The 71,610-nt window shown below is 47.1% G+C and overlaps 1 protein-coding gene across 2 annotated transcripts; it reads right to left on the reverse strand.

The window, feature by feature from the left end:
• Positions 1–22,503: 22,503 nt before the first annotated feature.
• Positions 22,504–54,227, reverse strand: DGAT2 (diacylglycerol O-acyltransferase 2). 2 transcript variants are annotated; one of them, XM_063093392.1, is made up of 8 exons: positions 53,969–54,227; positions 39,522–39,650; positions 33,198–33,305; positions 32,736–32,806; positions 27,628–27,832; positions 26,838–27,012; positions 25,289–25,491; positions 22,504–23,710 (listed from the first exon to the last, which is right to left on the reverse strand). In XM_063093392.1, exons 1-8 carry the CDS (start codon positions 54,006–54,008, stop codon positions 23,556–23,558), a joined length of 1,086 nt encoding a protein of 361 aa, XP_062949462.1. In that variant the 5' UTR covers positions 54,009–54,227; the 3' UTR covers positions 22,504–23,555. The 2 variants fall into 2 exon arrangements, with proteins under 2 accessions (XP_062949462.1, XP_062949461.1); XM_063093391.1 differs by having other exon boundaries at positions 53,888–54,227.
• Positions 54,228–71,610: the final 17,383 nt, after the last annotated feature.

A 71,610-nucleotide genomic window follows, 5' to 3' on the forward strand; every position in this document is an offset into this window, starting at 1 on the left:
CCCCTGCTGTACATCACCCTGCTCTGTGCACACTAGGCCTGGCTGGGAATGGAGCCGGGTGCCCAAAAGCAGCCATTCAGATTTTGGAGGCTGGGAAGTCTATGGTCCAGGGGGCACATCCAGTGAAGGCCTTCTTCTTGCTGGGGCTCTGTACAGTGTCCTGTGGCAATGCAGGGTATCGCATGGTGGGAATGGCAAGAGCTCCTAAATTTTTATTATATGTGTATTGTTTGTTAATTTTGGTCTGTGTTTAAGTCCATTTGTTCATCTAGTTTCATTTTGTGTCGTCTGCTATAAGTGTAGCTTGGCCATTTCAGCTCCACAGGACATCATGGGACAAGGATCCTCCAGACCAACTGTCCTCCAATGTTTTCTTATGAACTTTAACACCTTCTGAGAGAAGACTGCAGACTTTGGAGTCTCCGTGGACCACGAAGTCTTGCGAGTCCTTTGTGAAATTGATTGGCCGGCCTTCAATGTCGGCTGGCTATCAGAGGGCTCTCTTAGCCTCCCCTTAGCTCAGGCTGTCAGACGGGTCTTCTTCGGAAAACCCGGACACCCCGATCAGATACCTTATATTCTCATTTGGATTGAAATTCTGTCTTACCCTCCTCCTTGGTTAAAAAGATGTTTTCCAGTGTTAAAGAAAAATGCTCAGCACCGAGAGACTGCCGCCATTCTCCTAACAAAGCCACGCCCTGATTCTACCCCTAAGCAAGTTTTATCAACCTCTCCAAAGGAGTTGGACCTGATCTGCCTCCCTCCACCTTACGCAGAGGACCCCACCCAAGTGTCTAACCCACTTATTTCTCCCCCACACACCAGCTCTGGGGCCTCTTATCACCTCCAGAGTCCCACCCCACCAGTTTCCCCTCCTGGACTTTTCCCCTTACGTGAGGCTGCAGGGGCAAATGGCCCTTTTATGGTATATTTTCCGTTTACCACCAGTGATCTTTACAACTGGATAAACCAGAACCCTTCCTTTTCCACCGATCCACACGGTCTCATTTCTCTGCTTGAGTCTGTCTTTTATACTCACCAGTCCACCTGGGATGATTGCCAACAATTGGTACAGACTCTGTTCACTTCTGAGGAACGTGAACGAATCCGCCGAGAGGCCCAACGGGCTGTCCTGTGCTCCAATGGTCCCCCCACAGATGACCCTGAGTGATTGGCTACTGTTTTCCCCACCCGCTGCCCCAATTGGGACCCAGATAGTAATAGAGGTAAGGAGGCTCTCGATCGGTTTTGCTAGGTCCTGTTACGAGGGGTTCGAGCTGCAGCCCGAAAACCCACAAACCTATCTAAGGTTAGTGAAGTAATCCAACAGCCCACCAAATCTCCAAGTGCATTCTTATAGCGCCTTCTACAGGCGTACCGGATCTATACACCCATAGACCTGGAAGCACCTGAAAATCGAAGGGCAATTAATTTGGCCTTTGTAACTCAGTCTGCACCCGATATAAAATGGAAGTTGCAGAGATTAGAGGGATTTGAGGGCAAGGTCCTTTCAGAGTTGGTAGAAATAGCCCAAAAAGTTTTCGCAAATCATGACCCACCTGAAGATAAGCAGCTTAAAAGACTAACTAAGGTTCTGCTGGCCACACAAGGCCAACCCAAGAGACCTCAGGCCCCTAAAGGAGCAGTCAACACGGGGGCGAAAAAATGCCCACCATTGGATAAAGACCAATGTGCTTACTGTAAGGAAAAAGGTCATTGAAAAAAGGCTTGTCCCCGGTTACATGAAAAGCCTGAAAAGACTAATATTGTGCTTCATCTGGGTGAAGACACAGAAGACTGATGGGGTCAGAGTTCCATGCCCCTAAACCCCCAGGAACCCAGGCTAACTCTTCAAGTAGGGGGCAAACCAGTATCATTTCTGGTGGACACGGGGGCTACATACTCTGTACTGAAAAAACCAGAATTGCCTAGTAATAAGCCCCCCATTGCCATTCAAGGGGCCACAGGAAAAACTAAATTTTGTTCATGGACAGAAGGGCAACTCACTGACTTAGGCAAGAACAGTTACTCATTCATTCATTTTAATGCCTAACTTCCCAGTGCCTTTATTGGGCAGAGATTTACTCCACAAACTGGGAGCAACTATCACTTTTAAGTCGCTGGCTGCTCCACTAAGCTTGGAGCAACCTGCCACCCTTTTGGTGACACTGCCTTTGTCCGAAGAATATAAGCTCTTGCCAGAACAATTGCGGGAGGATAAAACCTCCAAACACCAAGAATTGCTAGTTTATTACATGAAACTTGTACCCCAGGTCTGGGCTGAGTCTAATCCCCCTGGGCTAGCAAGGCACCAACCTCCAATAGTGGTCCAGCTCATGGCAACTGCCACCCCCATCAGAGTGAAACAATACTCTCTTCCGTTAAAGGCATGACAAGGGATAGAACCTCACATCAATAAATTAAAACGAGAAGGGATACTAGTGCCTTGCAAGTCTAGCTGGAATACTCCCCTGTTACTGGTCCAAAAGCCAGGGACAAATGACTACAGGCCTCTCCAGGACCTCTGGGAAGTCAATAAGAGGGTGGAAACTATTCATGCAACTGTACCAAAGCCCTATACATTGTTGAGCCTGGTTAATCCCCTCCATCAGGTTTATACATACAGTGTTGGATTTAAAGGATGCCTTCTTCAGTCTGCCCCTAGCCAAAATCAGCCAGCCTCTGTTCGCCTTCGAATGAGAAGCCCCAGATGGAAGCTACTCTGGTCAACTAACATGGACTAGACTGCCCCAAGGGTTTAAAAACTCACCTATGCTGTTTGATGAAGCGCTGAGCCAAGACCTCCAAGATTTAAAGGTAAAATGGGAATCAAATATAACACTGTTACAATATGTCGATGACTTGCATTTGGCTGCACCCACCCCTGAGATTTGTAAACAAGCCACAAGGGATTTATTAAAGAACTTACAATACCTAGCATACCGGGTATCCACTAAAAAGTCCCAACTTTGCTCCCTGATGGTGACCTACTTGGGATATATCTTAAGCGCAGGGGACAGGAAATTGTCCCCTGACTGCATACCAGCCATCCTAAATATACCAGAGCCAAAGACTAAAAGGCAAATTTGAGAATTCCTAGGAGCTGCAGGATACTGTTGCTTATGGATTCTCAACTTTACTGAAATGGCCAACCCCTCTATGAGGCTACTAAGGGACCAAGGGATCAAATTACTTGGACTGAGAGACTCCAATTGGCATTCAACAACATAAAGGCTGCTCTTATGCAGGCCCCAGCCCTGGCACTGCCCAGTTTAGAAAAGCCTTTTACCTTATTTGTGGCCGAAAACAAGGGCATCACAAAGGGGTTACTAACCCAAGATCTAGGGCCATGGAAACGACCAGTGGCTTACCTGTCATGCAAGCTGGACCCAGTGGCCACCAGCTGGCCCGCATGCTTATGAGCTACAGCTGCAACTGCACTCCTAGTAAAAGAAACTAATAAGTTAATCTTGGACCAGCCCCTAAATATTGTTACCTCTCATGGGGTAGAGACTATACCAAAAACCCCACCAGGAAAATGGATTTCAGATGCAAGGTTAACTCATTACCAGGCCCAACTGCTTGGACCCAAACATATTACATTCTCCAACCTGGTTGTCCTAAATCCAGCCACCTTGCTCCCTGACAGTGACCCTGACCACTGCGAGGTTGCACACAATTGCCTTGAAATCTTGGCCGCCTTCCAGGGCACCCGACCAGGGTTGCAAGACACTCCTCTCAAGGAGGTGGAGCTAACTCTTTTCACAGATGGCAGCAGCTACATGGTTGACAGAGTCAGGTATGCAGGTGCCGCGGTGGTTACACTTGAACGAGTACTATAGGCAGAAGCTCTCAGGTCCCAGAACTCAGCCCAGCTGGCAGAACTTACCGCTCTCACAAAGGTCCTTCAGCTTAGTGAAGGTAAGATTGTAAATATCTACACTGACAGTAGATATGCCTTTGCTACTGTACATGTACATGGGGCCCTCTACAAAGAAAGAGGGTTATTCACTTCAGATGGAAAGGCAATTAAAAATGTTCCTGAAATTCTGGCACTATTAGAAGCTATTTGGCTTCCAACCAAGGTTGCAGTTATTCATTGCAAGGCACACCAAAAGGGAACAACTGTAGAAACTCAAGGAAATAACTTCGCTGATAAGACTGCTAAAACAGTGGCACTCCAACTGACCGGGACATCAATTATAGAACCTTTGCTACCACAACCTCATTTGCTACTAAAACCTGAGTACTCTCCAGAAGACGAAAAAAAGGCTGAAACATCGGGATACCAAAAAAACATAACCACTGGGTGGTATGAATCAAAGGACAAAGCCATATGGCTACCAGAAAAAATGGGTGAATGCTTAGCTCGTGTAATTCACCAAGCCACCCATTTAGGGAAAACAAAGCTATTAGAATTAATTAGACAATCATATAATTTTAATAACGCATCAAAAATTGTTGAATCATTAACTAACCGATGCCTTCATGTACTCAAGTAAACTCTAAACAGGTCACTCATCGATGGTCTGGAGTTTGACAAACAGGTAACACTCCAGGAGAACATTGGGAAGTTGATTTCACTGAAGTTAGGCCTGGAAGGTATGGATACAACTACCTGCTTGTATCAGTAGACACATATTCTGGATGGGTCGAGGTGTTCCTACCAAGTCTGAAACAGCCTCTATAGTAGTAAAAAAATTAATCAATGAAATTTTACCCCAGTTTGGGCTACCCACAACCCTCGGGCCAGATAATGGACCTGCCTTTATGGCACAAATATCCCAACAATTGGCCAAATGGTTGGGAATAGAATGGAAGTTACATTGCGCCTACCGCCCTCAAAGTTCAGGACAGGTTGAGCACGTGAACAGAACTTTAAAAGGAACCTTGACTAAGCTTCATTTAGAAACTGGCGAAAACTGGGTAGACCTCCTTCCCTTTGCAGTATTAACGGTACAAAATTCCCCATATAAACAGGGATATACACCTTATGAAATTCTTTTCGGTCGCCCCCTACCCCTATTACCCAGAGTGCCAATGGAGACTGACCCCCAAAAGCTGCCTGCCCCTATTTTGGGGGAACTTCAAACCCTGCAACAGATTTGTTCACAAATCAGAAAGAAACTAAATGCTAATGCTTCCCTTCCAAAGCAGGAGCCACCCGGACCCATCCCTCAACCCGGGGACCTGGTGTACATAAAGAAGTTAACTGCCTCGTCCCTCCAGCCCTGCTGGACTGGACCATACCCGGTGATCCTCAGCACGCCCACAGCTGTAAAGGTGGCCGGAAAGGACGCTTGGATACATTGGACTCACGTCAAACTGGCACCGAAATCAAACCCCAAAAATGACTGCTGGAGCGTCCAGACCACCGACCACCCAACTAAGATAAGACTAGAGAGACTTTAACATGCTTTTTAAAATTCAACTCCTTATCTTAGTCTTGTGCATAAAAAATTCCCTAGCAGGCCCGTCCGAAAAAGACTTGGGGGGCTGCAAGGAAACTTGTGGTGAAAAGGGTGAAAAAGCCGTTTCTTATGTTAGCCCCACATGCGTTGATGTCACATATGACTGCACCGATCTGCCCCACCACCGGTTAGTCGGCATAAATTCCAAAACCGCATGTGGTTTTGGGACACCTTACTTGGGCCAAAGCCGCCTAAATAAAGAGGGTGCAATGTGTGTCTCCAACCTCCCCCAATATAAGGTGGGAGAGACCACCATTATTGTAGACCCCATGCGCCCTCCTGCGGACCAAATACAAGTCCAGCCCTTCCCATACTCGCCTTTGAATCTAACCATTACAGCTACAGAGCTACATGAGAACCCAAGTATACAGGTCCAAACTTTTATAAATGAAACTTGGAACTTATTAAATAAGTCTCAATCCAGCTTCTCATCATTTGCCCAAGGTTGCTGGATGTGCATAAGTGCAACAGCCCCAAAACTGACAGTGCTTCCTTTGCTAGCCAACTTAACCACCAACTTCACGGATAGAAATAAGACTAGGCCGCTCCATACGGGTGACCTCCATATTCCCTTTTTTTCATTCTCATGTTATAATTCTTCTCAAGGAAATATATCAGTTGGAAAGTTATTAGGTGAATGCAATGCCAGTCAGTCGTCTAGCAGTTCTGAAAACATGACTTGTGTGGACCACCCCGAAGGTAGACTCCTTTGCGGGCAAGGAATAATCTATATCTGTCTACCCCTTCATTGGAAAGTACCCCAGTCCTGCTTTTTCCTACTATCCTGCTTTTGCCAGGTACTGAACCAGTTCCCGTCCCAGTAGTGCAACATACTTCTGCAAGGGCCAAACAAGGATTTCCTTTTGTACCTCTTATTGCTGCCCTAGGTATCACAGCTGGTATGAGTACCGAAATTGGAAGATTGGCCAGGTCACTATCCAACTATCATTCGTTGGCCAACCAAGTGATTGAAGATTTTCAAAAAGTAGCTGACACCCTCCTTATATTGCAAGGACAATTAGATTCTTTAGTCCATGTTGCCCTCCAAAACTGATGTGGGTTAAACCTGCTTACGGCAGAAAATGGGGGCTTATGTCTATTTTTAGGAGAAGAATGTTGCTTCTATGTTAACCAGTCTGGAGTAGTTACAGATAAAATTAAAAACTTACAAGAAGACTTAGAACGAAGACAACGAGACTTAAACACCCCCTGGTGGAATCCCTTTGCCCAGTTTGGTCTAGGTTGGCTGTTGCCACTACTTACCCCCCTCCTTATAAGGATAAGTCTTTTGGCCATAGCCCCCTGCCTAATTAATTGTTTACTTAACCACATAAGAGAACAAATAACATCCGTCAAGCTGTTGGTACTTAGGTCCCAATATGACCAACTTCCCTTAAATGAAAAAGGACAATTCAACCCCTAAAATAGCAATGATTTGCTATAGCTACAACAACAGGGGGTATGTTAAGGGATGCCCCAACCCCTACTGACTTTAAAACATGCATTCTGCTTCTGTACAAATTGCTTGCTAAAAAAATGGGGAATCCAGGGTGGGGAGGGGCTACAGGGCTAACCGCAAAATTAGCTTATGTATTACTGGCTTGCTTGCATTGGCTAGATTGTGTCAGGTGCAAAAAATTCCTGCCTAGCTAAAAATAAAAGCTGCGAGAGGTTTCAACTCGGGGCTGCACACCTCGATTGGCCTGCAGTAGCCCTGTTTGCCAGAAATAAACTCTTTTCCTATTACCTGGTTCTCGTGGGCAAATTTCTTTCACACGTCAGACGTTGACCATAACACGACCAACTCCAACTGACCAGTCCACGCCCCTCTTCACACTCCGCTAACTAGTACGCTGAGCTACAAGGTGTGCCGGGCACCCAGGACGCTGCCTCACCTCTATGGGTGGATTGCTTATGCTGTCCACTTTATGCCTAGAAAGCCTTTGCTACTTTTCTCCTCCTGACTAATGCTTACTTACCCATCGAGTCTCAGCTGGGGCAGGAGTCCCTTCCAAAAGGCTTCCCTGACGCTCTCTGGTACCCTGAGTTAGGAACCTTGCCTCTGCCCAAGTCCTGATTATTGTATTGTCTTTTAATAGGAGTGTTACACACAGGCAGCCCACGGTCCCTCCCTGACCCACTCCCCCGCTGCCCCCACTCCATACACATACTGTGAATTCCTCAAGCAAAAGGATATTGTCTGATTCATCTCTGGATCCCCAGTGCCTGATAGAAAAGAATCAGGAATTTTTTTTTTTTTTGGAAGTGAAGGCCCAGCTCAAATGCCACTTCTTCCATGAAGACTTCTTATGTTATTGTAATATTTACACGGTGCTATATATCCCCCAGAGAAACATGTATCCAAGTTTAGAGAACACGGTACTATGGTTTGGGTGTGATTTGAATGTGGTTCTTCCCCGCCAAAAATCATGTTGAAATTTGTTTCCTAATGTGGCATTGTTGGAGGTGGGGCCTAGTGAGGGGTCTGGGTCATGGGGGCAGATCCCTCATGAACAGAGTAATGCCCTCCCATGGGGGTAAATGAGTTCTTGCTCTCACGGAAATGGATTAGTTCCTGAGAAAGCCAGTTGTTAGAAAAAGAGTCTGGCTTCCTCGGTTTCTCTCCTGCTTCCTCTGTCACCATGTGATCTCTTTGCACATACCTGCTCCCATTCTGTTTTCTGCCTTAAGTGGAAGTAGCCTGAGATCTTCACCTGATGTAGCTGCCCAATATAGGGCTTTCCAACCACCAGAATTGTAAGCCAAATAAACCTCTTTTCTATATAAATTACCCAGCCTCCAGAATTGTTAAAATAAAACAAACTAAATAAAAACAAACTAAAACACATAAAACAAACTAAAACACATGGATTGTAAGGGGGCTAAATATGATTATACATGCAATGGTAGAAGGAGGTTCAAGGTCAAGTGGTAGCAGAGAGTGACTGACTCTTCAGGGGCTGGTGGGCAAGTCAGAGCAGGTTTCACAAAAGTCTCAAAGGATGATTAGGAGTTTGACAGATGAATAACAGGTGTTTAGATCTGTTTGGTTCAGGAATAGCTATTGTTTTAGCAGGTAACTAGTACAGGTTGGGATTGAAACCAAACATTCAGTTTGCAGGGCCAAAAAGCCAAACCTACCCCAATCCATTTTGCCTCTTCTTCCTCCTCCCACCTCTCTGACCTGATATATGGGGTAAATAAAAGTAAAATAGGGCAGATCAGTCTTCTGATGTCTCAAACATAATCAAATTAAATCTACTCCCTTCCCTTCAACAGAGCCCTCTTTATTCCATTTACTTACTTGTCTAGGCAAACACCCATCAGACCTTTGCCACATGTCCAGCCTGGGCACTATATTTTAAAAAATGATAGAATTTTTTTCTATAGATATGATAGAATCCCCAACTAAAAGCAGTTCACAGATCATCTCAGTACAAAGTTGTAGTGCAGTAATTGAGAAGATATATAAAATAATTGAGATGATATATAAAATGCAATGGAAACACATAAGAAGTTACCAACTGTCATGTTGTAGGGAAAGTGAAGGGAAATGGTTCAGAATCTTGCGGAGCATTTGATGTAAATATGCATGAGTGCCCAGGTGTCCTGGGTTATGGAATTAAGTATAAAGGACGAGTAGCTCTGATCCACAGTGCCCCCACCCCCGGGATGCCCCAGGGACGGGGGCATGAGTAGGCCACTACTGCTGCTGGTAGCTGTTGCTGCAAGCTGTTGCTGCCAGTGGCCCCAGGATGCCCCAAGAGGCCACCGCCGCCATTGCTGCTGCTGCTTTTGGTACTACTGCTGCTACTGCTGAGGACTGAGCTCATGTCATCTGCCAGTGGCTCCCGGGATCTTTCCCAATTACCTAGTGTGGAACTGCATGTGAGAGGTCTATTACCCAGCCTGGCATGTGAAGGGTCTGTGACCCAGTCTGTACAATGGGTTTGAAGGGTCTGAGTCCTACCCCGACAACTAGCATGGTCACTTAGCAATACAATAGTCATGTAGCTTTACAATTGACATAGTCATTTAACCCTACAGTTGTCTGGTAGCAATACAAGTGTGTTGTCCAGGAAGGCTTCCTAGGGGAGAAAGACTATTCTAAGCAGAAGGAACAACATGAGCAAAGGCATAGAGGCAGAAGACATGGCATCAGCATTGTTTAACATGGTTGAAACAAAGGCTGCATATGAGAGCAACAGGCAGGCTGGAAGAAGAAGACAGTGCTAGTTGAGAGGAACCTGACTACCAGGCAGAAGAACTTGAATTTGATCTTGGGGAACAGGAAGTCACTTAGAAGGCAGCTATGAAGGGGCAGGACTGAAAGAGCAAGACTGTTGCAGAAGTCTAAGTGAGAACTGTAAAACAAAAAGAGGCAGTTTTCCAAAAGCCTCCACACACCCAGCAAACCTGAAAGGCATGTCCCTGGACAGCATTTCTCCTCCTTTCCCAACCCTTCAAGATTACTTTCTTGAAAAAGCCTTCTCAGATCTGAACTAATTGCTACCTCGTCTAGGCTTCCACAGCAGCTGCCTGGCTTCTCTTTAGTATATGTATCCGTGTGCCTCAGCATATACCAAATGGTTTGTGTTTGTCTCTCCCCTATGCTGTGAAGCCCTGCTTTTGATTTCTCTCTGAATTCCCAGCATCCCGACACAGAGGACAAGCTCCAGAAGCATCAATGAGCAAATGGCTGAATGAGTGAAGTCAGTGAATGAATGGATAAATGCTTGAGTAAGTGAATGTTTGGATCACATGGGGACCTCCATACCTCCCTGACTAGACACAGATGCAGTGAGAGGAAATGAGCTAGCCCAAGGTCATACAAAGTTTGTAGCAAAGCTGAGACAAAGACTTGGGCTTCTTGTCCCCAAGACCAACACTCTTTCATCAATTCCAGTGATTTTCACACTGTCACCAACTATAAATGTTCCAGTGTGAGCACAGAAGCTTGTGAATTTATGGGCCAGCCAGGGTAACACACATCAGATACAAATGCATCTAATCTAGGAGACTGATTAGGGAAAGTCACCCAGAGAAAACCTTCCTGGGGAAGTGACTTTTACAGTGAGGTCTGAAGGATGAGTAGGAGTTAACTGGAAAAGGAGGCTAATGAGAGCAAGAGAAACAGTTTGGACGAAGGACACAAGAGGGACAGCCTGGAGAGGGAGCATGGAGTACTGAGGAACAAAAAGAGAAGACCAGGCAGGAGTGATACCAGGGCCACTCAGCTCCCGGCTCGGGTCACCAAAATTTGTTACCAAGTACAGGTCCGGCTGCCTGCCCTCTTTCAAAAGCTAACTACCAAAAGTCAAGTGTTAGTGAAAACGGAAGTCAGCTTTTATTCAGGAATACCAGTGAACAGAGGAGAGATGTTAGGCTAACTCATCTCTCCAGTAAACCTGAACAATGACCAGAATAAAGCCATCTCAAAGACTCAGATTTACTGAGGTTTTTGAAGGGGACTGAGGGAATGGAACATGAGAAGTGAAAAACAGGAGGGAGGGGGATGTGAGCCACAGGGCTTCATTCAAGGAACTGGGTGCAAGGTTTCACCAAGTCTGTTAGTCCATTTTTGTTGCATATAACAAAGTACATGGAACTGGGTGATTTATAAAGAAGAACGAAATTTATTGCTTACAGTTTTGGAGGTGATGGGAAAAATGGAACAATTTGGTCAGATTCCCCCGGCCTCAGGGCCGGATGGGGTGGTTCCGTAAACATTGTGTGTGCGCAGAGGGAGTGCATCCGTCCACACAGTCTGCACAGCACCGCTTTGGCCGGTGTTTTTACTGCCTCGCTGCCCACCCTGCGCAGCCATGTTTTTCCAGACCTGCAGCTTCCAAGAACCGTGTGGCCGGTTACCTAGCTCATAGACCTGCATGAAGGGGTCTGGTGACCCAGCCTGGCATGTGTGGGGTCTGATGATGCAGCCTGGCATATGAAGGGTTTGTGACCCAGTCTGTGAATGGGCTTGAGGGGTCTGGGAGCTCCAGGCCCAGCTCTACCTCAACCATCGGCCCAGTCAGTGCAGGATTACCAGCAGGTAAAAGAGCCGCAATAATTAGCGTGGTCACCTAACTTTACAATTGGTATCAGGAACAGGATTAAGAGCTAGACAATTGGCGCTGTGAGTAGGATTCACGACATCAGCCTTAGCCTCGCAGTAGCCAGACAGGAGGCTAGGAAGTCCAAAGTCCAGGGAACACATCTGGTGAGGGTCCCGGGGGTCTCACACTACAAGATGGTGGAAGCAGAGAGAGAAGAGCAAGAGAAAGAAAGACAGACTCTCCTCGTCTTTTAAAGCACTCAGAACCACACCCCTGACCACCATTTTTAATCCATTCACTATGGCATGTTGCTACAATCCAATCACCTCTTCCAGACCCCACCTTTCAATTGCCACGATAGGATTTTCCATCATCTTAACAGTCACAGTGGGGGCTAAGTTTCCAATACATAAAACTTGGGGGACACAATTCAAGCTTCAGGGAGTTTGGGGGAGACAATTCAATCCACTACACCAAAGCTCTGGTTTTTCTCCCATCCTTGCTGTTATCTCAGGGTCCTGCTGGAGGGGTAGAATCAGCATAGCTTCACCGATGTCTTCCTTGGTTTCCCAGGGTCTGGATAGTACATGCAAGTCTGCAGCTCCAGGCTGACTGGAAAACAACTTTACATTCATGTAAATAGGGTAATCTCACCCCGTAACCAAGGCTCAAAAGCGGGAACTCAGAGAAATGCATGCCAAGAAAAAAACTGTGTCCTTTTAAAATCTTTTAAAGCCCATGCGGTTTTAGGTCCCAAAGTGGCTTCAGTCTCACTCCAACAGGAGCAGGCCAAGGGAGGCAGCCAGTGCTGAAGAAGCAGAGAAGGAGAACATTTGTGAAAGAAATTGATATTTCAAAAACAAAACAAAACCAGAGACCTCTTTCTATTTCTTTTGCAGTTTAGTGTTGCTTTTATTTGTAATTTTGTATAGCAGAAGCATCACTGTCTTTTCAGTGCTTAGAGCTTCTGAGGTTTTACTCCAGCCCTGATGGCACAGAATGAAGTTGGAGATTCTGGCAGGGGTCAGATCCTGCCAGGCGTTGAAGGCCACAGTGGCGTTTGGAGTTCTTTGAGGTGTGTGGACAACTATTGAGGGATTTAAGCAGGGGAGTGACGTGATCTAATTTGCGTTTTAGAAATGTCATTCTGGCTGCTGTATCAAGAGTGGATTTAAAACAAAAAAATAAAGAGTGGGTTTAAGGGTAGGGGGGAGTAGGTAACAATAAATTGTGACATTTCTTCACTGAATATGAGGATAATTAGAACGAAGGAATATGGCTGGATAAATGGGAATAAATGGGCTCAAAGGATGCCTGATTTCCTTTGTTAGGCTGATTCTGTGACTACTGAGCCACTCCCTGAGACAGGCATGTTGTCACAGAGTTTCTGAGAAGGAGCACCCTGGATTTAAAGTGCTGTGACTGAAAGATGTCAAGCCAGGAGTCAAAAGCCAAGGGTCATTCTGGACCTGCAGCTTATTAGCTGCATAATTTTAGGCAAACTGATTCCCCTCTCTGAGCCTACAGGTTTCCCTGGGAGAGAGAGGGAACTAACATTTGCTAGGTACTTTTTGTACATTACTCGAGTCAGTCCTCACAGGATCCTGTGAAGTAGGTATTATTGTCTCAGTTTTATAGATGCCTAAAAAAAAATCCCAGAAATGGAAACAACCTGCCCAGAGTCACGTGGTTCTTGATGGCATATTGATGGTGTCAACCCAGGTCCCTTGATTTCCAGGCCAGGGCTTCGTCTGCATACCACACTTCCTGCATTAATTAAAATACACTATTTGGGACTCTGAATTTTACCAAGAAAGAAGAACCTTACTCCCATCAACAGCAAAGTTTAGCTGCAAAAAATCCAAAGGATTAAACTCCCTAAGCAGTTCTTTTTCCTCTTTCTTTTCCTAAGTAATTTAGTCCAAAAGCCTATGGGGTGGGGTCTAAGAACAAGGTGTCATCAGCCCTGGGCAGGGGGCAGTGTGGTGGCCCAGAGCAGACAGTCAGAACTGGAGTGAGGTGAGGAGGGTTTCCACACAGGGGCAGGAGTGGGTGGAGGGGAAGATCCTGGCACAAGATTCAGAACCAGAGTGGGTAATAAAGGTATCTATGTGGGAGCACAGCCTGGAGCAAGTGTCAGAGTTCAAGCAGGATCAGGAGCAGGACTGACTACATAATTTGTAGAGCTCAGTGCAAAATGAAAATGCAGAATCCCTTGTTCAAAAGTTACAAATTCCAAGAAGGTAACAGCACTAAATCAAGCATGGGGTCTGTCTAAGCACGGGACCCTGTGCAACTGCATAGGTCAAATGCCCACAAAGCTGGAGAGCATCAGTACTAGGGGAGGGCGACGGCAGCAATGGGAGATTGGTTACTTACAGAGGGATTGAAAAACTGAATAAATATGTTAAGGGGAATGGGAGCCAGTTTTCTCTATATCGAAAAAGGAGTTATAAATATGAGAAGTGAGAGAACTAAGATGAACTAAAGTTCCACTAAGAGGGGCCAGGACTCTTTGGAGAAGTGGCTAACTCCAGGATTGGGCCAGAAAAAAGTATGAGATGATCCTGGCGCATCTAGTTGTGCCAGAAAGTAAGCAAGTGCTCAGAAAAGTATCATAAGGACACAGAAGCCAGTTTGAAGGGGCTCCCATTGCCCAAATCTGGGGCAGTTTGAGCATCAGAGTAAATAATGATAGAACACTTATCACCCACCGAATAAAATAGGAATCCATGAGTTGTTATTGATAGAAATAAATAATACAGTAAATGTTTCATAAGGAAGGAGTTATTTACATAGTCTCAAAGTACGAAAAAAGAATAACTTTGCAGTTGAAAAGCACAGCAGTAACCATTTTAATCAAGTGATCAAAGTGACCATCATCAGTAATGATGGGACAAATTGAAATCATGCTACCTGTTAGGATGTGGTGACAAGAGCCCATCATCACGTCTGTGATATTTCTGCTAAAGAAGAATAACCTGAATCAGTTATAAGGAAACAACAGGCAAAACAAAACTGAACGGTGTTCTAAGAGTACTTGGTCTGTAATCTTCAAGATTGTCAAGGTCATGATAGTCAAGAGAAAACTGAAGAACTGTTTCAGATAAAAGGAGAGTGAAGTTAACATGTGACTCTGAACTTGATCCTTTTGCTAAAATGGACATTATTAAGACAAACTGTGACCCTATTAAAAGGGTCTGAGGATTAGATGTTTCTATGTTAATTTTCTGGTCATAAAGGTTTTATTGTGGTAATGCAGGATAACATTCTTGTTTGTTGGGCATGGTGGGAAATAATATCTGCAACTTACTCTCAAATAGTTTAGAGGGAAAAAAATTTTGTGTTGTACTTGCAACTTTTTTGTAAGTAAGATTGTTTCCAAAACGTGATAAAGAAAAAAAATCTTGTAATGTTCATTGTGTGACAATCTTTTTCCTATAAACAAAATAAAAATGTTTTTATATTTTCATAATATTTTCCTCATTAAAGCTTAGATCTTAATTAATTAATTAATTTTAAAATGGTAAGGCAGATTATATTCAAGGGGATTTACAACAATGGGGTTTTGTAGAAGGTTCAACTCCCTAAAGTCTACATTAAAAAAAAAAAAGTTATTGAGTGCTTAATATGTGCCGGGCATTGTTGGAAGCAGGTTTTGTGTATCCTCACAACAGTGTTATGAGATTAGAAAGGTAAGGCAGTCATGTCAGTTGCCCAAAGTGATATATTTTGAATATTGAGCTGGGATTCTAAAACAGTCTAACTCCAATGTTATTAATCCTACATTTTCCTCCTCTAATGAAAGTGTTACTGCATGTATTTTAAATAAATTTTATTTATACAGTGAAGTCATACTTATTTTCAGAATACATTTTTTTTTTTTTTAAAGATGACTAGTAAGGGGATATTAACCCTTGACTTAGTGTTGTCAGCACCACGCTCTCCCAAGTGAGCTAACCGGCCATCCCTACATAGAGATCCGAACCTGTGGCCCTGGTGCCATCAGCACCACACTCTCCCAAGTGAGCCATCGGCCGGCCCTCAGAATACATTTTTATACCATATATATTCAATAAAAAATATACTATTCATGTTTAATTAGAAGAAAAGTACTTTGATGTATTAGTTTTTATCAAAAGTAATTAGAAATATCAAAAATCACTTCATATGTTAGAATTGAGAGAAGGAACTTTTTAAATGTGTGCTACTGTGATTTAATGTTATGTAAAAAATGTAAGAGATAAAATTGTGTTTAGGCATGATATAAAATATTAGATGGAAATACACAAACAAAAACTCCCTAAGTGGAAAACGTTGAAAAATATTTTGAAAAATATTTTGCAAGGAATGGAAGTGGGAATGTGAAAAGGACGTTTGAAATATATACGGGTCATGAGTTTGTTATAAAAATTGTGGTTGGAGGCAGGGGTTGATGAAAGTCCCTGTTTTCCTCCTTCATTTTGTGATCCCGTTATAACTCATTAATGGAAACTTCTTCCACCCACTCAGAAGTATTAGGGAAGAATGCATTCCAAATTTGCAGTCCAACTTATGTAAAGAAACATGAAATAAATATTTGATTTGTGAAAAGACCAGAGTCTGCCCTCCACTGGTACAACTTCTCTGTCAGGTGGTATAAATATATTAAAGGTCACTTTTAATTTAAGCCACAAACTAGGTGGCTTAAAACAACATGTTTAGTCTCTCACAGTCCTGGAGGCAGAAGTCCAAAATCAAGGTGTCAGAAGAGCTGTGCTCCTTTAGAAGGCTCTAGAACAGAATCCTTCTTTGCCTCTTCCACTTTTGGTGGCACCAGATGTTCCTTGGCTTGTGACTGCATAACTCCAATCTCTGCCTCCATCTTCACATGACTTCTCCCCTTTTTCCTGTCTCTTCTCCTTGCCTTCTCTTATTTGGACACTTGTCATTAAATTTAGGGCCCATCCAGATAATTCAGTATTATCTCATCTTGAGATCCATAACCTAATTACATGTGCAAAGACCCTTTTATCCAAATAAGATCACATTCACAGGTTCCAGGGATTAGAACCTTCATTTTTCTACATATCATTTTGTGGGCCACCATCCAACCCACTACACCACTCCTGTGTGTGGTCTGCACCTCTTTTCTCTCAGGCCACCTGCCCAAAAGATGATAAAATTAAGATGGTATTAATCTGAACTAGACCTTTCCCCTCTCTCCGCGGTGCTGTTAGTGCTGAGGCCACAGGTTCGGATGCTATATAGGGATGGCCGGTGCGCTCACTGGCTGAGTGTGGGCGACAACAAGCCAAGGGTTGCGATCCCCTTACCAGTCACAAAAAAGACAAAAAAAAAAAAAAACCAAAAAAACCCCAAATTAATAACCTAATCTTCTACCTTGAGACTCTAGAAATGGAACAACAAACTAAACCAAAGCAAGGAAGGAAAAATAAACACTAAAGCACAAGTAAATAATACAGAGAATAGAAAAGAACAGGGAAAATTAATTTTAAAAGTAGATCAATAAAAATGACAAATCTTTAGCTAGACTAATCAGGAAAAAAAAGAAAATTCATATTACTAAAATCAGGACAGAAAAAGAGGACATCACTACTGACCTTTCAGAAGTAAAAAGGATTATAAGGGAATGCTATAAACAATTATATGCCAAAAAATTAGATTACCTAGATGAAATGGACAAATTTCTAAAAACACACAAACAACCAAAACTGATTCAAGAACAAATAGAAAATCTGAATAGACTTATAATAATTAGAGATTGAATTGGTAATCAAAACTTTCCACCAAGAAAAGCCCAGGCAGATGGCTTCACAGGTGGAATTCTATCAAATGCCTAAAGAACAATTAACACCAATCCTTCACAAATTCTTCCCCAAAACAGAAGAATAGAGAACACTTCCCAACTCATTCCGTGAGGCTAGCACTACCCTGATACCAAAACCATGCAAAAACAAGAAAACTACAGAAAAATCTGTTATTCCTCGTGAATATAAATGTAAAAATCCTCAACAAAATACTTGTAAACCAGATCCAGCAACATATAAAAAAGATAACACACCATGACCAAGTGTACTTTTCCTAGGAATACAAGGTTGGTTTATCATATACAAATTCATTAATGTAATATACCATATTAATAGAATAAAGGACAAGAACCATATGATCATCTCAGTAGTTGCAGAAAACCCATTTGACAAAATGTAACATTCTTTTATGATAAAAATACTCAAAAACTAGGAATGTAAGGGAATTTGCACAACACAATAAAGAGCATTTACAAAAAACCCAAAGCCGATATCATACTTAATGATGAAAGACTGAGAGCTTACCCCACCTTAAGATCAGTAACAAGATAAGGATGCCTGCTCTTACCATTTTTATGCAACATTGTACTGGGAGTTCTAGCCAAGGTAATTAGGCAAGGAAATGAAATTAAAAGCATCTAGATGGAAAGTAAGAAGTAAAAATATTGCTATTCACCATTCACATGACATAATCTTCTATATGGAAAACCCTAAGTAATCCATAAAGAAACCACTAAAACTAATAAACGAGTTCAGCAAAGCTGCAAGATACAAGATCAATATGCAAGAACCAATTGTATTTCTATACACTAACATGAATAATCTGATGAAAATGAAATTAAGAAGACCATTCCATGTACAATAGCATTAAAAGAATAAAATCTTAAGAATATATTTAATGAAAGAAGTGCAAGACATGTACACTGAAAACTACAAAATACCATTGAAAGAAAATAAAGAAAACCTAAATAAATGGAAAGACATCCAGAACTTAATATTGTTAAGATGGCAATATTTACCAAATTGATCTACAGATTCAGTGCAATCCCTATCAAAATCCCAGCTGCCAGGGCTGGCCCTTGGCTCCTTGGGAGAGTGTGGTACCGACAACTCCAAGTCAAGGGTTAAGATCCCCTTACTGGTCATCTTTAAAAAAAAAAAAAATTGTGACCTTGGATGAGGCTAGAGTTTCTTAGATATGTCACAAATAGCACATATGATGAAAGAGAGATAAATGATTTTATCAAAATTAAAAACATTTGTGTTTCAAAGGACAAATAATACATTTGACACATAATCCATAAGCCATGCTACAATGTAGACGTATCTCAAAAACAAGCTAAGTGAAAGGAGCCAGACACAAAAAGCCCTGCATGATTGCATGATTTCATTTACATAAAAAGTCCAGAACAGGCAAATTCATAGAGACACAAAGCATAGTGGTTGCTAGGGACCTGGGGGAGGAGGTCACGGGGAGTGACTGCTAATGGGTTTGGGGTTTCTTTTAGGGGTTATGAAAATGTTCCGAAATTAGAGAGTGGTGATTGATGCACAACTTTGTGAAAATACTAAAAGCCACTGAATTATGAATTTAAAGGGTATACTTTTGTGGTATGTGAATTGTATCTCAATAAAACTTTTATTTTATAAAAGAAAAAAGGCCACTTTGGCTGCTTCAGACATAATGAACAGGAAATAAGCCTGGATACAGAGAGCTCAGTTCAATACGCCAGGGAGACCTGGAAAGGGTGTGTTGATGATAATGACAATCAGAGCTACCATTTCCTGGTGAGGGACTATGGGCCAAGACCTGAGATGAACATTTTTATTTATATATCGTATATTTAGATACTTATGATCTCATTTATTCAGGAATACAGATTATGTCCATTTCCCATCTGAGGTAGCTGAGGCTCAAAGATGTTAATTGACCAGGTACTGCAGGTGGTAATGGCTCTGTCTAGGGCCAGATCCCACACCCCTTAGTACATGTTACTAGAGACGAGAAAGGAAGCAAGGGTTTGAGAGACATTTCAACAGTAGCATGTACAGGCAGATATTGGAATGGATGAGGGCAGGAGGAGGAGGAAAGGGTCTGACATGACAGAACCAAATGGAATATAAAAAGAAGCAAAGGTTTTTAAAAACATGAGTGCTTTACATTTCTGCCTCCCTAATTACATTACAAACACCTAAGAACAAGGGACATTCCATTCTAAAGCCTCTCATGCCCTATGGAGAGGAGGCATGCTGTGTAATTAGAGACATGTCTCTTGGCCTCTCTGTGTCAAGTGTCTCAGATTAGAAGTTGCTCTAGATGATTTCTAAGTTCCTTTCTAGCTCTGAGCTTTTGTGAGTCCATGATTTTACTATATCTAGCTTCTAGCCCAGGGCAGGAGCTGAATAAATGTGAAAATGTGAAAAGAAAGCTTAGGAAGCTGTGTGGCATTTGCCTCAGAACTATCCCTAGTGCCCCCTTGTGGCCATGTCTGGGGACTACAAGCAGAATCATGGAATCGACAATCTTCTGGCCCAGACTGCAGCCTCACCACCAATGCCCGAGGGCAAAAAGGTCTTCTGGTAAAGGAGGTTCCAGTTCCCTCACCCAAGGCAACAACTCCCAACCCAAGGCACTGTGCACAGCATCCACCAGGAGTCCCCCATGTACAGCTTAAGAGCAGGCTGGCCTCTGCTCTGAACAGGCTGCTTCTAGACACACATTGCCCTTGGCAAGGGGATCTGCTATGGTTTGAATGTATCCCCCACCAATGCAACCTTGTTGAGAGATGGGACCTTTAAGGGGTGGTTAAGTCATGAGGGTAGAATGGATTAATGCCTTATTGCAGAAGTGGATTCCTGATGAAAGGATGAGTTCCTGTCCTTCTCTTGCGCACGTTCTCTTGCCCTTCCATCATGGGATGATGCAGCAAGAAGGCCCTTATCAGGTGCAGGCCTCTCACCCTCGGACTTCCCAGCCTCCACAACTGTAAGAAATAAATTTCTTCTCTTTATAAATTACCCAGTCTGTGGTATTCTGTCATAGCAACACAAAACGGACTAAGGCAAGATCCCTCTGGGATGTGGGACCTATTTGTTATATCTGCTCTCCTTAGGTGTTCACTATTCACAAAATTAATGTGTGAGAATAATGGCCTAACTTTGTGGGGTGGCCTAAGTTAGGGCCAGGGCTTGGCGTCAAGCCAGAGGCTGAGGTTACAACCCATCAGGTCAGCCTTGGAGTGGGGCTGGAGTGGGGCTGAGACTCTCATCCTCCATCCCAAAGAAAGGGGGCCTGTCCTCTGACCTGAGCTCTCTAGTCTGAGGCGTTCCTGGTGCTATAGAATCCAGCTTCTGTTAACCCCTGCAGAGCTCTTCCTTTCACTGCTCTGCCTTCCTGCTCACCTAGAAACTCTGTGGAAAAACCAACTTCCCCCTTTCTGAGAAGCACCTCTCCCTTTCAAATCAGTAACGCCATCTCCCCCATCTTCGCACCTGCTGCTCTGTCCTTCACCTTCCCTTTCTGGCAGACTTTCAGCCACCCTTCAAGGGCCAGCTCAGGCATTAATTCCTCAGCGAGGCAGCCCAGGTTGGGTTGGGGTGACTCTGTCACAGGTCTAAACCCCCACCCCCCATATATTCTCAGCTTTTTTCAACATTTGTCTCTGCTCCTGTGAAGGTTAATTCTAGGTGTCAACTTGGTTAGAAGGAATGCCGAGAAACCTGGGAAAGCAATCTTTTTAGGTGTGTCCATGAGGGTGTTTCCAGTAGAGATTAGCATGAGAGCCTGAGTGGATTGGGTGGGAGAGAACCACCTTCAGTGTGGGTGGGAACCATCCAATCTCCTGGGGGCCTGGAGAGAACAAAAGAGAAAAAAGGTAAATGGCTCTCTCTCGGTCCACTGGAGCTGGGACACACTCTTCTCTTCTGTCTGTGGACATCACAGCTCGAGACTCTTCAGCTTTGGATTCCAGGACTTACACCAAGGATGCCATCAGCCTCTCTGGGTCGAGGCATTCAGACTCGGACTGAGCCATGCTACTGGCCTCCAGTTTGCAGACGGCCTATCGTGGGACTTTTCTTCACAATTGCATGAGCTAACTCTCCTAATAAATCCTTCTCATATATTTATAACATATCCTATTGATTCTGTCTCTCTGGCGAACCCCTAATACAGCTCCCAAGCAGCCCACTCGCAGCTTCCGGCACAGAGGAGCTCCCTGAGGTGGATGAATGGCAAAGACAGGCAGACAGGCATTTTGGCAGTAGGGAAGTTGGAATGAGGTCCTTTGATCTCAGCTGGGAAGGGTTGCCAGGTACTTGGTACTCCCTGAACAGAATAGAAGTAGAACAAGAAGAGGTAGCATCTTGGGAGACCTTGTAGTCACTAGGGTGACAGCTGGCCAGGTCTCCCCCATTTTGGTATATGCCAGGGGCAGGGAACACAGCTGGAGTGATCCATAAGGACCCTTCCAGCTCAGCATTCTAGGACCTTGCAACTGGACAGCAACCTTTACCACATGTGGTAGGCAGCTTGGGAAGTGGCTCCTGGTGACCACTGCCTCCTGGTATTCACTCCTTGTATAATCCCCTTCTCTCAGGTGTGATCTGGACCCAGTGACCTGCATCTAATGAATAGAAAATGGCAAAAGTGATTGGCTATCACTTCCGAGATTTGGTTGTGAAGGATGAGACTTCTGCCTTGCTCATGCTCTCTGCTCTTCACACACTGGCTCTTCTTGCACACTCTCTGAGGAAGCTGGCTGTCATATTGTGAGCTATCCTACAGCTAGGCCCACGTGGCAAGGAACTGAGAGTGGCCTCTGGTCAACAGCCACCGAGGAAGTGAATCCTGCTGACAACTACATGAATGGCCTTGGAAGTGGATCCTTCCTCGGCTGAACTGTGAGACAACTGCAGCCTTGTAGAAGACCCTAAGCAGAGGCCCCAGCAAAGCCTTGACTCCTGTGTCTGAGAACTGTAAGATAACACATATTGTCTGAAGCCACTAAGCATTGAGTAATCTGTTACACAGCAAGAGATAACTTAAACACTACAGCAGGGCCATGTGGACCTAAGAAGCAGGGCGGGCAGAGGGCATGGTGGCAGCTCAGTGGGGCTGTGGTCGGCCCCAAGTGTCAGTGGCAGGATGAAAATACAGTCCAGGAATAACTCATAGAGGATTCTCATTTATTTGTCTAGGAATATACAAAATATTGACATGGTACAATGATCTCATCAAGAGAAAACAGAACACACAGAGGGGCTAAGTTTCCTCCTTGGCCCCAACCCCCTCAGAAAGGCACAAATATGTGAGGCTTGGGCTTGGGGGTCTCCTGTCCTGGAACCAGTCTGCTGCTCAGAAGGCCAGGCACCTCTGTGAACAGAAGAGGGACCCCTTCCTCACACCCAGACTTGAAGGTGTGGGTTAGGCAAACCGAGGCCACTGGGAAGTATGTGATTCTGGCCAAGGCTGAGTCTTCACTGAGTCCATGCCATCAGCTTCCTGAGGAAAACCAGTTTCTCCAATAGAACATGGTGTCCGGATGACCCAAGAGATGGTGCACCTGGGTCAGTCCTGTTTCCCTGAATGGTATCACTGCCACCCCATCCTTGTCCTGGAGGCCAGTCCAAGCTCAGATTTGAGAGACTTGGGTGAGCTAAGAGTGGCAGAAAGGAGAATAGGGCTGGAGCATTCCAGATGCTCACCACTGCACTCACAAACTTGGGACAACTGTGCCCTCTGACCCTTCCCCTGGGCAAGAGGGACTAGTCCTGCAGTCAAATGTGGGGTAGTGGGAATAGAAGCGTTTACATCAGAAGTGGCTTCTGCCTTTCATCCTCAGCGACAACAAGCAAATAATCTAACTGGCCTCAGTCACAAATAGCTGTCCTTCTTCCCCAATTAAGCAGGACTGAGATTGCTCTGACATTTTGAGAAGGGAAGAAGAGGGGTTGTTGAGAAACCATAAAGGCCCAGATGCGTTAGCCACCACCTAGAACAGGACAAACTAGAAGTGAAAAAGCTTGAAATATTAACTTTTTCCTTCTTAAAAAAGACCTAACATTGTAATGGTTTAACAAAAGTATTATAATTTTCTTTTAAATAACCCACAGACACCCATGACACTTCCAAATTTACAGAACAAAAAGCACTGGGAGAACTTGGTAGAAAATGAATTGCAGCTGCTTCCTTCTGGGAGCTGGCCCCGAGGGCTGGCTCAGTTCACCTCCAGGACCTCGGTCTCCGGGAGGCCGAACTTGGTCTTGTGTTTGTCGAAGAGCTTTACCAGGGCCTCCATGTACATAGCGTGGTACAGGTCGATGTCCTGCTGGGTCGGGTGCTCCAGCTTGGGGATGGTGATGGGCTCACCCACTGCAGGGATGGAGCAGAGGCCTCTGGTTAGTCGATGTCATTCCCCCAACCCTGGGCATCCACCGTGATGCGGATGGCAGCCACTGTGCTAGGAACTATGCTGAATGCTGCTTCATGTGCTTCATCTCAGGTTGTTGCTCCTTGTACAGATGAGAAGACTGAGGCCCAGGAGCATGGGAAGGGACACTCCCAAGGCCACAGCCCACTAAGCAGCAGATGGGATCAAGACTGGCTGAACCCATTGCATTCTGCTCGGAGTTCCTGTGAGAGTTGAGGGAGCAGTAAAAGTCTTGCTTTTGCTATACTCTGGGCCAGCCATTTTGCCTCTCTGAGCCTCAGTTTCCTCATTTGTCGTATGAGGATCCTTTCTCATATGGCTTTTCTGAGGATTCCATGAAGAACATGTTTTGAAAAGTGTGGTAAGGGCAGGAGAAGGAGGACGAGAACATTTGTACATCTATGCATTGTTTTATTTTCTTTTCCTGCTTCATGTCCATATCCAATCCATCCCTAAGTTCTGCTAATGATGTTTCTGAAATTTCTCCCCAAATCGTGCATTTCTCTTCCATCTCCACTTCCACTCTCTTGGTCTAAGCCACTGGCTATCACAAAAGCCTACCTAGTCTTGTAGCTCCCATTTTTTTGCCCCTTCTAATCCATTTTCTATCCAGCAGGCCCAAAGATCACTTTATCGTGCTTTAAAATCTGAACTTCCCCTCCAAACACCCTCAAGTATCTTTCCATTCTCAAGGTGAAGAGCAGACTCCTTCACACCGCCCACAGGACCTGTCCACTCTGCAGCCATACCTGTGCATGGAAGTGTTCCTGCTGCCCTCACTGCTGCTTTGTGTCTTTCCAAAAGTACAAAGCAAAACACCTGGCACTGATAACTCAGAGTATCTGTGTGTCAGAGTATCTTCAAGTCCACTGCTCAGGGCCTGCATGCTCCTATGTGATCTCTAGCCTGTGACCTATTAACACACCCATACCTACAATATGTAGTTCTTTGGAATCCTCTACATTGTCCCAAATACACCAAAAACAACACAGCTTAGGACCAAATTCAGCCAGTTTTTTGCTACCCTTCTCACAGGTCTATGCTCTAGTCATATGGATTTTTTTTCTTTCTGTTCCTCAAAAATCTACACGATCTTCTTTCTGCAACTTCACATAGGCTATTGTTTCTGAAAAAACGTCACTTCCCTCTTTTGCCGGATTAATTCCTATTTAGCTAGCAGTGTAAGAATCACCTCTGTGGGGTCCACTATGACCCCCTACAGAATCTGCACACCACTGTCCATCTTTGCTGTAATACAGTCTTCTCTGCTGGACTAGCAGGTGCTGCAAACCCAGAGACTGCAGGTCTTGTCTCCCCATCTGTCATGGTGCTTGGCTCATGGAAGTGGATCTCTTCCCCCATCCACCCACTCCACTGGTCTCTCCCATCAGTACCTAACACATCGAAGTCCCCATGGCTAAGAGCCAGGGAGCCTGCACTGGAATTCTGACTCTACGGCTGACTAGTTGTGTAGCACCCTGTGCTCAGAACAGCCCTTGGTCTGCGGGATGAAGGCTCACCAACAGTGGTGATGGGCTTGGAGTAGGGCAACAGCCCCCAGGTGTCAGAGGAGAAGAGGCCTCGGCCATGGAAGACACACGGAGCAAAGCCGATGTACTTCTGGAACTTCTTCTGGACCCATCGGCCCCAGGAGCCCTCCTGGAAGATCACCTGCTTGTATACCTCATTCTCCCCAAAGGAGTAAATAGGAACCAGGTCGGCTCTAGAAAGGAAAGGCCAGGGTCTAAAGTCAATCACTGGCTTTAGTTCCTACTGGCCCTGTACACCAGCCAAGCTCCCACCTCTTCCCATGGCTGTACCAGAATCACCTGGGGGTCCCCAGCTCCCATGTTCCCCACTACCAGATTCTGCCCACGTGTTAGTGACTGGAGAGCACCTTGGGGCTTTGGGCCCATCAGGCAAAGGGAAGGATGGGCGCCCTGCTCTGGAATGCCTGTTCTTCACCCTTATCCTTCAGGGCCTGCCTCTGCTTGGAGGTTCTCCCTGTCCCACCCCCAGCCCAGGCCTCTCTCAGCCCTGGACTCATCCCCAGATCACAGCCTCAGCACACTGTGTTGTCACTCTATGTCTCTCTTCCCTCCCCTGCCATTGGTGCTCCCTGAAGGCAGGGACTGGGTCTGATTTGACTGTGTCCCTAGGGGCTGGCCTAGGTACCAGCCCTGCAAAGAGGCCTCTTCTCCCAAAGCCTGAGGTAAGGTCCTGAGGGCACAGAGAGGAAAGTGGATGTTCTCTGGCCCTACTCCAGGCTTTGTGGGCCTCAATGGCATAGCGTAGTGCCTTCCCTAAACTCATATATGACTGCAGGCCGCCCCTCTCCCACGCTCACCTATGGCTCTGCTAGAGGACTGTCACCCCAGGACCTTCCTCCTGGGGTCATCCAAAGCCCAGATATGGGAGGACAGCAGGCGACCTTGAATCCAAACAGCTTGGCTCTGCATCTACTATGTGTCCCTGACTGGGTCACTGAGCCTCACTCAGTTTTCTCCAATGAGAAATAAGGATGTCATTACCTGCTGTGTTGCTGAGGAATTGAAGAGGACTGTAGAAGTGGATGTGCTTTGTCAAATGGAATGTGCTGAACAGGTGGCCACACAGACTGTGCCCTTTCCAGGACGGGTTACAGAAATCTAAGCTGCCCAGCTCCTCTCTTCCTGTACTCAGGGTCACCTCTCCAAAAGCCTTCCCTGATGTTTCTAGCCATGCCACCCTCCTCCCTGGCCTCTTGCTCTCCTAGCAACATGACACATTTTGGCTCTAGGTGGTCAGTCTTTACACAGTCCCACACACAAGCCTGGCCTCTTAGCCTACCTGTAACAGCCCAGAGGCCACAGGTTACATCTTTGCCCCCCCCCCCCCCGAGACATGCAGCCCACACCTGGGCGAACTTGGCTCAAACCATGCAGCCTGGGCTCCAATCTCCCCTCCCCTTTTGTGCTTTCCTAGGGTCTGGGTCTTGCCTCCAGAGGCCAAGGAGCCTGCTGCCCTGAGATGAGGAAAGCACTGGGTGCGCACGTGTGCACATGCGTGTTTGTGCAGGGAGACACTTACCCGTGGCGCAGAGCCAGTTTCACAAAGCCCTTGCGGTTCCGCAGGGTGACCACATTCTTGCCAGGCATGGAGCTCAGGGACTCAGCTGCACCCCCGACTACAATGATGATGGCATTGCCACTCCCATTCTTTGAAAGCAAGTAATCTATGGTGTCCCGGTTGACAGGGCAGATGCCTGGGGTGAGGAGAGATGTACAGTCAGGGTTGCTCACAGATGCACTGCCCACCCCCTGCACATGGTCAAGTGTAAAACAGAAAGCCCTGGACTTGGCCTAACCCACCCACTTAGAAGTAGTATGGCCCTGCATAAGATATTCATTTTCTGGGAACTTTTCTCACCTTACTTATCTGTAAAATGGGGATAATGATGCAAGGTTGGTTTGGGAATTCATTCATTTGGCAAACATTCCTTGTGGTCCTAACTCTACCAGGCTGGTACTAGGTGCTGGGATCCCAACAAATCAGGCAGATGGGGGTCACAAGCAGTGGAAAAGGACAGTGCCATGGACAATGATCAGGTTGTACGGAGGGCAACACAGGGCTGGAGTGCCCAGAAAAGGAGGTCCGAGGAGGCTTCCTAGGGAAGACGTTATCTAAGATGGATCCTGAGGACAGTATGGACAGCTCTCCTGCTCAACCCTGACCCACCATCTCTGCAGGAAATTGCATCTCCCAGCACAGGACCAGCACCATGGAATGGTGTGTCAGTTCCCTGCATCACCCTGCTCAGTGGAGAGGCTCAGGCCTTCACAGGGGAGGCCAGCAGAGGTAGGCAGAGGTGGATTCTCACCTCCAGACATCAGGTACTCTCTTAGCACTGGTATCCGGAAGTTGCCAGCCAGTGTGGCCAGGTAGGGCCTTATGCCAGGAAACTTCTTGCTCACTTCTGTGGCCTCTGTGCTGAAGTTGCAGAAGGCACCCAGGCTCATGATGCCATGGGGGTGGTATCCAAAGATATAGTTCCTGGTGGTCAGCAGGTTGTGTGTCTTTACTAGCTGCAAGGAAAGCCTTGGGTCAGAGAAAACTGGCTGGGAAGGGGGTACTGGGGCATGCCCAGAAGGTAGAGGAGGGACCCATGTGCCATATCCCCTGGGACTCTGTGGGCCCAAAGGACTGTACTGCCTCTCCAAACCTGACCTCAGATTCATCACTGGGGCCACAGTGCCAGTACTTGGCAGTCACTATTTGGACTGCAAGTTCCCAGGAAGGAGGTGGGAACTTTTCTCTCTTATTCCTTAGGCAAACACACATGAGTGCAAATGCACTCTGTCAGCCTCCTGCTTTCTGTGCCTCTGCGCCCACCCTCCTCCCCAAAACCAGAGTGACTGTTCTAAAACCCAACTCTAACCCTTGTCACTGTCAGACTAAAGAGGGGTGTCCAGCTTCCATCAACTTAAAGTCCAAGTTCCTTAGTTGGGCAATCAAGGCCTTGGCTGCAAACTCTGCCCCACCATCAGTGTCCTCAGCCTGTGAGCTCCTCAGAGGTAGGGTCTATCTGGCCCCTGTGACCTGAAGCCTCCTCAGTGCCTCACAAAATGAACTGTGCAGCCCACCTCCTACTCCCCTGGCCCAGAGAAGAGACAGTGCAGCTGGCCTGAACGGAAATTTCTTGCCAGGTAGCCAGGCTCAGCTCAGGTTCTGAGGCAGGAATGACAGGACAGGGCAGACGACCGCTGTTGTGCCAGCCAGCCCTGGGGGTGGAGTGGAGGAGGAGGAGGTTAGCTGTACGCGGCTGCAGCTGATGACTTGATCTGTGGTCTTATCAACAAAGCTGTCCTGGGATGTTCCAAAGGGTGATTGGCTTCTCAGGACCCACCCCCTGCCCTGAGGCTGGTGGCTTAGAGGGTGAGGTGGTACAAAGTTCCCCTGAATCCTGAGCAGTAAGAGGCAATGAGCATGAGACACCTACCTAGCATTACAAGGAAAATGATGGAGGTGGAGGGTACTGAGAGAGATGGAGAGTAAGAGCATGTTTATAAAGCATCCCTTTCTTTCTGATTAGAAAAATGATACTCATAGAGAATTTTTAAAATGTAAGAAAGTAAAAAAAATAAATAAACACCTACAAAACCTCCATCCAGATAAACCATCCTGACAGAGTCCTTTTTCTACTCAAATATATATATGCTCTTTTTTTAAAAAACCACGAAATTGAGGTTATATGGTTGATTTCCTTTTTATCTCATTTTCTACCAAATATATTCTAGTTATTTGTCTTTATCAAAATTTCTCAGTAACATGTCTTTTCACAGCTGCATTATTCTATCATACAGCCATGCTACATGTAATAGCACTGACTCAAAACCCGAATGACGGACATTTTAAAAGCTTCCAAATTCCCCCCTTAGAAATAATGCTTCAAAAAAAAAAAAAAAAAGAAAGAAAGAAAGAAAAGAAATAATGCTTCAATAAATACCTTATCTTTATCCACATATCTGATTGTTTTCATGAGACAAACTTCTAGAAATACAATTTCTGTGTCAAAGGGTAGGAACATGTTGGTATTTCTGGCTGCCCCGCCTGGACAGAGGTGGCACCAATAACATTTCAACCTGAGTGCTTGAAAGTGCCCCTTCTTTGCACTGATGCCAGCTAGAAGCACAGTCACTGGATATCAGCAGAATATCGAGAGCCTAGGTTTTCATGACTCCAGATCTGGGAACCTCCTGGCTAAGTGAAGTACCTTGTGCTCAGTTTTGGGAGAGGGGGTGCTGGTGGCTGGCCTCGGAAAACTGAAGTCCAAATCTTCAGGCGACAGGGGCCTGATGGGGCTAGAACAAGGTGGCTGGCACCATTCTTAGCTCTGTGACTGCCAGTATGTGTAAATCTGAGCAAGACTCTTGCAGTTTCACCCTATTGCCTGGAACATTTGTACTCTTTCTCCCACTTTGTCTTTGCAAGCAGAGTAAAGCTACTTGAAAACCCAACCAACTCTCAGCTGTCCACCACATAAATGCAGGACAGTAGCCACCTAATCCATGGCTAATGGTGGTGTGAGCAGCAAGGGGATCTTAGAGGAGTCTGGTTTAGAAGAGCTTTGTAAGGTGGTTGTTCTGATGTTTTATCTAAAGAGTAGGTCTGCCCACCAAGTGAGCTCTGCATAAAAACGGAATTAAAGAGCACCTTGTGCCAGGTTCCACAGAAAAGAAAGGCACTGATGTAAGAGGCAAGGCAGCCAGTAGTGGGCTTGAAATTTGCTCCTGAGCTGATGGCCAGCCCTGGGCCTGTCCCCATAACCAGGAACCCAAAGTGCAGAATGGGCTGGCAGAACCCTGAAGATCTAGGCCATTCCTTGGATGACAAGGTAGAGACCAAGGCCTAGACAAAGGAGTTGCAGCAAATCATCCTCCATGTCTAGACCAAGCTTCCTTACTGTGCTTTTCCCTGGGCTCCTGGGATGGAGATGTGTCACCTGGTGGGAACCAGCTTGCTCTTTAAAGCATTTCCTTGCTCCCCAGGGCTCTACTGATGGGACAGTTGGTTCAAAGAGGTGTTGTGCAGGTTAGTAGCCCTTGGGAGTACCCAGAAGAATGCAGGCATCTGACATAGCTTTGATTTGCCTTCACGTCACACTCCCCTCCTTTCAATGCTCAAAAGAATGTCCATTCTGGAAGGAGAAGGACACTGCTAATGAAGGCTCTGTTGACATACCTGCTCTCATGTCCCCTGTTACCCTGGATTCTAGTACTAATGCTGCCATGGACTTGCTATGTCACCTGGACAATTCCTTGCCCCGTACGTACTCAGTTTTCTCACCTCCAAAATGAGAGGATTGGGTCCTATGACACAACAAAATCCCAGCAACAAGAGCCTTGAATTCTTTGTGGCCAGAGAGATGGGGTCAGGAAAAGGGAGGAGAGGGAATCCTGACTCCAAGGAGCAGGAAGGTCCTGGGAAAACTGGGCTTAGGCTGGGGGTGGGCATAGGGAACTGGCACTGGGGCCACCCCCACAATACAGAATGCAGTGGAGGGATGTAGGTAGGATTACCAGGCCACCTCCCCCAGGCAGCACACCTGGATGCTTCAGTTGCTGACGCACAACAGCAAGCTTACACCATCCTGTGTCACACAGAGAACACTTGCACGTTCACACACACTGCCTCCGCTCCTCAGCCCCGCTGCCTTCTGCTGGGTTACCTCAGCAGCCAGGGTGTGCTGGCGCCGGGGTGCTGAGTGAGCTGGCCTGGCGGGTCTTTCCCTTGGAGAAAACCTTCAGGATTCTGCCAGAGTGATCCACAATCCACCTACATCACCCACAGGAATCAGGGCCTAGATGGCTCTGCCTCACCAGCCCAGCCCGCAGACCAGTCAGGGGGCCAGATGGAGCAGAGCCTAAAAACCAGACTGCACCACCATTTATCCTGTCAGGACCTCAGGGCTGGCCCCAGAGAAGACGGGTGCTTGGAATAGCACAGTGAGGGCCACAGGGCAACCAACAGTGTAGCAGGAAGGAGACCCAGAGACCAACTTGGTTTAAACTTGCTGCATATGGGGAGACTGTGTCCTGGAAGAGACAGCACCTTGCCTGGGTTATACTGGGCTTTGCTTGTCCCCATCCTCCAGGCCTGTGGGGAGCCTGAGTATCCGCCCAAGCTTAATTCTCATGGTACCGCTGCACAAAGAGGCAGTATGCCCAGGCTTTGAGGCAGGCCGGCATTTGGAATCTCAGCTCAACCCTGTATTACACCGTTCACCTTTGCTAATCTCTGACCCTGTTTCCTCTTCTGTAAAAAGGGGATAATGTTAATGTTTGCTTTACAGAGTTCTGTGAGGGTTAAAGGAGACTCCTTGGGAAAAGATACAGGCTCCAAGAAGGCTCCTAATAAATGGATATTCTCCCTCTCCTCACCACCTCCTCTACCCCAGGCTTCTTCTCAAACTCGGGTGCCTAAGCTCTGTTTTCTCTGCTTCTCAGTGTTATATATATTTTAAGGAAGAGTTCTAGGAGTGCCTCCTCCAGAAGCCTTCCAAACCACTGCACTACCATGGCTTCCTTATTTCACTGCACATCAACTTGTCTGGACCCTTATTCCCACAGCCATGACCCCCAGCAGCTGGCTGAGAGAAGTGACATTTCTGTAAGAACTTTGGAAAGAAAGAAAGCCTCTTACACATATTGCTTTAAGTTCTATCCCTAGTTCAGGCCAGATGACCTTGGACTACCTTAGTATTGCTCTTGATATATCACCTCTATTTTAAGTTATGCCCTTAATATTCACCGAAGGACAGACAAACAATGGCCATAATATATGCTATTATACTTACTCCTTTCATCACTCAGGCTCTTAGTGTATGAAGTATCTTTTAGCTTCAAATGCCAGAACAAGTCTTGTCTCCCCAAAGAACCGATAAGCTTCTTCCTTTCCAAAATCAAGAAGCTAACAACTATCAGGGCCGGCCCATGGCTCACTCAGGAGAGTGTGGTGCTGATAAAACCAAGGCCATGGGTTCGGATCCTATATAGGGATGGCCGGTTCGTTCACTGGCTGAGCGTGGTGCCGACACCACCAAGCCAAGGGTTAAGATCCCCTTACCAGTCATCTTTAAAAAAAAAAAAAAAAAAAAAAAAAAAAGCTAACAACTATCATGTTTCCCTTTTTGCCTTGACTGCCAGGAAGCTCAGAGCTAAATGTGCAGCTCACCTGCAGCACCTCTGTTGACTGAACACTAGTATTTTTCCCTCCCAAGTCTCGATTTTTCTCTCACCCCATATGGCATTAAATGTATACTAAATTCCCTCTAATCCTGCATAAAGCAGGGTGTAGTATGAATAGATGCTGATAGCGGAGATCCCACGATTCAACTCAGTTCACAGGGTCACTGTGGATGCATGGTGGGTTAAGTTCAGATTTCCCATTCATTCCCACCCTCCCAAGATAATACCCACAAGTCTTTACCTGGATGGGAAAATAGTCTCGAAAATAGCGCCACATAGCCCAGTTTCGGACCCACTTTGACCTCCTGCCACCTTCCAGGAAACAAAACACAATGTTGGGAAGAAGTAAGGGTGAGGGAATGTCTGGGCAAGGCAAACAAGACAGAGCCAGCTTGAAACTCTGAGGTAGGTGACTCTCACCCCATGTAGCATCTTTGCCCCTTCCCAATGGGCCCCTTCCCACATTCTTTACCTCATGTATGCAAACCCTAGATTGAGTAGTGAACTGCTTTCAGGACTAGGGGGGTGCCTTTTGAGGAGCTTTCAACCCCCAACCCAAAACCACACACTGGACTAGCCCAGTGCTTTTCACTAAGTAGGTGTTAAGTAAAAAGAGACAGCACTCATGATGTAGAACTCTGCTTCTGCAGGAGGGAGTGTCCCAAGGGCGAGGGAGTGGAGCAAGGGAGACCTCTGCTCTTACCTTTCTTGGGCGTGTTCCAGTCAAACACCAGCCACGTGAAGTAGAGCACAGAGATGAGCCAGCAATCAGTGCAGAACATGTACATGAGGATGACACTGCAGGCCATTCCTGGGGGCAGGCGGTGGGGAAGATGTCCACAGGTCAGGCCCTGTCCTCCCTGGCTGGGCCTTAATCTCCCCTCCAGGCAGTAGTAGAGTGAGTGTTTACTGTGTCACTAAGCTAGGCACAGCTGGAGCCACAGGTATGGGGCCCATGGCCCCAGCTCCTGAGAAATGGTTAAGGTAAAGCTCAGCCTGGGGAGGGGCAGGCTCATGGGACACAGCCTCATCTCCTAGATCCTGTCGGGCTGTCCTGGCATTGAGGGACACCTGGGCTCCATAGTATCTGGGCAGTAGCACCAGAGGAGGCAGACTTCAGCTTCTTGAGAAACTGTTCTTACTGTCCCCTCTTTGCACAGTCCTACACCAGTGCCCAGCACAGTAACTGTGGATAAGGGAGGGAACACCTACCAAGTGCCTCTACATCTCAAGCCTCGAGCTGAGCCACTGTCACAAGTGTGACACAGGATAAATTTTACCCCATTTTAGAGATCAGAATGCTGAGGCCCAAGGGAGAGGTAACTTGCCCAAGGTCACCCAGCAGGACAGTGGCAGAACCAGGATTCAAATTCAGGTCTGACTCTGAAGTCTATGCTCTGCGCCAGGCTTTAGAAGTTCACCAAAACTGAGAAGTCCTAGACTGTCACTGGAGGGACCTGAGAGAGAGGAGTCCTCCCCCAGAAGGAGGGAAAACCCCCTTCCAGCATAACGGAGGGCCAGATAGTCCCAGGCTAAAGCTTGCAGCCCATCAGCCTCCCTCTCCTCAAAAACTGCAGAAAGACAATCAGAAAACTCCTAGGGGCCAGCTGCCATTGTTCACTGTGTTCTGGGTTTGCTGGCTGTAAGGCTGAATAACCCAGCATAGAGGGAAGGAAGGCTCATGCCAAGCATGGTTTATCTTGTGGCTCACCCCTAGATCCCCTCGTCACATCAGGGCTTCTCTCTCTCCAATTTTCACCCAGCCTTCAAGGCCTAGCTCAGACCTCATCGCTCCAAGAAGTGTTCCCCAATATCATACATCCTACATGGATCTGTCACCTCTGAATTTCCCACACTAGGGGGCCCACATCTTCTCTGTCCCTTGGCACTCAGTACAAGACCAGGGGGCAGCAGGTACTCATGCTTAGTAGAAGAAGCGCAGCACCCCATCCACTGCCCAGGGAGGGAGGCTAACCCTTGCTGTATGCCCACTTTCTGCTGGGCACTGAGTGGGGCATGGCTCTCTAGGGCTGCCTGGCTCTGGAATTCTAGGATCTCTTCTTCCCACCATGCTGAGCCTGCTCTGGTTTCCTGTAGGTGAGGACAGGACCAGATGCAGACTCTCTACGAGCCTAAGGGCAGGGAAACGGTGGCCCCTTGCCATCCCCAATCCAGTCCTGAGTCAGCCTTTTCTCAGAATAGCTAAAAACAGGGTACAACTATCTTGGGAGAGGCAGTGAACACAGAGTGATCAGGTGTCCAGTTTTTCAGGACCAGCTTAGGAGTGTAACATGACAGATAGGGAAGATGAGTCTGTCTCGAGGGAAGCATTTGCAGCCTACTAAAAGCCTGTTAAAGGTAATCTGTGAAGTACTTAAAGCAGCTTGGTAAACAGCTATGCATCTAAGTTAAGGCTGCTTACAAAGTCACACTGTTCAGCAGTTTGCTACAGGTCCCTGGAAAAGTCTGGGGGCCCAGGAAGAGATCTGTCACAGGGGCGGAGTCACCATATAGAGCCTTCACTAGAGCAATGTCGAGCAGAAATGTTGGATCAGAGTTGCAGCACAGAAACCCCATCAGTACCATGTCTAATGGAGATCCCAGGCCTGTGGAGCTACCAGAGTGGAACAAGAGGCTGGGAGAGCTGATGTGTGACTTGAAACCAGGAAGACATAGGAGTGGAGTTGCCCAAGGACTCGGGGACCCAACCCCAACACCAGCGTGCAGAGGAGGTGGAACATGGAGTCGAGGTACATGATTTGCCAGCTTTGAGATTCAACGTCTGCCCTGCTGGGTTTCAGACTTGTTTGGGACCTGTTACCCCTTTCTTTTGGCCTATTTCTCTCTTTTGGAACGGGAATATGTACCCTATGCTTGTCTCACCATTGTATCTTTGAAGTAGATAACTTGTTTTGAATATCACAGATGGGACTTTGAACTTTAGACTTTTGAATTGAAACAAGTTAAGACTTTGGGGGTGGAATGAATGTATTTGTATGTGAAAAGGACATGAGTTTTGGTGGTCTAGGTGCAGAATGTAGTGGATTGAATTATGTCCCCTCAAAACTACTGAAGCTTGAATTGTGTTCCAAGTTTTATGTATTAGAAATTTGGCTCCCACTGTGACTGTTAAGAGGGTAGGAAATCCTATTATGGTAACTGAAAGGTGGAGCCTTGAAGAGGTGATTGGATTGTAAGACCGTACTATAGTGAATGGATTAAAAATGGTGGTCAGGGGTGTGATTCTGAGGGGTTTAAAAGAAGAAGAGAGTCTGTCTTTCTCTGCTCTCTCTGCTTCCACCATCTTGCAATGTAAGACCCCTGGGTCACCATTGCCACCACCAGATAGACTTTGGACTTCCCAGCCTCAGAAACTGTAAGCAATAAATGTCATTTTTCTTTATAAATCACCCAGTTTCAGGTATTTTGTTATAAGCAACATAAATGGACTAATACAGTCACCTTTCTTTGGCCTGGAAAAGGGACCACTCTAGCCCCCTATACTCCACAGATATTCAACCTCCTGTAAAGGCTAGGTGGATGCTTCAGGTGGGACTGGGTAGGGCCCATGAGGCTCAGGATAGGGACTGAGCAGCTTGGAAACATACCTGCCAGCAAACCCCAAACTCTCTGAGGGGTAGAGGAACCAGAAAGGGTGAGCCCCAGGCCCAGCTACCTAGAGGGCTGGACTCTCTGGGAGGGTGAGTATCCCTACCCACCTATCCCTACTCTGTTGCTAAGGCAGCCTGGAAGGAGGAGAAGAGAACTGACTGGGAGTCCAGAGACTGCATTCTAGTCCTAGCATCCTCAGTTGGGGACCTGCTCCCTCACCCGTGTGTATCTACAGCCCTCCCTCTCTGCACTCAGCATCTCCCTCTTCACCACCAGTCCCCCCCATTAGACTCCCTTCAGTAGACAGCCCTTGAGCTCCTTGGGAGCTGGAACCAGGTCAGATCAATCTCTAGCCCCAGCAACCAATACAGGTAAGGTTTATTGAGCAAAAGGATGAACTGAACCCACCAAATGACCTTCCTTTCTCAGAGCCTAATCCTTGTCCTCTGAATGACAGGCTCTCTTAGGTTAGGGGCTACAGGAGTAACCAAAGCCACCGGGCCCAGGAGATGCAAGCAATGTGTGCTTAAAACACCTTGCTTGCTCCACACATGGCAGGCTCAGGATCACCTTTCCACTTTGCCCCCTCCCCACACATCATGGTGGCCCACAAAGAAGACAGTGATACAAAACTCTGGAGCCCCAAGGACCGTGGTGGGGGGCAGTGTGTGGATGCTCATTGGCAGGAGAGGCAGGGGCGTGGCCCAGTGAAGAGCACGGACTCAGAAACCAAACGGACTCTGGGAGCCTTTGTCTTGCCACTTACTGGCCACAGCCTACCCCTGAATCTCAACTTCCTTACAGCATGTTGGGAAGATTAAATGAGATGATATGTGAACTTAACGCCCAGTTAAGTGTCTAGGGACTTGGATGTGGAAACAAGTGACATCTACATTTTCACTCATCTCTTATGGAAACTCAGCATTTCCTTTACTTACAAATCTAACAAACCACAGAAGTATTAGCAATACCTGTTGACATGTCACCAACATATAACAAAGGTATTTTTATATCATATTATAGCAGTTACAGATATCATGAAAAATCATTTCTTTTCATCACTACTTAGGAATTACAGTAATTATTACACCTACTGCTAGATCCTTTTATTTAATGTTATAATTTTTAAAAAATCACATTATATGTCTAATTAGGATTTTTAATGTGTAGATATTTATATTTCAATATCATTGGTTTCCTGTGAAATCCAATGTACTTTGTATTACACATTTAAGAATGCAGAGAAGGTCCACAGCCTTCACCAGATCGCCAGAGGACTGACTCCATGACACAAAAGCGGTGAATAGCCTCTGGAGCAGAGGGATGCCAGGGGTGCCACAGCAGCCTTTGCAATACTAGGGCAGCCTCTGCCAGCAGGTTTGGGAGGCAGTGGGAGGGAGCAGCTGGGGCTGCTCAGGGTAGTAATTAGCAGCACGGCAGACCTGCCTGTCCAAGCAGGCCTGGCTCCCACCTACACGAGGGCATTGAGAAGACACCGGGCCGGTTTCTAGGCTGTGGTTGGGCCTGATTAATTGTTAACCTACAGCCTGCGGCCAGTCCCCATTAAGTCCTGCGTGGGTTGGGGTTTTACACACTGCTCAGCTCCCCACCAGCCAAGCCCTGACCCACTAAGACAGAAGTAGTGATGGCTTCTGGGTGCAAGTGGAGCAAAGGGAGCTGGTGTAGCAGACTTGGCAGGGGTCTGGGAGGCCAGAGTCCCTGGCCTCTTGTCCTTGGTCCTACTACTTTCTTCTCACGTGTCCCCAATGGGTCCCTGATCTGAACAAGGAGGTTACACTGTGCTATCTACTCCAGGATTCTAATAAGTGGCGGAATGCAAGCCAAGTTGGGGGTTTGAGCCCTGAGGGAGCCGGTTTAATTAGCTCTGTACCCCAAACCAGTGTTTCTTTATCTTTTTGAGGCCATATATCCCTGTAAGAATCTGAAGACAGCTATGGCCCTTCTATCAAGAAAAAGGTGCATATACTCACATAAAATTTGGCATATAACTTTAGGGGTTCACGGACCCTCCCAAAGCCCACTGTTGGGACTAAAGGTGAAGGCTGGCTGTCTCAGCCTAGGCCCACTAATTCTGGGCTCCTTGGTAAGGTGGGCTCCATGGGGAATGCATGGGCTCCTGCTCAAATACCAACTCTGCCATTTAATGAGCTTCTCAGTCTCAGGTAGTCACTGAACCTCTGTGAGTTTCCATTTCCTCACCTGTGAAGTGGGGATTTGAGGAAAGACACGTCAAGGGCCTGGCGCACTGTAGGGGTTTGATAAATAGCACCCTTGTCTCCTCCTCTGCCCTGCAAATGTAGTCTCAGAGCATCCTGCTGGGAGGATGGCTGCTCAGTGCTGACATGGTAACCCCTGATGATCCCCCACGAGCCCAGACAGCTGTGAAGAGTGGGCCGCCCAGAGGGACTTGCTCACAGCTGACAGCATGCATTCCATGATGCTTTGCAGCAGGTCTGGCTGTCCTGATACGTGGGGAAGCTACCTGCTATGCTGAGGACACAGAGGCCTGGGGAAGGAGAGGCTTCTAGGAGAGTAGCAAGGGGTCTAGGCATGTCTTCTCCAAGATAATCCACATGGTCCTGACCCTGGCCTGGATGGCAACCCAGGGAGTGAGGGTATCTAGTTGGATCTGCAGAAGCAGCAACCAAAACACTGACATGGCAGTGTCAAGAGACAAAAGGAGCAGGCATTAGATGTTAAACAGCCGTGGAAGCAGCTGGGGAACGCGTTCAGCAGAGGGTGGGTGAGGCCTGGATGTGGGGTCTGAGGGCACTTTCCAAAAACAGCTCCCATATAATGGGGACCCACCATGATCAGGCCCTGTGCTGGATGCTCTTGTTCCTTATCTTCAGTTCCCACAAAATCCATGTGAAGTAGGCAGCATTTTCCTCACATTTGAAATGAAGAGACTAAGATTCAAAGAGTGAAGTAACCCATGTAAGGTCACAGAGCTTGTCTGTAGCAGAGTCAGGATTCCAGCCTGGCACCACACCACAATAAGGCAAAGCAACATACCTGCTGGAAAATGTGTGCTGGTGGGCAGGGTGGCATTGTTGGAAAGGCACAGACTTCGGAGGTCCTATAGACCTGGATTTAAATCTTTGTGACTTTGAGCAAGTTACCCCACACCTCTGAGACTTGGGGTTTCCCATCTGTAAAATGGGAACTATACCACTACCTCCCATTGAATTTCACTGAGTCCTCTTGCATGACTAGGGGGAGAGCACTTGATCTGGGACCCAAAAGGTGATGATTAAATGGGAGGATGCTGTCGAGCAGCTTGTGTAAGGACTGCTCTTACCCCTCACCCCTGCAGAACTGAGTCCCTGCTCTAACAGAGATTGGGGAGGTGGTCCTTGCCTGCCTATCTGCCTCCCTCTAAGCCCAAACTTACCCATCGTGAGAAAGGTCAGAACCCATTGTAGCACCGAGATGACTTGTAGCTGCTTTTCCACCTTAGACCTATTGAGCCAGGTGATGGAGAAGAGGTCCTGGAGGGCAAAGAGGATGCTGGAGCCAGTGCCTGCAGCAGAGGGGAAATGTCAGCATATGCCACCCTTCCCTCCAGTCTCAGGGTCCCCAACACCAACCACTTCCCACAGGTGCCTTCCTAGATGTGAGAGGAGCATGGTCCACAGAATCAGACAGACTTGGGTTCAGATTCTATTCCTGCCACCAAATGGCTTTGTAACTGTGGGCTGTTCACATGCTTCCCTGGGCCCCAGTTTCTATATGTACACAATGGGAAAGGGTCCTCCTCATAGGGTCACTCTGGGGACCAAAAGAGTTATCTAAAGAGGCTAGCTCGGGGGCTGGACCTTGGGGAGGCTCTCAATTACCAGGTCTCTTCCTACTCTCTGTTCCAAACTCCTGTTCTTCTTCTTTATCTGGATCTAGTACAAATATTTAATCTTTGCTATCTGTATCTGTGAGGCCAAGGACATAGGTTCAACATCCAATTTTCAGTGTTTTTTCCTCCATGTGTACTTTGAGCATCCCCAGTCCCTGCCCTGCCCCTCTTATCCCCAGGACTGACATTCCTTTTCCAAGGAGCACAGCCCATTTGCTCCTACTTCCAGCACCACCAATACTACCACCACTGCCACTGTCAGAGAGATTTACACTTTCAGCTTCAGCTCAGTGCCCAAAGCTTGGGGCCCAGAGAGAAGTCAGGTGGGAGCCTTTGCCCAGTGACCAGTGAGCTTCAGGCAGCCTGGATGACACTGAGGACTGTAATTATGTTCGCTACCAAGCAGGGGCCAAGCCTGGAAATGAGGACAAGATGTGCCTTTAATTGGTTCTGTGGCTGTGCCCCCAGGATGATGCCCTGGACTCCAGCAGCTGAAAGGCAGCGGGACCAGGAAGTCTGGTGACTGCAGGAATGGCAGCACTGAGAAGAACATGGATGAGGTTCCTAATCCATTCCCTATTCCTTCCAGCAGCTAGACGAAAGTAGTGGGCCACTTCAAACCCCCTCTTCTGCTGAGCCCCAGCTGCAAGTCCTTTCCTCAGCACATCTTCACTGAGCACCTATTGTGTGCTGGTCAAACATTCCTTCACGTATTGCAAAGCTCGAGCACAGATGATTTAGTCACAATCTTGTCCTTGAGGGTCTCATAACCTTTTAACCTTGCACATAAGCTGGGAGCAGGAAGCGAGAAGGGCTTAGAAACTTAAACTCAAGCATTTGCTGTTCTTCACAATCTGTGGAGCAATGGGGTCACAGTAGAGTTCAGAAAGGGATACACCTCTCCTCAGCTGAAAGTTAACAATTGCTTTGATTTTTAGGAGACAGATAGGAAATGCCAAGTCTCAAGGAGAACACACAGTCCTGTCCCCTTTAGGTCTGATGGATCAGAGGGAGGGGGCTTGATACAGCAGAAGCATCAGACCTGGGTACAAACCTTGGTTCTACCCACTATGTGACCCCAGGCAAGACCACAGGGCTCACTGTCATATTCCCAGTGCAGGGCACATACTGGGTGCTCAGAGGCATCTAATACAGGCATAACTGGAGTGGATGTGGCAGTATGTGAACTCACAAAAGAAAATAAAAAGGCTGGGCCACGAGCCATGACGGGGATTTGACTCAAAATTGCTCCTTCACCCCCTTTATAAAAATCCCAGCATTATAGGCCCTCCCCGCTCCAGACTTGCCCCACAACCCTTCCTGGAACCTGAGGGTACTCTGGGGTCATCTAGTATAGCCTATTGGACAGCCAGGGAGACTGAGGCCCAGAGAGGGGCATTGACTAGCCCAGGGTTACCCCAGCAGTTGGTGACGGAGCCAAGGCTAGAACCCAGAATTCTTGCCCCTGCTCAGGGCACCTCCCCTTTCCCATAGTAGCTGCTGAGTGCAACAGGCTCTGCCCAGGGGACATAGCGGGTCCAAGGGTAGGCTGTGCTTAGGGCCTAAACAGATGACTGAGACACAGTCTTATCACTCAGGGTCTCAAGCTTTCACCTTGGCCTACACATGGTGAGAAGGCCGGGTGAGGATATGAGAGTGGGAGGTGAGGTCCATATATAGGCCTGACCCCTGACCCGAGGGCTGGCTGGCTAAGTCATCTTCCAGCAGCTGGCTCTGCCTCCTGAGCTGTGCAGGATGAAGTGAAGGAGACTGGCTGCTAGGGGTAGGTGAACAGGTAAGTGAGTCCCTGCTCTATCTGGAACAGGCTAGGTGCCTTGGCTGGAGAAGACAAAATGTACTCTAGCACTTTCCTATTCAAAGTGTGGTCTGGGAATGGCAGCATCAGCATCACCTGTGACTGGTCAGAAATGCACAATCTCAGGTCCCAGGCTGGATCTACTAAATCAGCATCTGCATTTTAACATGACTCCCAGGTGATTAAGTTTGAGAAACACTACTATAAGTGCCCCAGTCCAAAGGCTCAGGGCAAGATTGGGGTCGGGGGAGGGAGTGGGCGGCCACCATCTTCTGCTGGGCAGGAAAGAGGGCGATGGTGAGCAGGACATCAAACATCTCACGCCTGTGCTTCCCACTACAGACACAACCCTGAGGCCAATGGTTTGGGCAGTGCTTAAGGAAAAGGTGCACTGGCAGTCATCTTATCTAGCCCCCTACCTTTGGGTTAGGGACAACCAACTATGGCTGTGGCGGCACTCCAGCTTGGGGGAGGAGTGTAGAAATTCCACATTGGTGACATATTCCCAGTTGAAGCAACCAAGACGACCTAAAAATTCTTCCTCATCCCTAATCCAAATCCCTCTGCTAAGCTTATTCGGTCTCTTACCAGTAGATAAGGTCAGAGTGCAGGAACCACAGACCATTTTTTTCAGCCCTCACCCCATTATACAGACCGGAAACAGATAGCCCAAGGGACTCTCACAAGCCCCACAGCAAGGTAGGCCAGAGCCCAGGCTTTTCCTACATGGCACATTCCGTTCTCATTCTGCTTTATCCAGCCCCAACTACCACCCACAGACTGTTCTGCCAACAAAGTGGGAAATGCAAAGGCTGCCGAAGAATGACAGGTGTTTCTGTGGGAGCTAGGGTGGGGGGCTGTCTGGGGAGGGGGGCTGCAATGCTGCATTACTCAGGCCCAGCTCACCCAGATAATTGCAGCCTGCTGACCACAGAGCCCAGCCCCAGGAACTGGCCCGTCCATAGATGCTGACCCCCAAGACTGCAGTGGAAGCTCCCAATGGACCTAAGAAATATTGAGTCACTGCTCCTCTACCTAGAAGGCCTCTCCTAGCTTTGCCCACCTGGTGATTCCCTGACAATGAGATAAAGCAGCATGTCCTCCAGGAAGCCTTTGGAGAAAGAAGGTTTTTCCTTCTCTGGGATTAAAAACTCTAAGGACCATGAAGCCTGGAACTGTCAGGGGCCCTCTTGTCACCCCATGGAGATAACCTGTTTGAAGATGAGGTCAGAATAGGTCAACACAATGGAGAAATAAGAGGGAGAAAGAGTCCTCCTTTTGGGATCCCATAGCCCCTTACCTTGTACTAACTTTGCAAGTTACAGGTTGATTCTCCCATCAGACTGGAAGCTGCCTGAGAAGGCCAGACCTGGGTCTTCCACATCTGGGTCTCCTATGCCCTGCCAGGGCCTGACCCTGAGTGGGCACTCAGAAAGGTTTGTTGAGCAAGAGGAAGAGCAGGTGTCTACGCTGGCCATTCCTCAGCCCCCTCAGCCTCCCTTTCTGCAGGGCTAAGTGATAGGTATGAGGCCCAAGAGGCCCATGAAACTTTGGGCCTCCAAAGCACTTGTGTAGGCACTCAGATTCCTGTGAGCTTGGCATCATCACCCCTATTTTGATGGTGACGTGGCCAAGAGGGTGGCAGAGCTGGACTAAATTCAGGCCCAACTTCCAGGCTTGTGTCTGTCCCTATGCTGCAGGTCCCCCAAGTCCCTTCTTTCTTCTCCCCACAACAAAGCCAGGGGGAGGTTGGGAGGCGACAGGGGAAAATGACCTGTTTTCCATCAGAGGGATGGGCCAGGAACAGCCATCTTGTGCAGCAGGTCTTAGGGTTCCAGTCCAGCTCTGCCACCAACTCCCGTGTCAACATGGCCGAGTCACTTCACCTCCCCAGGCTTCGGTTTCCCCATCTATCAAATGGGGGTAAGAAGGATGAACTCTGTAATCTCTGGTGTCCATGCTCCTGAGGACTCCTGACCAGGTATTTGGGACCTGGAGCTCACCACCTTGCAGCAGCACTGGTACAGCTGCCCAGGCAGATAGGAAGTGCAGGTTAGGTGGGCACCCCTAGGCTGCTGCCAGCACTTGCCACCCAGCTGTCAGCACTTCCTCTGCCATGCCTGTGGCTGGGAGGGGTTCAGCAGAAGCTGGTGGGGATGCCAATGCTGCAATCAGATGCCACCACCTTCACATCCAGCCTGACTGTTCCCAACTCCTGGGTGGGGCCCGCAGAGAGCCTCAGGATCTGGCCAGGTCCCAGCTCCAATCTGCTCCCTTGCCACCCACAGCCTCCCTCGGCACACCTGCACTCTCTGCACACTTTCACAGCACCGGCCCCACTGCAGCCAGTGTCTATTTACTTGGCCATTCCCCCCTGCCAGTGACTCCTGGGTGCCAGGGCTAATAACTGATTCACCTGTGTCTCCAGAGCCCTGCACAGGGCCTGGCAAGAAAAGGAGCTCATCGAGGTTCACTGGATGGCTGGCAGATCCACAAGCTCCAGAGGTAGCTGAAGGCCTGGGTGCTCATGTTAGACTGGGCTGCCTGGAGGGAGGCCAAGCCTGCCCCATCACTGAGGACTCCAGAGATGGGGGGTGAGCTTCTCTCACCCTCTCTAGGCATGAGTTTCCCCACCTATGAAGGGAACAGAACCCCTCTACCTACAGATGTCTTTTTTCATCAGGAGAGATGAGACAGGCTGCAGAGTAAGTTGCCTAGTCCTACGGAGAAAAGATTCCCAATAACCAATTCAAATAACTGCTCCTGGGCATTATTTATTTCACACAGCTCATTTGCTCCTACATTTGGAGAAGACAGAGGGAGTAGAGCTGCCAGAGAAGCCCACAGCAGCTTTTGCACCATCCAGAAAGCAATCTCCTTCCCCAAGTCTGATGGGGCATCACTGTCCCACAGCACTCTCTGGGAAGGTAGACAAGGCAGAGACTGGCAACCCCATTTCACAGAGAAGGAAACTGAAGTGAGGTGAAGCCAAAAGAGGTTAAACCACTTGCTTGAGGTCAGGGTGTTGGAAGCCAAGATTCAAGGCAGGTATTTGGGCTCCAAGTTCCTTATCATTTCTATAATGTTATGCTATAGAGGGCTGGTCCCCACTAAACAAACCAGTCTATACCCAGACTTCAGGAACACACCCTGGCTAAGGAGGGCTGCCTGCTCTGCCCCATTCCATGCCCGAAGTCTTATGAGGACATTCTCATGTAGACTGGATGTGCAAGGAGGGTGAACTCACCACCCATGTGCTCCCACAAGTTGAGCTCCTGTTGACGGTAAAACAGGAGAGCCACCTACAGCGGTGGGGCCAAACAGCCCTCAGTACCAGGGACCAGCCTGGAGTGGTGGTGGGTGTATCTGGACATTTCCCTGCCCAACATTTGATATCGGAGTGACCAGGGAGGCCACACCCCAGGGCTAATGAAACCAGAGTTTCCTGGGCCTCCTCTTGTACATACTTGAGGGCAGCCGAGTCTGAACCTAAACCCCCACCAGATCTGAGAAAAGGGCCCTGGGTCATCTCTGCTTCTGGCTCTGTGACCACGGACAAGACACTTAACTTCTCTCAGCCTTGGTTTTCTCACCTGTAAAATGAGGATAATAATCTCTACCTCACTAGGTTGTTGAGAAGATTAAGGAAAAAGCATCTGTAAGGTACAGTGGCATTTGTTAGGTAATTAGGCAGCATCTACTGCCATTGCTCCTACCATCTACCAGAGCAGGAAGGGGATGAGTACTGAGCAAACAGTTTTCCAGAGGTGTGTGGTCACAAGGTTGTGTGTTATGAGAGGAGGTAGCAGAGTGAGGGTAAGGGCAGGGGCACCTCCAAGGAGGCCACGAGGCCTCTCCAGGGCCATGAAGACAAGAGCTGGGAGGCAAGGAGGAGGAAAGTGGGCACTGTGGCTGGGGGAACTGCTGGAACAAAGACTTGGAGGGAGTTCTAATGAGACAGGACCAAATACAGATGCTCAACAGCCCAGAAATGGGGGTGGGGGAAAGTTTACCCAAAACAGAAGTTAAGACTAGAGAATGAGTAGTCAAAGGTGGCTTCCTGGAGGAGGTGGGTGAGGACAGAGATAAGACCCTAAGCATAGAGCACTTACAAGGCACCAAGCACTATACTAGCCACTGGGGAAACAGCAGTGAACGCAGCAGATAATGCCCTTCTTGTTAAGAAGCTTAAATTGCTCTGCTGAGGAAGAGATAAGACACTTACTGGTGAATGTATGATGTAAAGTCAGGCACTGATGAGAGCTATGAAGAAAAATAATTTGGGGTAATGAGATAGAGAGAGGGACAAGAGGATCCCAGGCCTATGGAGAAGAGGCACTTAGCACACATAAGCAAACACTGTTGTTTACAGAGGTGGGCAGATCATGCCTCTGGACAGCCCAAACTCCTTCCTCCAACCACTTCCACTACTGGCATCTCAGGAGGGGGCACGGCAGCCTGGAGAAGTGCAGAGAACAGGGGCTGGGAGTCAGGAAGTTAAGAAACTGGCCCCTAACTCACAGGAAGTGTGACTTGGATGGATGAGTCACTTCCTATGCAAGTCTCAGTTTCCTCACCTATACAGTGGGGCTAATACCCACCTCGCCAGACTGTTGTGAGAATTAAATGAGATAATGTATAGGGATGAGCTTCATAAAAAGTAAAGATCTGCATGAATGCCAGTTAATTATCGGCCTCAGTGTCCTCTCCTGTCTAATGGGTATAACATGCCTGCCCTGCCTTGGAGCAGAGGTGTAGGCGACAGACAGACTCAGAACTCAAACCCTGGCTCTGACTCTCACCTGCTGTGAGACCTTGAAAGTCACTTCCCCTCCTTGAGACTCAGTGTCCTCCCTAGTTATGACCCAGGATTGCTGTAGGAAATCTAAATAACTTATGGAAAAGGGCCAAAAAGAGTGTCTGGCACATCTGTTAGAGTGCCAGAGAGATGCCAGTGAGGTAGGAGAGGTGTGAAGAGCCTCCTGGGGGCCCCTTAGTGGGGGATTATTCTGCTCCCATCCCCAGCCCCAAGGACGCCATGCCTGGGCCCATCTGGACCTAATCTCTGTCCTGGGCTTAGTGAGGGAGGAAGTCACCCTCAAGCTACCCCAAAGAAATGGGTACAAGTTGTACGGAGGTAGAAGGATGGGCATACTGACTCCTGGCATATGCTTCTAGCCCCAGGGAGGCCCAGGAAGCCAGGCCAAGTGCTAAAGAGATGCCATATCTTCAAGGCTAGAGGTGAGTCTCTTCCAGGCTCCCCCAGGCAGGCATCTTTCAATGGGAGTCCATGTGTGTGATGAAAGGGCCAGTCATGGCAAAGCTTCCAGCTCTGGAGGGTCACGCCTGCTGCTATAAATCCCAGTCCAGGACTGAGCTCCTGCAGCCTCGCACGTGAAGCTGTCCCCATTTGGTGTCTCACCACATGCTCAGCCAGAGATTTCTTCCCTAAGGAAGTTCCCACACTCTTGGTCCGGTCTGCAGCACCCCCCTAGAAGAGTTTTGAGACCTCCAAGTTTAGTTTGGCCAGTCTTATAGCACATACTTACCGGCCACCTGCCAGACACTAAGCACTGACCTTTGGAGACCAGCCTGTTGACTCTTCCTCTGGGAAGCCTTCCTTTCCCCCAGCCCAGGTCGGGCTGACAACACCTCCATGTGCCCCCATCTCACCCTTATACTCAGCCCTTTCTCATTGTGGGAAGGAGTGTTTATTTGTTTGCAAGGACTATGTCTCATTTTTCTGGGTCCCTGTGCCCAGCACAGGGTCAAGCATAGAGCAGATGCTCAATGTTTGCTGTATGACTGCATGCTCAAGGGGACTGTGACAAATAAACAGGGCCTGGACAAGAACAGAGATAAGCCCATTTCACAGCTGATTGGTCTGCACCATGACAGAGGGTCATCAGTGTTTTCGTGGGAACCAGGAAGCAAAGGTCTCCTTCAACTGGAGGGGGCCGTTAAAGTTGAGAGCAGCAGTGGAAGTCTCCAGAGGAAAGGACAGAAGAGTGAGCCCAAACGTTAACTGCTGTGGGTTAATTGAATTGTGTCCCCAAAGTTCATATATTAGAAGCATAATCCCCACTGTAACTGTTGAAGGTGGGAAATCCTGTTATGGTAATTGAAAGGTGGAGCCTTGAAGAGGTGATTAGATTGTAGGACTGTGCAACAGTGAAGGAATTAATAATGGTGGTTAGAGACATGGTTCTGAGGGTTTTAAAAGAGTGAATGAGATTAGTCTCTATCTGCTCTGCCACATGAGACCCCTGGGTCACTGTTGCCACCACCAAGACCCTCACCAGATGTGTTCCCTGCACTGTGGACTGACTCCCCAGCCTTTGAAACTGTAAGGAATAAATTTCGTTTTCTTTATAAATCACCCAGTTTCAGGTAATTTGTTATAAGCAACAGAAACAAACTAATACATTAACGTTCGTCCAAGTGCTTCTAAGTACCGTTTATATGCCAGGTACTGCACTAGGAGGGGAGCTTCCATACTCTGTTGGACCCCTTTCCCTACCCCCACCCTCTGACCTAGCACATTTAAAAAATAGTCACTGAAGTGGGAGTGATTGCCATGGCAACTCCACCAACTTACAGGTAGTCATCAAGGAATTCCCTATCACAAGACATGGGCAAGTGTGAGGAGACAGGTTCTTCTGCGGCACTTGCATGGGTCCCAAGGAGGACATGAGCCCTTTTCTCACAAGGAGAAGTTGAGGACAAGAATGAGGAGGTGACTGACCTCAAGGTTCCCACAGCAGTCAGGGGCAAAGCTGGAATCACATTTCTTCAGCAGAGTTAGAAGGAACCCAAGGGGGTCGTCTGATCCAACCCTTCTTACTGTACAGATGAGGCGGCTGAAGTCCCAAGAAGGCAGGGTCATGCCCAAGGTCACACGGGAAGCAGATGCAGACCTTACTCCTGGTCCTTTGCTCAGAACTGCTAACTCTGCTCTAATAAGAAAAGGAGTTCATGTTTTCTACTCCTGTTGATTTACCCAAAGGCTTCACAGGTTCAGCCTCTTTGGGTCTGCACCATAATATAGGCAGATGACACTCTTACCACGCTTTTGCCCATTTTATAGATGAGAAGACTGAGAGTTAGGAAGGAGTAGTGGCTTGCCGAGGCTACACAATAGCTGAGTGGCAGAGCAGGGGGATGGACAGATGCCAGGCCTGATTCCTAGCCTAGCCCCAGGCCCTGCTGACGAGCCCTCATGTAGGCCAGCAGCAGCTCCATACAAGGAGGCCCCACAAGTGCTGGAGGCCAAGAAACTGACTCCATCGGGCTCCTTTCCCAAGAGCTGTTAAATATTCCTCCCCAGGAGGACACATATGCCACCTCGGGCTTGGATACAGCATACTCTCTGTCTCCCTTGTCTCTGCCTCTCAGCACAGTAAGACCTCATCCCAGGTTGGTCGCTCGAAGGCTCTGCAGTCAGACTGCCTCTCCCACCCAAATCTCATGCCTCTATTTATGCTATTCCCTATACCTGAACATTCTTGCTTGCCTTGCTAATGTCTACTCATCTTTCATGATCCAGACTTAATATCATCTCTTCCAGGAAGCCTTCCCTAACGACATGGAGATTAGCTTCCACCCTCACCTCCAGGCTTCCACAGTTCCCCCTGCTTCCTTCCCTGTTACTGCTTGAATCACTCTGCACCATCATCTTGTGTATATCCCCCTGTCTTACTCCCTGAAAGGCAGGGACCGAGGCTGACACACAGGAGGTGCTCAATTAATAAACCGAAGATCCCACACCCCAAGTCCCACCTTGGTGAAGCCTTCCTGGATGCCCCAGGGCAGAGTCTGACACTTTTCGTTGTGTTGGGGCCCACTGCACGTGTCACACAGGACAAATGACAAGGAATAAAGTGAACATCACAAGCTAGTTTACAAAGCTCTTTCCACTCATGTTAACTCAAACCCTCACATTCTTAAGAGTTTGAGATATTTTTACCCTATTTTCCAGATTGGGTGAGATAGTGAGATCCCCAGAGAGGAAGTGAGCCACCTGGTCATATCCCAGAAAAAAAGGTAGGGCTGGGATCCCAGGTCTCTGGCTTCTAAGCCCTGGGAGAAATGAGGGGGACCAGGATGAGCCTGGCTCCACCCACTCGGCACTCAGCCCCAGTGCCTGCTCCTCACCAGACTGTGGGGGTCTCCAGGGCAGGGAAGAGCTGCAACCCCAGCACCCAGCACCGGTGAGCACAGAAGAGGCCTGAGGAAGGCCCAAGGAATCACACTGGGGCTAAAAGCAGGGCTTCCTGCCAAGGGGAACGGGACAGTCACATTCATGATTCATTTCTTCAGCAGATATTTACTGAGCACCTACTACTTGCCAGGCACTATGCTAGATGATGGGGACACAACAGTGAGAAAGATAGACAAGGTTTCTGTTCCCAAGGGCCTGACATTCTTCTGGGGAAGACAATGAGCAAAACATATAAGCACACATGATAATTTAGGTAATGATAAGGGCTATAAAAGTAAAATAAGATGTGGTGATTGGGGGAGGCTCTCTAGATGGCGTGGCCAGAGAAGGCCTCCGAGAAGAGACTGCATGTCTGGAAGCCCAGGAACACAAAGACCTGGGCAGAAGGGCAGCACATGCAAAGGCCCTGAGATACAACTGAGTCAGGGACAGTGCAGAAGGAGCAGGAAGAACACCGGTGTGTCTACAGCATGGTGTGTGACAGGGTGGGGAGGAGGTTGTGAGGCAGTGAGGGCTGCTCACATGGGGCTCTGTAGACCAGGAGGAGGAATGTGAAAGGTCTGAGGTATGGAGGGAGGAATGGAGGGGGATGGTAACTGGCAGTTCTCGCAGTTGAAGCTCTGGGGCTCTTGGTGTCTCTATACAACAGGGCAACCTGGGGCGCTTCCTCAAAAAGCTTGGGAAAGGATGAGCTGCCACCACCATCATGGAGACTGGGAGCAACCTTCACTCATTCAGCAAAAAAAGAAAAGCTGAGCACCTATGCTACACAGAGCTGTGTGCTCAGCACTTCACAGCCTCACCACACTTTTGGCTTAAGGAGGCATGCCACAGACTGGGAGATGGATCTGGGTTCTAGCCTGGTCTTGATAACCCTGGACAAGACCCTTCTCTCTGGGGACCTCAGTGTTCCCATCTGCAACATGAGGGCTGGGCCAGATCTAGCACTAACAGATATCTATGTTTTTATGACTCAAGTACTTGCTGCTGAATTTGAAGGTGGGAGGGTGGGGGCAGGGCAGGATTTCCACATTGGCCACTGAGTCACCCAGCCTGCTAATAAAATATTATCCTTGGCACTCCTTTGCCAGCTCAGACGAGCCCTTGGTAACACAGATAACCTGAAAGTGGCCTCTGTGCAGTTGGGGAAGTGGTGTAGGGGAGGGGAAAAGCTGCAAAGGATTGGGGGAGGGGAGAACACAAGTGATGTTCTCAAGCTATGATTTAGGACTGAGTTCAGTGACTGTCAACCCTCATACCCCCAACAATCTAGCCACTTATTTTTACCTCCTACCAAGCTTCTGCACTCATACCCACAGTGATGGAGAACTCCATCAGCAGCCTGTCACAGTCCTCAATAGCTGTTAGAAAGGATTCCTCCATTACAACAAAACCTGCCCCCATAATCCCACCTCTGTTCCTGGCCTTGCTCTTTGGAACCACACAGAATAAATCAGCTCAGAATTTTACTGGGGCTGCCACCATCTCGTGCTGTGTCCTGTGCTGAACCCTGGGGATAGTGGCAGGCATCAGAGGGCTTTGAGCTGAAGAGCCCCCAGTCCAGGGTCAAAGACAGGGATGCAGATGCAACTAACTGTAGCCTCTACACCTGGCATAGGACAGTCCTTCAGAGATCAGAAAATACCAACACATACCCACCCACCCACACTCTCCCAGCTGGCCTTTGCTTCTGGCCAAGAAACTAGATGCCAAGGTATCTATTTCAATCTCTCACCCATCACAGGACTTCCCTTCATGGAATCCATGGTCTCTCCTCGAATACTGCCACCAACAGAGTGTTCACCACCTTATCCACAGAAGCAAACTAGGCCACTGGGGAGTGTCTTCAGGACCAGGGATGTAGAGAGCAGGTCCAATGGAGATGCCCAGATAACACAATATTTGCTTCAGCACCCTCCCCTACCCCACCCAGTCCTTCACCAAAGTAGATCCCAGAGAGCTAAACTGACTGGTTTGCATTTCATTGCTACATTGCTACATTCCATGATGTAATTCCTTGCATCCAGTTAAAAAAAATCATATTTTCAAGACAACATGGAGAAATGTGAAATGGTCCTGATGTTATTAGGTGACTTGGTCAAAATTATTCGCTAGAGTACAAGATCTCTTGAGTAACAAACTGTAGTCAAAAACGTAAGAGCCAGGCTCGCTGGCTCCTGGAGACACAGCTCACAGCCTGTGGACAGCAGACCCAAGGGAAGGGACCTCCAGGAAGGACTGCCACCGACAGTGTCCCTATCCCACTGTCCAGAGACAAAAAATTTTTTAAAGTGTGAATGTCGGCAAGTCCCTTCCTTCCCTTGTTAAAGGCATCAAAGGGCACAGTAGATGCAAAAGCACTCTTAAATGAGAGAAGGGGCTGTCATAGGCTATTGGGCCAGGTGCATGGGACAGTTCAGGCTGCTTGCCTCCAAGATGGCGACAGTAGCTCAGTACCTCACCAAGGGTAAAGAGCAGCACTCAGACCAAGAGGGGCAGATAGCCACAGGGATAATCACACAAGGAGCAACACCAATGCCCAGGACACAGTTAAATTGTGATACCGCTCCAGGGTGGGTTACCTTGCAACCACTAGGATATTACAAATGATTTTGATTAACAGAAGTAAATATTATTAAGAGGGAGAAAACAGCGTTCAGAACTATACGTAAGGTATGTCTTCAACTTTATCTATATAATGTGTATAAAGAAAATTCTAAAGTATACTAAAATGCCAATACGAAACTATCTTTGGACAGTTGATTTACCAGCAATTTTATTTTTCTTCCTGTTTGTCTACATTTTTCAAAATTTCCATAATTGGCATGTTTTATTTTTATAACAAAGGTGGGCAGAGCAGGCAATTGTTAGTTACTAAAGAAAAATCCCAAGTTGGAGAGGTTCAGCAAGCAGAACAAAGACAGGAGTGAGAGAGGTTTCATGCAAGACAAACACACAGAACAAGCAAACATCACAGCTGTGATGACTTCCCAGGGTGGTCCGGATTTATATTTAATCCCAGGTCATGCTTTCTCCTGCCTCAGTTTCTCCAACTATAGGAAAGGGGTGAGGGTGAAAGGGATGCTCTTTCTTGCATGAGAAAAACGGTGGAGTTTGATCTCAACTCTGCCCGATTCACTGAGGGCCTTGGTTCCACTCTGGGGGCTACCCAGTGTCCTCTGCCCTGCACTCTAAGTGTGCCAGGCTCAGAGTTGCTGCTGAATGGGCTCCAAAGCCTGAGCTGAAGGACGGGCATAGGGCAGAGGACAGTGCGGGCACACCTGTTCCAGCCAGGCATGTTCCCTGTGTGATGGCTGTTTCAAGGGATTGCAAAACCCTTGCCACCCTGCCCATCCAGTCTCTCACTGGCAAAGCTTGCTCCACCTGGTGAGGGGGGAGGGTAGGGAACTGCCAGCGATCACGAATAGTACTGGGAGCTGGAGAGTTCTCCAATATCCCAAATAACTCCCACATCGCAGATGAGGGAAACAAGCTGGGGGATGGGAAGTGATGTAACAGACGTAGAAAAAAATTGATGAGTGCCAAAGTGGAGAATGAACCCGGACTTGACGAAGATGCCAGGCTGTCTAGATTAGACTAGGTAATAATCAGATTATATTCTTCCCTCATCCCAGACCCAAATGATGGCAGAAGGGAGAGAAGCCAGCTTCCCCCGCCCCCCGAAAAAGGAAGGCGTTGGGACCTCGACCTGCAGTGTCCAGTCCTCCAGCAACGTGCGCGCATCTTAAGAACACCACCAGCCTGCCTCAGAGCCCTTTCCTGAAAATCTCCTCGCAGTTTCATAACCCCAGGACGAAAGCCGCCAAGGCCCTGCAGACCCCTCCGCTGTGACAATCATCCCCAAACACTCACCCCATCTCCCAGACCCCTCTCGTGATAGTGCAGATCCTCCATTAGAGCTCTCGCTCCGGGCAGCCTCGGCCCGTCGCTCACCTCGCAGGACCCCAGAGTAGGCGGCTATAAGGGTCTTCATGCTGAAACCGGTGGAGTCACGGCACTGAGGTAAGCCGCCCTACCCTGCGCCCCCGTCCCATGTCCCGGCCGCCAGGGCCAGGGCTTTGCGCAGAGCCCGGGAGCCCAGGAACGGCGCCGACGCAGGGGCGGCTACCGCACAGGAAGCTGGAGGCAGGCGGCCCGTTGCGGCGCGCGCTGCAGCCGACAGCGGAGCCGAAGCTGGGGCCACAGCAGCCTCTGCTTGAAGCGGGGCACTTTATAACCTCACAACGGGGTGGGCTGACGCGGGCTGGGGCGGGGCGGGGCGGGGCGGGGCGGGGCGGGCCGTTCCACCCCCGAGGCCCGAACCACTTCCTCGCGGCGGGGGGGAAGGGCGCCTGGGTCTCGGCCCTGCGCGCGCCCAGGGCAGCGCCGGGGGCCTGCTCTGCTCGGGTTAGGCGGAATGGTGGAGAGAGGAGGAGCTCTCGAGTCCTCATTCCAAGGGGCGCGCCTCATTCTAGGTGCTCCCTCAGTCCATCCCCCTAGGACTCCCCCGCGGAGATTGGTACGGCCTGGCAGCTGGAACGTGGGCTGGGGAAACCGAGCACGTGTAGGGCAGGCCGAGGGCGTGCGGAGGCTTACGTTTTCCTTCTTTTCGCAGGTCCTTAGTTTAGCGGTAGATGCAAAGGTCCCGCCTCTGGTCAGTGGTTAGGTTAGAGCTGAGTTTCTAAACCGCTCACACTGCTTCTGCTTTTCCATCTATTTTAAAGGAAACCTCACAGAGCATACATTGCTGGCTGCTGGGGACCCAGCCCGATCAGCCCAGGCCCTGCCCTTGGTCGGGGGGAGGGGAGGTTGGTAGAGATGACCACACACAGACGCTGGGAACAATGCTGGGACAAGAAAGAGGCCGGGGCTTATGGAACCATAGATGAGAGAGGACCCTGGTGGCTCCGGCTGGGGGCAAGGTATACTTCCCAGAGGTTGGTGCACAGCAGGTTTGGCGTCAGATAGACCTGGAGTCCCGTTCTGGCCCTGCCTTTCTTGAATTTCAATTTCCATATTTGTAAAATGGGAATGATAATTATTTCGTGAAGTGCTTTGAGAACTAAATGAGGTGTTAAAAGAGCCTAGCAGAGTGCCTGGCATATAGAAAGTGTTCCGAAGTTATTTTCATTGCCTATTGATGAGGAGGTGGAGGGTGTGGGGGCAAGACAGAAGGACAGGCATAAACTCTTAGAATCTTAGAAAAGCCAGTGTGTTTGGTGCAGGGCTAGAGGGCCTGGAGTGGCTGGAGCACAGACAATAGTGGGAAATGAGGCTGAAGTGAGAGAGGCTGGGGCTTGATCTTAGGAAGGCCCTTGAGTGTCACTCTTGAGACACACTAGGGTGGGACTGGAATTCTTGGGAGAGCTATAAGTAGGGAAATGACAGTGGTCAGATGAGTTTTAAGGGCCCTTTAGCCATAATGTAGGAAATGGACAGAAGAGGCTTTAGGCCAGGAGGGCAGTGGGGAGGCTGCAGGAGGGACCCCTGTGGGAGAAGATAAGCCTCAAGCTAGAGCAGTGGTAGAGGGAGTGGAGGGAAGGCCTGCTCTACAGAAAAACATGGGAGGAGGTGAGATCCACCAGAAAGTGGTGGAGTGACTTATTGGATGTGGAGAATGAGGGAAAGTGTGGGGGCAACAAGCATGTTGGTGAAAAGACATTTCTTGGGCACAGCTGAGAAGGCTGGCTTTGGGGTCACAGCATAAGAAGAGAGGGAGTCTCTGCTTTGGAGGTCTTTACCATCTCTTTGCAGGGGGAGGGGAAAATAAGTCACAGGGCAGTGTAGGACAAATGCCACTGGTGGGACCTAGAAACACTTCCATTTGTCCAATTCAAGGCCACAGGTTAAATCTCATTGAGAAAGTGTCACTAAACCCTGAAGCCTGAGTTTGCCAAGAGTAGAAGGAAAAGCATCCCAGGCAGAGACCGGCATGTGGTGAGGCTCTGAGACTGGAAAGAGCTTGGTGCCTTTTAGGAAACTGAGGGAAGGCTAGTGGCATACCATGTGAGTGGGGGGAGGGGGGCGCAGGGGACTGGTATGTGCAAAGGCTGGGAGATGGAAACAGGTGTGGTATATTTTTGGGCAAAGAGGATGGTAGATGCTGAAGGTGCAGGGAATTCTTGCATCCTCTCCTCAGAGAGGGTGTTCTTGGAAGCAAGATTCTTGCTGGCCTAGAAGACCCCAGGTCAGTGTGTGGCTTGTGCCTACCCCAGAAAGGCCTCCCATGGACAAGGCCTTGGGCTGGAACCCATGGTCTACCCACTCACCTCATAGTATGATCTAAGGGGCAGAGCTTGGGCTGGGAGGCAGGAGGCCTGGGTTCTGGTCTCTCCTCTACCACTAATTTGCCAGGTGGCCTTGGGAAAGTCACTATTCCTGTCTTATCTAGATTTCAGTTTCTGCATCAGGATATGTAGGTGACAGTTCCTTATCTTGCTGGCTTATCTGCTTCTCCACTGAGCCAGAAGCTTCCCAAGGGCAAGGGACCGCACCACTCTATGGTCCAGTGAGGGCCTGGCTCAGCATAGAGGCTTGGTCCATGGTGGACTGACCAATGAATGAGTACAATAGAGTCACAGAGAAGGAGGAAATGATAAATTGGGAAGGTGGAGAGGAGATTACATTGCTGCTGGACCTGAGATGATGACTGTTCTGCCAGACAGAGAAGAAGGGAAAGGGTGTTAGGCAGAGGCCTAGAGGAGGCGTGTGCAAAGACCTAGAGGTGGGAATCATATAATGACATGCCTTGCTCTTCCTGCAGATGTGTGAGCAGGACAGCTGTGAGAATGTGTTCTGGGACCCGCGTTACCTTTCCTTCACCGTCTCCCAACCCAACCCGCAGGTGCTTTGAGCAAACCAGAGATAGGTCAAATCATGCCTGGCTTGACCAGGGTGGGCTTTACTAAGGGTGGCATGTCCTCCTAACCCCCTTTGGTCACCAGTGGTGTGCTTCCATTAGGAATTATGTGTACAGCTTTGTGGTTTGAGGGGTCTGACACATGTACCTCTGAGACGTTACAGTGATGGCAGCCTTAGCCCTTCCGTTGCACAGATGAGGAGGGTATGGGGCCAGCCTACAAGGCAGAGAGGAAGCCTGTCCTCATAGAGGCACAGGGAGAAAGACAGAAACATTTACCAAGCACCCTGCTCTGTGCTAGACCCTGGCTTGTGTGAGCTTGCCCAATCCTCACAGTCAAGGGGTGATTACCACCTGCTTTGCACATGAGGGGCAGAGAGGAGAAATGACTGGTCCAGAATCACAAAGTGAGTAGGTTGTAAAGCTGGGATCCATACCCAAGTCTTCCTGAACCCCAAGCCCATATGCTTTCCCTGCCTCACAGAGCTGGGGAGAGAGAACACCTCTAACACCAGAACTACTTGACTAAAGCAAATTCCCATCTATTGCCTCCTTTAAGCTTCCCCCATAGCCCTGTGAGGTTATTCCCATTTTCCAGTTGGGAAAACTGAAGCTCAGAGAATCAGAGAGCTTGCCAGAGGTCAGTGATCGTGTTGGGTTTTAAACTAGTTCTTGTGCCACAAGGCTAGAGCCCGGTTGGGGTTAAATTCCAGTGTTCAGCTCACTTGGAGAGTGCAAGGGCAGAGGTTCTGGCAAGAGGTGGGCGGATTGGCATGGCCTTCTGGCCCCGGACACTCACCCACCTCCTTCCCCATCTGAGAATTTCCCAGCCAGAGCAGCTTTGTGGCATGGCTGCACCTCTCCTGGGACTCCTTCCCTCCAATTTCCAATCTCTCTGTCATCCCTTTTCTGGGTGACTTCCCTGCATGCTGCTTGGTCATCAGGGGCCAGAGGGTGTAGCGTCTCGGGTGTCAGTCTAAGGAGTCTGGACTCTATCATCAGAGCAATGGGGAGCCATAAAAGTTTTTAGCTGGGGTGAGGTATGGTCAGTTTTATGCTTTAGAAAGATTATTGTCCAGCAAGAATACCTCAATGGCACCCTTCCTGGCTACCTCTGCCTTGTATTAGGGTCCCTGCAGGATACATCCCACTCAAACTAGGTAGTATGAGAAAAGTTTAATACAAATATTGTTTACAAAGCTATAGGTGGGGTATAGGGAAACTTAAGCACAGTTTAGTAGCGTGAGGCTGGTAACATTGCAGGGAGGTGTCGCCTGAATGGCCAAGGGGAGGAAGCCTGATGGAGTGGGAACTGTGCAGAGAGGGCTGCCTGAGACAAGCTGTGGCCTTTTATGAAGGGACATAGGTAACCCACAGTGACCTGGCAGGGTCACTCTCTGTCTCTCCCTCCCTCCAGTCTTCTGCCAGCATTCCCCATTGACCAGAGGGGACAGCAGCCCCTCAGTGCAATCTGTATTACGCATCCAGAGAGAGCACAGGGTGGAGAGAGATGGAGGGTGGGCCTGGGGGTAAATGGAGGGTATGCGGCATATGGCCCTAGGAGGACCCTCTCCCACTTCTGTGCCCCATCAGACCCCCAGCTTCTCTCTTTCAGAACACATGTAACAATATTAACACCTCTGTCTTTCACCGGAGAGGCTGCTTGAGGGCAAAGGTGGAATGAGAGTCCTCTTTGTGGCCTAGTGCCCAACAGTGGACCTGGCCCACAGGACGGACTTGGGTAATGTTGGATGGAAGAAAGGAAGAAAGGGAGGGAGGCAGGAGGGAGGAGAGAGGTGACGATGCAGCCTGAATTAAAGGGGTGGCGGAGCAAAAGAGAAGGAGGAATGGTTTTGAGAGATGCTAAGGTCTTGCATCTGTATGACTTACTGACATGGATGTAGGGCAGAAGGGAAGGAAGTGGGTAATTGAAGATGACTCTAGGTTTCAAACCAGAACCCAGGAGCACTCACCTCACAGTTCTAAGGCCAGGCCTTAGGGGGGCTTGGTAGTGGCCTTTGTCCCTATCTGTGTGACAGGTATCTGGTTGACAGGAAGGGAGAAGGACAGGGCCAAGACCCTTGGAAACCAGCCATCAGAGCAGCCCCAGCCCCATTTTAGAATGTTCTTTTGCAATATGTACAGAAAAATCCTCTTGCACCATTCTGTCTGCACGTTTCTTAACTCTCCCAAGGCCTTTTCCCTGCAGGGGTAGTGGGTGGAGGGGACCTTACAGTGCCCAGGGAGTTCTTGGTACACTCATTTTTCATCTATCCTTCCATCTGGCCCACCTTTCCTGAGACCCCCGACACCCGCCACATCCCTGTGCTGGATGCTGAGAATATTTCTGTTCTCCAGGAGCCTACATTGTGGGAGAAGAAACAGATACATAAAGACAATTACTATCAGCAGTAATTTCCCCAGCTTTCTTTAGCAGTGAAACTCTTTCTTCAAATGCAGCTTTGTTGGGAAGTCGAAGAGGTGACACAGACGACAGGGGATGCTCTGGTTCAGCAGGGTGGTCCCAGAGTTCCACATGGTCAGCTTCTCACTTGTCCAGGTCACCCACTCTACTCTCCAGGGCTCTGGGGAATAGTTTGAAAACTCCCCCAGTACAGAACTGTAAGCGCTGATCCAGGGAACACGCTGAAGACAGACAGTGAGGCCGATGCTCCCTGCACAAGGTGGGAAGTGCAGCCCCTAGTGGGCTGGGACCCGGTCAGATCCATCTTACTGAGTAGGAGTTCAGGACACGTTTGTCAATGGATCATTTTTATAATAATTATAAGTATGCCTAGACAAGGCACTTCTCCTAATCCATATGCACCCAGACCCTGATCTGAGCCCAGGTTGAATAAGCCCTAACCTTGCCCATAGGCCAATGTTGCTAAGTGTGTTTGAGCCTCAGTTTCCCTATGCTCCAACTAAATGGGAATAAGTAAGGTGCCTCCCTCCTAGGGTTGTTGTAAGGACTAAAACAATGAATGTAAAGTGCCCAGCACAGGGTCTGATGTACAAGTATGTGACAAATGTTGTTATCAGTAGAAGTATTATGATGGAAACTAAGAATTGAGAGGACAGGTTTGTCTGGAAATGGAGCAGCTTGTTCAAAGGGCTTTGGACAAAAATAAAGAAGAAAGGAAGAATAAAATGCCCAGAGAAACCAGTGGAACTGGAGGACACTAGGAATGACAAAGAAACAGGCATCTCAGCATGGGAGATGAGCAGAACTCACAAAGGAAAATGCAAAGTGAGTGAGTGTCCTGGAAGGAGCAGAAGCCAGGTGATAATTGTTTTCATCAGAGGACACTGGAAATGTTCCACGCTTGACTCAGCGTATCTTTCCTAAGTAAGGCCCTCTGTGGCAGGCCACAGGCTGCCCAGTGCAGACGCGGAGATGGGCAAGACTCAGCCTTGCTCTCCAGGGAACTTGCAATCCAGGGTGGCACTTCAGGGCACAGATGACTGTAATACAGGGAGAAGATAGAGATGTCAGTAAAAGGGGAGAATCAGGAACACTCTGTGGAGGAGGGGCCAATTGAACTGGGCTGTATCTACCTAAAGAAACCAGTATGCTATACTATGCTGCAGTGGTTCTCAAACTTTAGCATGCATCAGAATCACCTGGAGGACTTGTTAGAACACAGCTTGCGGGGTCCCAACTCCCAGGGTTTCTGATTCACTAGGACTGGGGTAGAATTTTCATTTCTAACAAGTTGCCAGCAGAGGCTGATACTGCTAGTTTGAAGCCCCCATTTTGAGAACTGCTGCTGAACTGCTTTGCAGCAAGGAGACTACAGTTGAGCATGGGTTTGCTCTGCTATATTAAATTGTTCCACCTGCCTTTCAGAGAACCTACAGGAGAAATCTGTAACCTCTAGGGAATGGTGTTCAGCGAGAGAAGCATTGGGAGACTTGAGGCAGGCCAGTGCCATCCTGATTTTTCCAAAAGAAGAAGCAGAAGGTTTCATGAACTACCTACCAATAGGTAGTAACAGGTGCTAAACTTCAGTGACTATTTATTATCTGCCAGTTACTATTCTAGGTACTTTACATGGATGGGTTTATTTAAGCCTCCCAACAACCCTGTGGAGTAGGTACTATCTTAATTTATTTTTCAGATGAAGAAATTGAGACACAAAGAGGTTAATAAAACTCGCCCAGGGTCACAGGTTCTAGTAAGTGGCAGAGTCAGGATTTAAACCAAGGTGGTCTGTGCTCTATTTATGATAACTGCAAAATCCTGGCCATATTCTGAGGTTAATGGTATAAACTGTGTTCTGTAAAGGATGTTCTGTGGCCCTCAGCAGAAGAAAGTATTGGTTATCAGGAGCTGGGATTGAGCCACCAAGTAGTGGTATCAATGTGTCGATTCCCTCTCCAATAACCTCACTAGATTCCAAAGCTGACCCAGGTGTAGGCTCATGGGTGTCAGCACAGTTTCTGAGCACAGAGGATGACCAGCAGGCCAGTGGCCCTACCAGGAGGAAGAGCTACCTCAGATAGGAGCTAGTCCTGGAGTGAGGTTTCCTGGCGATTCCAGTCTGGGCTTGTGGGTTTTTTAAAAATCAGTGACCTGCACAAAGATGTTGGCACAGAGCATGCAGGAGACACAAAGAAGGGTAGGAAAGCAAATATTTGGAATGAGATAACCAATATTAGAAGACCACAAAAGCCTGCAGAAGAGTGTTGAATCTGCAGGATGATGTTGAAGAGGAAGAAATATAAAGTCAGGCTTTGGCTGAATGTCTCTCAGCCTCTTTCTTTAGTAATCTTGGCCTCCCCAAGGCTTTTGGCTATGGTGGGTCATGGAGCTGAGTAGGGTTGGGATTTCTGATTAGGCAGACTCTCTCAGGAAGGTTGTATGCACTCGTGGTACATACAGAAACACAACACTGACACCTCCACCCCCAGCAACCAGGAAACAGTTCTCTCCCTTCCTCTGCCCTGGGCCATGCAGACAGCTATGTTCGCCTCTTCACTAGACCCCTGTCTCCAGACTCCCAGAATGATCTTTGGAACACACAATCCAACTATTCTCTCCCTTGCCCCCACCCCTATACCTCTTAGGATGAGGCCCTAGCTCCATAACTCAGCTCACATGACCCTGCCTCTAGCACTGTCTCCAGTCTCCCTCCACTCCTCTCCCACTGCCTTTCTGTGATGTGTATCCAGCTCTCTGATTACATCAGGTTACTAGCTGTGTCTAGTTACTTGAACGTGCTTTTCCACCTCTGGGTGCTGCTCACATTGTTTCTTTAACTGAAATGCCTTACCCACAGCTTCCCTTTTTCACACCTGTCCATCCATCCTGTCTCTATGCATCTTCCTCCAAGAAGCCTACTTTTTGCAGTACCCTCATAGAGCAGTGTACCTCCCTTCTGGAAGCTCACAGCTTGGAGAAGCACACGTTTTGGAGAGGCAAATGTTTGTATAACAATTTATCTGTCTACATTCTTCCTTCTTCCATCTGTCTGTAGGCAGGGACAAGGCTGATTACAAAATCCCAGTGCCCAGCACAAGATCTGGCACAGGGAAGACATCAAAAAACATTTATTGAATTCCTCAAGGGTAAGGACTGGATCTTATGCATCCCATTACCCACTCCTGCCTCTGCAATCATGTACACTCTAGGGACTTGGAAAATACAGCGTGGATCCAGTATTAAATCTCATGGTACCTAGAACAACTGATGTCATTCATTCACCCATTATTCATTCACTCACTCATTTAACACATTTATCACATACATGCTCTTTGCCAAGACTTGTGTAGGTACTGGGGATACAATGATGAAGAGAAAACAGACCTAGTCTCTGCATTCCTGGAGCTTCTGAAGTTCAAGGTCAAATTGAGAGGAGGGAGTACAGCCTGCACTGGAGTTTTCAGGGAAGGAATCCTTTAGGGAAGAGACAAAAGACTGATATGAATTTAGCCCTGATCTTGTGCATAACACTGTACCTGCATCCTGTTATTTAATCTTCACAACAGCCTTGTCAGTATGAGTTCACAACAGCTTTAAAATAGAGATGAAGAAACTGAGGCTTAGAGACGTGATAGCTAATTAGAGGAAGAGCTGGGACTTGAGTCCTTGTTGGTCTAATGCCAAAGCATATTCTTACGAATGTGGGCCTGAGTGGAAGGGGGTTAGGGAGTATAGGAGGAGAGAGCGAGAGAGAGCCGGAGAGCCTCTCAGTCCTGTATTGGGATCGTACTGCGCAGATGGCTTGGGCAGGAAGGATTGCCTAAGTCTGGGCATTTTCCAACATTGCCATTGGGCAATCGCCAGAATTAAGTTCATGTCTGCCACTTCTTGTGTACCTGGTGTTGAGAAATAGGTTCAGATCTGAGATAAACTCAGGGGAATTTGAACCCAGTCAGCTAGCCCACTGTGGCCTCTGCCAGGCCAACCCCTTCGCACTTGGGGCTAGAGGCTTGTTCTCACAGCAGTTTGGAATCTTTGTGGCCCACAGTCTCCTCCTATCCGCCCCAAGATTCACTATTACACCAGACACAGATGTGGAAGAAACGCCTTGGCCACTTCTAAGGGCCCTCCATTAGGACATATTATCTAAGATATCAAATGTGTTGGCATAAAGTTGTTTGTAATAGTCACTTGTTACTCTTCTAATATCTGTGGGAACTGTAGTGATATTTCTTTTTCATTCTTGATATTGGTAATTTGTGTCTTTACTCTTTTTTTCATGACCAGTCTCACTAGGGGTTTATCATTTTATTTTTTCAATAGAAACCTTTTGTGTTTTATTTGTTCTCTGTCTCTCTCTGTCTCTCTCTGTTTCTCTCTCTCTCTCTCTTTCTTTCTGTGGCTGGCTGGTACAGGTTCTGAACCCATGACATTGGTGTTATAAGGCTGTGCTCCATCAATTAAAAACGCTTTAATTCCAGTGGTTTTCTTTATCTTTTAAAAATATCATTTACTTCTGCTTTTACCTTTATTCCTTCCTTCTGCTTGCTTGCTTGCCTTAGCTATAATTTGCTCTTCTTTTTCTTAAGCTTAAGTTATTGATTCCAAGCCTTTTTTATTTTCTAATATAAGCATTTTAGTGTTATAAATTTTTCTCTAAAAATGGCTCTAGCTAATAAATTTCCCTCTAAAAATGGCTCTCGCATCTTATAAATTTTGATATGTGTGTTTTCTTTGTAATTTCTTCTTTGACTCATTGTTTATCTAGAAGTGTGGTGTTTCCAAGTATTTGGGGATTTTTCAGCTTTATTTTTGTTACTGACTTCTAGTTTAATTACATTTTTTTTTTAAAAGATGACTGGTAAGGGGATCTTAACCCGTGACTTGGTGTTGTCAGCACCACGCTCTCCCAAGTGAGCTAACCGGCCATCCCTATATAGGGATCCGAACCTGTGTCCTTGGTGTTATCAGCACCACACTCCCCCAAGTGAGCCATGGACCGGGCCTTAGTTTAATTACATTTTGATTAGAAAACATTCTTTATATGATTTCAATTCTCTTAAATTTGTTGAGTCTGTTTCGTGGACAGAATTTTGATAATATGGTCTGTCCTGGCAATTTTTTTTTTTTTCCAAATCTTTAATGTGCACTTGAAAAGAGTGTTTATTCTGCTGCTGTTGTGTGTAGTGTTCTATAAATGTCAGTTAGGTCAAGTTTGATATTGTTATTCAGATCTTCCATATCCTTCTGATTTTCTCTACTTGTTCTAACAATTACTGAATAGAAAGAGGAAATTTGAAGTATCTAACTAAAATTATGGATTTGTCTATTTTTGCCTTTCAATTCTATCAGGTTTGTTTCATGTATTTTGAGGATCTGTTACTAGGCTTTGTGTATTTAAGATTGCTAGGTATTCTCGATGATTTGGCCCCTTTATCATTTTATAAGATCTCTTTTTATTCCTGGTAATATTGTTCTGAGACCTACTTTGATATTAATATAACCACCCTAATTTTCCTTTGGTCAGTGTTCGATTACTGTTTGTGTGGTATAACTTTTCCCACCTTTTAATTTTTAACCTATGTTTTTTTGTTTAAAGTGAAGTTCTTATAGACAGGATATAGTTGGAACTTTTTAAAAAAATTCAGTGGACAATCTCTATCATTTAAGTGGGTGTTTAAACCTTTTACCATTAATATAATTATTGATATGGCTGGATTTAAATCTACCACCTTGCTAGCTGTTTTCTGATTTTTCCCATTTCATCTTTTATCCCCATCTTTTCATGCCTTCTTTTGGATTAATTCAGTATTTTACTATGATTCCATTTTATTCCACTACTGGATTTTTGGTTATACCTCTTTTAAAAAAAATTAGTGTTTAATCTAAATTTAGATTAGAGGGTTTATAATATACCTCTTAAACTTATTAGTCTACCTTTGAATAATGTATCATTTCATGTATATGGTAAGAACCTCACAACAGTATACTTCCATTTCCTCCTTCCTATCCTTTGTGCTATTTTGTTGTACATTTTTCTTCTATGGATGTTATAAACTCTACATTGTTACTATTTTTGCTTTGGACAATCAATTGTCTTTTTTTTTTTTTTTTAACCGGTAAGGGGATCACAACCCTCGGTATGGTCCGCACCACGCTCAGCCAGTGAGGGCACTGACCATCCCTATACAGGATCCGAACCCGCGGCCTGGGCACTACCAGCACTGCACTCTCCTGAGTGAGCCATGGTACCAGCCCTTCAATTGTCTTTTAAAGTGATTAAACTGGTACAGTCTTTTGTATTTACCTTTTTTTTTTTTTTTTTTAAACAGGTCCCAGCACTCTCCATTTCTTTGTGTAAATACAGATTTCCATATTTTAACATTTCTTGTTGTGCAAGTCTGCTGGCAATGAGTTCTCTTAGTCTTTGTCTAAGAAGTCTTTATTTTACTCTCATTTTTGAATGATATTTTCACTGGGAATAGAATTCTGGGATGACAGCATTTTCCTTTCAGTACCTTAAAGGTATCACTCCATTGTCTTCTGGCTTGCAAAAATTCTGACAAGAATCTGCGGTAGATTTGCTCTTTTGTGTATAATATTTTTTTTCTCTGTCTTCCTTTAACGCTTACTTTTTATTTTTGGTGTTTTGACTGTGTATCCAGGTGTGTATGTGTTTTGTATTTATCCTGCTTAGGGTTCTCTGGAATTCTTGGATTTGTGATTTGTTGTCTTTCATTAAATTGGAAAATTCTCAGCCATTGTCTCTTAGAATACTTTCCTCTTCTTCTCTCTTTTTTCCTCCTAGGCTTCCAATTACATACATATTTAGACCATTTGCTATTGTCCCACAGTTCTTAGATGCTCTGTTCTCCCTATATACTTTTTTTTCTCTTTGAGTTTCAGCTTGATCATTTCTGTTGTGAATATTCACTGTTTCTTTCCTCAGCAGTTTCCAGTCTGCTGTTGAACACATCAAAGGACTTCTTCATCTTTGATATGTTAGTTTTATTTCTAGAATTTCATTTGACTTTTTAAAATAATAGTTTTAAAATTCTGTTAAAATTCCTTATCTGTTCATACAGGTTGTCTATCTTTTCCACTAGATCCTTTTAATTATTAATTGTAGTTATTGTAAAGTCTCTGTTTTATAGCTCCAACATCTTATAGTCCCATTCATTTTCCAGTCTGGTTCTGCTGTGTGTTTCATTTCTTGACAATGGATTTTTTTCTTTTTTCTTTTCTTTATTTTATTTTTTTACAGGTATCTCCTATTTTTTGATGGAATGCCAACCGTCAAGTGTACAAAAAGAGAAGAAACTGAGGTAAGTAGAATTTATGCCTGGAAATGGGTATGCCTTTTTTTTCTCTTAGACAGTGTGGTGTTTGAGTCAATCTAGTCAGAGCTGAGCTGGGTTTGGGTTGTCGTAGCCATCAGTGCCAATTTTTCCAGTGGCTGGCTGCTGTTACCTTGTGCTTAGGGTGGAGAGTGGGATGTCAGAGGGTTCTTCTCAGTAAAGAACTTTTTTGTAATAGCTTTATTGAGCTATAACTCACATGCCCTACAATCCACCATTTAAAGTATACAATTCAATGGATTTTAGTATATTCACAAAGTTGTGCAATCATCACCACAATCAATTTTAGAACATTTCATCACCTCAAAAGCAAAACAAAACAAACAAAACACCCAAAACCCTGTAGTTTCCAGGGGGTGGAAGGAAGGGAGAATAGGTACAAGGTTTCTATTTGGGGGATAAAAAAAAGTTCTGGAACTAGATAATAGTGTTGTTTGTACAGTATTGTAAGTGTAATTAATGCCACTTAATCGTACACTTTAAAATGGCTACAATGGTAAATATATGTGTATTTTACCACAATTAAAAAAAATTTTTTTAAAGAAACCTTGTACACTTTAGCTATCATTCCCCAGTCACTCATCCCTCCCAGCTCTAAGCAACCAGTATTCTACTTTTTGTCTTTATAAATTCGCCTATTCTAGACATTTCACATAAATCAAGTCATAATATGGGATCTTTTGTGTCTGGCTTTTTTCACTTAGCATGTTTTTAAGGTTCATCCTTGTTGAACCCTATATCAGTACTTCATTCCTTTTTATGATCAGTTCCATTGTATGGATACTACGTTTTATTCATCTGTTCATCAGTTGTTGGACATATGCGTTGTTTCCACCTTCTGGCTATTATGAATAATGCTGTTATGAACACTCATGTACAAGTGTTTGAACATATATTTTCATTTCTCTTGGTATATAGCTAGGAGTGGAATTGCTGAGTTCAATGATAACTGCAAGCTTAACTTTTGAAGAGCTTCCAGACTGTTTTCAAGCTGCTTGTGCCATTTTCTATTTCTCCCTGCAGTGTTAGTGGGTTCCAGTCTTTCCACATCCTTGCCAACACTTGTTATTATCTGACTTTTTTATTTTTGCTATTCCAATGAGTGTGAAGTGGTATCTCATTGTCGGTTTTGATTTGTATTTCCATGATGACTAATGACGTTGAGTATCTCTTCATGTGCTTATTGGTCATTTATATATCTTCTTTGGGGAAGAGCGTACTCAGATCTTTTGCCTATTTTTAATTGGGTTATCTTATTATTATTGAGTCATAAGAGTAATGTATTGTAGATACCAGTTTCTTATCAGATATATGCTTTGTGTAAATTTTCTCCCATTCTGTGGATTGTTTTTTAAATTTCTTAATAGTGTTCTTTCAAGCACAAAAGTTTGTAATTTTGATGAGGTCCTCCTCAATGCTCTTGCTCCACCCTCAGTTTTCCGTAGAAACTGTACACCGTGCCACAGAGGGCATCTCCTTCCATGCTCTTCCCCTTCCCCAGTGGTAAACGGCTGTTGGCTTGTTAATCTGTGGTGCGGTCATTGTGGGCACAGTAAGTTCTTTACAGGTTTAGCTGGGTCTTAAGCAGACCCTGTATACCTTGGTCATAGAGGGTAGGCTTTGTTAGAAGGTAAACTCTAGACAAAATAAATGTAACAGAGTTTATTGAGCATTAAAGGATTCACTAATCGGGCAGCACTCAAAACCGGAAGATATTCAGAAAGCTCTGCTCCAGCAGAGAGCTCCACCCCAGTAGTGTGGCAATGAGCTTTTATACACAGAAGTAAAGTAGATAAATTACTTGATTGGTTATAGGTAGGCTTTTGCCTTATTTTGGTATGAGCCAGTGAAAGGTTTCTAGTTAGAGGTTAGTTGACAGTTTCTGATTGCTTGCATTGAATTGGGTTTCAGTTTCCTTATGTAGGAATTCAAGGCCCTGGAGCCATCTCAATCTAATGACATCCCAATTAATTACTTTAACAGCTTTTTCAGCATTCCTGAGCCTCTACCCCATGGCATCTAACTGCTACCTGTATCTGTAGTTGGTCTTGGGTCTGAAGGAGTTTCCTGTCACCTCTGCTTGGTATCAGTGCAGGATCCCAGGGGCAGAGGATTTTTGTTTCTATCTGTCCTATAGCAATGGCCTTCCTATAACAACAGGCCTGTGCCCTTCCCCTCCCCCAAGAAACAGATGAACTTTGCTTCTACTCCTCTAGAGCAGTGTATTTTTGCCTCGGCCCTGGGAACCAGATGATTTTCTGTCCCTCCCCTAGGGGCTTAAGGCTTTTCTTTGTAGAGAGATGGATCAGAGCACAATGGTGTGGGGTTTCTTGACTGTCCATAGCAGTGTGGTGCCCCCACCCACTCTTTCTTGTGAGCACTTGTGGAGGCCCGTGGAGAAGAGCTTGCCAGTGAGTCTGAACTCTCCTTTTATCTGAGGCTCTTAGTTATTTTCAACTGGCATTCTAGGTCTCACTGCAACTTTAAGAATTAATTAAGATTTTGTCATATTTCTCTTTATTCACTTGTACAGTGGCTGCCTTTCCTCTGTACACTGCCAAAGGTGAAAGGGCTCATATGTACTGTTTGGAGGACACGTGGAGTTCATGTGGTAAGCCTTGGACAAACCTTGGAGAGCTTGCCACATGAATTCGAAGCAGAGGTCCAAGCTTGAAGTCCTGAGCAGGAACAGAACAGTGCTCCATTAGGACTCATTTCTGACTATCTATAGGGGCTATATGTCAGGGATCTGAGGGTCAAATACCCATCAGGTATGACCTTGAGCAAATTCTCTTTGCTTCCCCAGCCTCCCCAGCTATAAAGGGCAGCACCATAGAAGAGTGGTGAGGGCAGGGGCTCCAGAGTTAGACTGAGTTTGACTCCCAACCCCACCCCATACCAGCAATGCAACCCTAAGCAATTTATTTAACCTCTCTGTGCCTCAGTTACCTCATCTGTCCAATGTGGATAATAATAAAACCACTTCATAAGAATGGTGTGAAGATTAAGTGAGTCTATATAAAGCTCTCACCGTGATGCCTGGCACTTAGCATTAGCCACTATTATCATCATTAGCAGTAGTGGTAATAGTAGTAGTAGTGGTAGTACCTGCCATAATAATAGCAACATTACTATTCCTTTTGATGGTCTCCAGACTCCTTCCAGTACTATTTGAGATGCTATGAAGTTTTTATTTATTTATTTTTGTAGGAGGATCTGGGTAGGACAGGTGACTCACCTGGGAAGGGGAGGGCAGGCCTCTGCTTGCTGTGTGACCTTTGTCTCAGTCCCTGCCAACTCTAGATCATAGATAGTGTTCCTCTGTATAGTGGGAGTTGAACCGACAGTCTGGGGCTGTTTGAATCTGTGTCAGGGAGCAGTGTGAAGGAAGGAATTAAGGGGCAGCTTTGGAGCCGTCAGCCCACAGAGGTGGTATCTGCCTATTTATCTAAGTTACAAATTACAGAATGTGGGAAATCAGAACTCTCACATTCACAGAGCACTTTATCTGTCAAGGTTCACTAATCTAATCATGGTCTGATTTAGCCATGACAAGGGCGCTTGGGGTGCGTGTGTCCGGGATTGTTAATCCCAGTGTCACAGTTAGCAGCGAGAGATCCAAGGAGGGAGGAGAATCAGGCCAAGGTCACCCAGTGAGATCAAGGTAGGATCCAGACTCCCTGTATAGTGCTCTTCTGACAAGCTCCAGGCGGTAGGTTGCTTGCTCCCTGCATGTCCATGGCAGCTTATGCATCCCTCTGTTAGTGGGTAGGTAGGATTTGGCTAAGCAGAGAGGCATGGGGAAGAGAAGCCCAGATGGCTGCTGGCTGCACCTGCTCCTTTACTGAGGCATGAGCCCCTCCAGGGTGGGCAGAGGTCTCCATCACTGCTTCCTGGCCCTGTGGGCCTGACAGGGTCAGGAGAGTTTTGTGAAATAAAAAAATGAAAAAAATTTCTCTTCCACTTTTGTTTAGGCTTATTGAGAGCTGGCGATAAGTTTTGAGTTCCCCTGTATTGCAGGTCTAGTACAGTGCCAGGCACATGGGAAACCATTAGTAAGTATTTATTAACAGGATTACACCACTAAACCCAATTCTTACACAGATCAAACAAAACAAAACAAGGAGGTTGGAAGGACCGGGGAGTTATTGTTTAATGAGTACTTGGTTTGGGAGATGAAGAGAGTTCTGGAGATGGATAGTGGTGACGGTGGCACAATGTGAACGGACTTAATACCTCTGAACTATACACTTAAAAATCGTTAGGGGAGTAAATTTCATGTTACTTGTATTTTACCATAATTAAAAATAAGAAAATAAATCTGACAAAATAAATACATTTTCTAAACTGAAGAAACAAAATAAAACAGCCACAAAACCCTCTCTGAATGCATGTTGGCAGGGAAATGGGAAAGGTTAAGTCTGCATTCTTTCTATCCACTTCTCCAGATGGGGAGGAAACAGGGTTTGCCTGTGCCATTCAGTGGACTCTGTCAGATATAGAGACACACTCATGCCCACTGGATTAGCTCACCTGCCCTGATCAACCACTGGGCACCCAGTTCTCTGCCTGGTTCCACTGGGGAATCTGTTTCTTCTTTCTGAAGCCAAGGAGGGATTAGAGGCAGGGCAGGTGGGACAGGGAGAAGGGAAACCCTTTAAACTATCTGTCCACCAGACAGTGTCTCCTTTGTGTGATGTCCTTTGACTTTTAGAAAGCATGGGAATTGTGTCAAGACAGTGAGACCACAGGACCGAGCTAGTCATGCAACCATGGGATGGTATATAACAAGAGCAAAAATAGTCTCTGGCTCTCCAAAGCTCACAATGTGCTGGGCACCTGCCAAGTGCTCTATCTGTGCTATTCCATTTAATTCTCACAACTTGTGAGGTCAGTCCTGTGGTCATCTCCATTAACAGCTGAGAAAACTCAAGGTGCGGATGGGGTAAGTAAC

The sequence above is a fragment of the Cynocephalus volans genome, chromosome 4, assembly GCF_027409185.1.
Source record: "Cynocephalus volans isolate mCynVol1 chromosome 4, mCynVol1.pri, whole genome shotgun sequence".
Classification (NCBI taxonomy): Eukaryota; Metazoa; Chordata; class Mammalia; order Dermoptera; family Cynocephalidae; genus Cynocephalus; species Cynocephalus volans.

Coding starts and splice junctions, on each gene's coding strand:
- DGAT2 (XM_063093391.1), bottom strand. CDS start 54,008: ATGAAGACCCTTATAGCCGCCTACTCTGGGGTCCTGCGAGGTGAGCGA. Junction 32,807..33,197: donor CTGGAACACGCCCAAGAAAG/GTAAGAGCAGAG, acceptor GTTTCCTGGAAG/GTGGCAGGAGGTCAAAGTGG. Junction 25,492..26,837: donor AAACTGGCTCTGCGCCACGG/GTAAGTGTCTCC, acceptor TTTCCTTTCTAG/AGCCGACCTGGTTCCTATTT.